This window comes from Triticum urartu, chromosome 2A, assembly GCF_056163025.1.
Source record: "Triticum urartu cultivar PI428250 chromosome 2A, HENAU_Tu73, whole genome shotgun sequence".
In the NCBI taxonomy this organism is placed as follows: domain Eukaryota; kingdom Viridiplantae; phylum Streptophyta; class Magnoliopsida; order Poales; family Poaceae; genus Triticum; species Triticum urartu.
This window is the reverse complement of record NC_141874.1, coordinates 701,733,682-701,805,770: the sequence shown is the minus strand read 5'-3', so window position 1 is coordinate 701,805,770 and position 72,089 is coordinate 701,733,682. Positions and strand designations below refer to the sequence as shown.

At 47.6% G+C, this 72,089-nt stretch overlaps 1 protein-coding gene and 1 pseudogene across 1 annotated transcript; both read left to right on the top strand.

Annotated features, from left to right (window-relative positions):
* Nucleotides 1–24,242: 24,242 nt before the first annotated feature.
* On the top strand, nt 24,243–28,876 carry LOC125539864 (G-type lectin S-receptor-like serine/threonine-protein kinase B120). Its single transcript, XM_048703402.2, has 7 exons — nt 24,243–25,539; nt 25,849–25,944; nt 26,022–26,206; nt 26,326–26,536; nt 26,636–26,873; nt 27,001–27,151; nt 27,229–28,876. Exons 1-7 carry the CDS (start codon nt 24,279–24,281, stop codon nt 27,520–27,522), a joined length of 2,436 nt encoding a protein of 811 aa, XP_048559359.1. The 5' UTR covers nt 24,243–24,278; the 3' UTR covers nt 27,523–28,876.
* Nucleotides 28,877–54,190: 25,314 nt separating this feature from the next.
* LOC125538005 (G-type lectin S-receptor-like serine/threonine-protein kinase RKS1) overlaps nt 54,191–72,089 on the top strand; it is an 18,407-nt pseudogene continuing 508 nt past the window's right edge.

Genomic DNA, 72,089 nt, shown 5'->3' with positions numbered 1-72,089 from the left:
GGGAAAAGGCTAGCAGCAGCGCGGGTTTTAGGTGTATCAGTAGCGCGGGGACCGGCGCTACTAATAAGGCGCTACAGCTAACACGTAGCAATAGCGCGTGCTCACCAACGCTACTGCTACACAAGTGTAGCAGCAGCGCGCTTAATGGAAGCTCGCTACTGCTAATAGCTATAGCGCGCTTCTCCTGTGCGCGCTACTGCTACTACCGCGCTGCTGCTAACTGTTCTCCACTTGCTACTGCTAATTTTAGTAGTTTTTTTGTTTTTTGGCATATTTGTTTTGTATTTGAACAGGCTTTATAGAAGAATCTTTAGCACATACAAATGTCAGCATGATACACATACAAATGCTTGTGAGACCACAAATGTAATCATAGCATATACATACAAATAGTCTCATCATAATCGTCATCCAACACAAAGTGGTATCTTGTCATCATCTCGAAAATAGCGATACATGCAAGTCTCTAATACTTGCAACTACAATGTCATCCATCTAAACAAAGGTATACGCGAGAAGAGCTATCTTATGAGTGAGAGCGAAACTATGCAATACATGAGGTGGTGGTCACGAGTCCTCTCTCGCGCTAGCGTGAACCTCAAGTAAGTAGCTTCTCCTTCTTGTCTGCTTTTGAAGCCTTTATGGATGGCGCTCGAGAACCCATTCACTTGCACCTGACACTCATGCCAGTCGTTGTACACCCCCGGAACCTTCCCTTTGTACATGACATAGCACTTCCATCTCGCCATCAAGAAACTAGGTACCTGTTAGAGATGCATGTTCATGAAGAGGATGTACAATCATATATATGCAACAAAATATACTAGAGCAACACCGAAAAAGAAATGGTTAGCAACTAGATGCAACATACAGTACGCAAATTAATTAACTAGAGGTGCACAGGTCATCGTACGCAAACTAACAAAGTAGCGTTACGCAAGTTTGGCAGGGACCGTGGACATCACAAAGTTTCATTGCTACAAAAAGTATACAAGTTCAACCGACACATATCATCATCATCGGCATCATAAATCACTAGAAGTTCCATCCTTCCATATCATCAAGGATGGATCCTAGCTTCTTGAACGACATGAGGTCTAGACTTTGCATGCCTATGCGAGTTCGAACGTCAACTCGCGATATAGGGCCGTGGTGGAACATCCCCTTCTCATCGACGACTTCTTTCATGATGATCGTCGCAATGTCGCTTTGGATGCAAAAGAAGTCATCTCTAAGTTTATAATCCGCTTCTCCATGAGATTCTAGCCACTTGTGGATATGATCATCATTTCTGCTTCTCATGCGAAGCTTTTGGTGATCTGTGTTGAACTGAATCATGAGATGGACGATGTAGAATCCATCCTTCTTGCTTGGTTTTGGGACACGGATGTAGGAGAAGTTAGTTTTATGCGCGAAACCTATCTTCTTGTTCCTTTGTTTCCTGATCTGCATGTGGCCACCTCTAATGCTGAAGCCTTGGAGAGCATCATCTAGAATATTCATTATGTGGGTGTAGTCTTTTTTCTCGTAGTCTCTGGAAGGGTCAAAATACACGGCGTGGGAGACTTGCGGGTAAAGAAAGATAAGGACGGCGCGCCCGTTGCTGCGGGGAAAAGACACCTCAAATTATTCCCCATATGAGATAGAAGGAATGATTGAAATGTACGAAAGGGTTGTCCAAAACTGACTTACTTTGGATGATAAGGCACGAGGACAATTTCCCGGTCCTAATTCTGTACCATGAAGTTTTGGAGGTACTCCCTAGCAGTTTCACGCTCAAAGTCACTGAGACTCAAGAAAGACTCGTGCATGTAGTACGGATCCACCACACAGATTTGCGAGACTTCTTCACTCTTCATGACGGAGCTCATATGTAGCGCAAAAAGGCGGACGATTGTAAAATCGAGCCGCCTTGTCAGAAACATCTCAAAGATATGGTCAAACCGTAGGAAGAACACCTCCGCGGGCCGTGTATCGACATAGCACTTCCCCTCAGGCACACGAGCCGCGTATGTCGGTATCCTGGATCCTTTGAGGCTAGTAGGCTTTTCTCAGTCGACAGCACATGGTCGTGCAGTCTCCTGAGATCCCCTGATAGTGCCTCTAGCGGTTTCGGCGGTAGCATCGGCTCACCCGTGAGATGGAACATGGCCGCACCTTTCACAGGTACACGCTCTTCAGAATGCATCATCTGGCTGCTTTGTGCTCTGGCTTGTTTGGAGGCAGTTATCTTCCCCGATCTCTTCCTCTCCGTTTTCTTGGGCATACCTTCCAGACCCTTCCTTAACCCCTGCCCCAGGGTTCCCTGGCTAAGCACTGTACGACCCCCGGCTAGTTGAGCATGTGTTGAGGCGACATCTTGAGGCCTGTCCTGTGAGTAATTCATAAAGAGAGACTTTTTGCAATCCTTCCAACGACCTTCCTGCCCGGGCCTATCATCCATATCCTCATTAGCAAGCTGATAGCCCGATTCGTCATATGGTTGACTCATCATATCTATGTCACAGTCATATGCGTTTGTATTGAGGAAACCCATAGGGTCGACCTCCGTCTCATCATCCATTCTCTGTTCTACAGGACTGATTACATCAGCCAGTACTATTGCACCCCCTTCATCACGTCGTCCGCCGCACTCACTCAGCACTATAGGAGCTGGTAATTGCGTAGGCGGGGTGGTGGTCTTCGCACATGCTTGTTGATGCGTGGTTATTGGTGTGCTCTCAGCCGGCTCCAGACGAATAAGATTCTTCGGCCATAGCAGCACCCAACCCTTGCAGTTTCCAATCCGTGGCGGGGTCTCGTCGTCCTCTCCCACGGGATATACCGGAGGAGGCAAATGCTCGTGCCCCGATTTCACACTGGACAAGCTAACCCTGAAGTGCCCAGCGGGGATCGGCTAGTTGTGGAACCTGGGTTGCATGGGGTTTATTCGCAACCCCTTTCCCACGTCAACCTTCTGGCCTTTGTAAGGATAGTATGGTGCACGGGGTATCTTCGCCCTGCAAACACATATGTTTGTGGCGTAAAACATCCGAAAGGCAACGAAAATGGAATATTCTATATATATATATATATGTTGGTGCGACATGTAATTACTGTGACGGCGTCGAGCTCAGCCAAAGACGAAGGCCCACCTAGCGCGCCAGAGACTGAGGACGGGCTGCAATGAGCGGGGAGCGACTGCGAGAGGAGGCCCGGTTGCATGAGCAAGTGATGGTGCGGTGTTGTTGTTGTTCATGGAGTTGCTCCCGACGAAAATGGGCATCGGGAAATCATGTACCGTCTTGTATGGATTTTCCTTCGTCCAGTTGATGATAGCTGGAACCAAGTTAGTAGTGAAATCATTTCTACAGGCAGTTACAGTTGCATTGACTGCCTGCTGTAGCAACTCATTTTTCTCCTCGGCTGTTTTTTCCGCGTCCTTAGCTACTTTTTTCTCGACCGCAAGCTTCACCTTTACGTTGATGTCCGCCTGACTAAACTTCTTTTTCTGCTTCTTGGCCTCCGGGCCCTTGTTGTAAAACACCTTCCACGTGGCGCCATCTCTAGCGCCGTGCACACGAGCATATTGCGGTCGCTGGCCCAAAGGGAGTCCCTTAAGTTCGTTCAAGGCCCGGTTGAGAGGGGTGTCCCACTTGGGCCTCATCGGAGAACTAGGGCTTTCGGCTGCAAGCTGGTGATGCTTCTCCAGTAGTCTAATCAATTTCCTCGTGATCTGGTCTGTGTAAAAAACCTTTTTCTCCTTGTCCCACTTGTAGTGGGCCCTGATGAAGTCACTCTCCAAGGGGTTGGTGAACTTTGCGAAGGGGTCTGGGAGACCCGCGGCTTCACGTTCCGCGTCCTCCTTATCCCATATGGGCCTTTTACCGAGGTAGCCACAGCTTCCGAGGAGATGCTTCCCCGTGTTCCTTTGCTGAAGGCTCTAGAATTTCGCAGCCTTAGCCTTGGCTGCCTCGGTAGCGCAACTATCCTTGAACTTTTCGAACTCCTCTTCCGTAAGTGTCAGATTTTCCTCCAGAATCTTGGACAGGGGTTCGTCAGCCTCAATAGCTCGTTTCACCCTCCCTTTCCAAGAGGCCAAATCATTGCTAAACATGCCCATGGCGTGATTGTTAATCTTTTTCATCTTCGGATAATCCCACGGTTGTTCTATGTTATCATCCCGGTCAGGGAACTTGAATCTCTTGTGCAACTTCGTTAGGAGCAACTGCGTCAAATGTTCTTTACTCCTTAAGTCATCGTCGTTGATGCTCGTGCATTCCCGTTGGATGCATCCTAATTGGTTCCCATAGCACTTGCGAGGTTCTTCCGGCTCTAATGGCTCAAACTTGCCAGGTGCCATCTTTGTGATCACAAGTCGTCCAATCCCTAGTTTGTTAGGTTTTCGTATCCTCTGCTTCTTATGCTTCCTCTTTTCGGTAGCGGCATCGGCGTGGTACCTTCCCCGCCGGTACCTTCCCCGCCGGTCTCGGAGCCGCCATCGGTGTCGGCGCTGTCGGTGTCGATGTCGGCGTCAGTACCATCATCGAGGCCGACCTGCAAACCTTGCTTAGTAGTCAAATAGTCGAGGTACTCTTATTCACCCTCATAATCCATCTCGTCTGCATCTTGGTCAGAAGGCCCAGTTTCTTCGTTGATCGACATGTTTCCTATGATTAAGTGTCCTCGTTTATTTCAAAAAGTATGAATAAATGAGAAATGACATAAAAAAGAAATCTATGTGCCAGCACTCGATATGCCAACTATGTAGCACAAATCATGCCTTTATTCACGGAAAATTTCGGCATGACCTTTGCTAAAAAATGGACATATCGAGCACCTGAAATTCACCGGAATGGAAATGAATCAAAATTCCCGCGTAACATAGGACACTCGGACCATTTACCAAAATTGAACCAAAACATCACATGTCCAAATGACATGTTCAAATTCCAAACATGACATGTCCAAAACATGACATATCCACATATCACATGTCCAGTTCAAATTTGCATATAAATTTAGCCTACCTAAATTTGCTTTAACAAGGGATGTTGATTTGGACAATTGCTTAAATGCTGCCTTTTCTTTTAACTACAATTGCTTAACCCTAAATTTCTATCCTATTTTAAAACCTAGCTAAATTCATAACTAAATAGATAACCTAATTAACCTACTGCCCTAACTAAAACCTAAGTAAATTAACCAAAGAACCCTAGCTAGCAGAGAGAGAGGGGGGTTTACAGAGAGTGCAGGGGCGAGGAGGCAGGCCCGACGACGGCCGAGGTTGGGAGGGGAGGAAGCAGAGGAGGGAGGCGAGGGCCGATGGGTCGGGGGCGAGCGCGCCGGGGTCGGGGGCGAGCGCCGGGGCGCGGCGGTGCGACAGGGGAAGGGAGAGTGGGTATTTGGGGGGAAAAGAGGCGGGATGAAGCAGGGAGAGTGAGAATTTTGGGTTAAGTGGACGTAGCAGTAGCGCGTTTAGACAAAACGCACTGCTACTACCTTCACTAGCTGTAGCGGTTTAGATAAAACGCACTGCTACTACCTTCACTAGCTGTAGCGGTTTAGATAAAACGCGTTGCTACTACCTTCACTAGCCATAGCGGTTTTATAAGGAAATCGCTACTACTAGCTTGACTGTAGCTGTTTTATAAGGAAATCGCTACTACCAGTTTTCCTTTTTATTTTCCTTTATTTTCTCCCACTTTTATTTCCCGAGAGCAGTGAACGAAGGGAAGGCGATATATATTGCATCATTTGACGGTTAAATATGTATACAAAATAGGAACATATATATTACATCATTGGACCCATACATAATAATGGCTAAGTGTGTATACAAAATCGGAACATATATATATATATATATATTACATCATTTGACCACTTTCTGGTGACATTTCTTCCCGGCCTTCTTGTATCGATAAGCATTGCACACCGGACAGCTTGTTTTTTCCGCGTGCGCCTTCCGATAAATTATGCAATTGTTGATGCATGCATGGTATCTAACGTGTGGCAGATCAAGATGGCACACGATCTTCCTGGCCTCATCAACACTACTAGGACATAGATTACCCGTGGGAAGAACACCCTTTAGGTACTTGAGATGCTCATCAAGGCTAGTGTCGGTCCATTTGTTTTTAGCCTTCGTCTTCAGGAGTGGGAGCATGAAACTCAAGCGGGTCACCTCAAGATTGCAACCATCATACAATGGAGTGCTCGAGTCTACCACCAGTTGCTCCAGCTTAGCCTCCTCTCTAGAAGCAGCTCTCTCAGTACTCGTCTCCTTGCGAAGCAATGCTTGAACATGAGGGTCCCGCACGATTGAACTTAGTACCGACGAACTCTGCTGCGTGGAGTCCATGTCGTTCTCTCTGCCGCCATGTCCGGCCCCTTCTCCGCCGCCATGTCCGGCCTCTTCCCCGCCGTCATTATCGATCATCTCTTCGTCTTGCCCCGTGTCATCATTGCCTGCCCTGTCGGCATCCTCAACATCGTCATCCTCATCTTCAATTATCCACCGAGTATAGCCATCCATGAAAGCAGTCATGAGCAGGTGCGCTTCGACACGACCATCGTCATGGGGGTCAAGCCAAACTATTCCTTTGCATTTTCGACACGGACATAAAACCTCTGTCCGGTTATTTTCTTTCATGTCCTGCACCGCCGACCGCAACCACCTGTCCACCATCGTTCCACTGACCATCGTCAACTCTGCACGGTAATAATAAACAAATTGATTATAAAAATGCATGCATGCATCATAGTCATACAAAAATTCGGCATGACCTTCCTTAAAAATAGGACATATATAGATCTAGAGTTTGCCCGGAATTCGCCGAAACGGAAATAAATTGACATTTCGGCAAAACATACGCAACTCAAAAGCACAATTTGGCATCAACTCATGCCACACACACTATTTCCATAAACATATCACACACACATAAACATATTTCCATTTTGCAAAAGCATGAAATTTTAATCACCTATATCTCGAGATCGAGCACACGGTGGAGATGATGATGTAGGGAGATCAAAAGTGCACAAAGCTCTTCTTGACAAAGATAGATCTAGTTAGGGGCAAATAGGTCACTTAACTAAATGCTACATCTACCTAGCTACCTAATTTGGGAGGAGACAACTTCAACAAGTGGAGGGGGAAGGAAAAAGAGAAAGGAGATGCATTAATGGAGGTGTAGTTAGGTAGGAGTAATGAAGAGAGAGAAAGGTAGGTAGAAGAGGGAGAGTAATGGGGGAGAAGTATTGAGGAAGAAGAAGAGTGAGAGTAGGAGAGGTAGGGGAAGGAGAGGAGGGGAGGGGGAGGGGGAGGGCGGGTGGGGAAAAGGTGGTGGGTGTGGATTAGCAGTAGCGCGGGACGTAAAATGCGCAGCGCACTTTCGGTACAAGCGCTACTACTAACCGGGACCAAAAGTGTGCCCAATTTGAAAATTAGCAGCAGCGGCCTCAGAAAAACCGCGCTACTGCTACAGCTATAGCAGTAGCGCGGCTCGCCGCACCGCGCTGCTGCTAAATGGAGTTGGGTGGGCACTGTCGGTCCATATTTGTAGCAGCGCGGGTTACACCGAGCGCGCTACTGCTAAGCACTTGTCAGTAGCGGGTTTTCCACACCTGCACTACTGCTAATTAGCAGCAGCGCTCCTTTTTGAGCCGCGCTACTGCTAAGATTCTGTGTATAGGGTTTTCCCTAGTAGTGGTAGCTGGCATGACCCTGATGTATGATGTCTTTTCCGTGCATACGTTGCTGGTCCTCCCGTGCCTCAGGTGTATATTTTGCCTTCCCATACACGCCCAAGAAGCCAAGCAGGGTCACGCAAAGATTCTTCGTCACGTGCATCACGTCGATTGCGGAGCAGACCTCTAGGTCTTTCCAATAGGGCAGGTCCCAAAATATAGATTTCTTCTTCCACATGGGTGTGCGTCCGTCAGCGTCATTCGGAACAGGTTGTCTGACAGGACCCTTTCCAAAGACTACCTTCAAATCCTTGACCATATCATGTACATCAGCACCAGTACGGTGGCGAGGCTTCATCCGGTGATCCGCCTCACCTTTGAAATGCTTGCCTTTCTTTCTTACGGGATGCCTGCTCGGAAGAAATCGACGATGTCCCAGGTACACATTCTTCCTACAATTATCCAAATATATACTGTCGGTATCATCCAAACAGTGCGTGCATGTGCAGTATCCCTTGTTTGCCTGTCCTGAAAGGTTACTGAGAGCAGGCCAATCATTGATGGTCACGAATAGCAACGCCATTAGGTCAAATTCTTCCTGTGCGTGCTCATCCCACGCACGTACATCTATTCCATTCCACAGCTGTCAGAGTTCTTCAACTAATGGCCTTAGGTACACATCAATGTCGTTGCCAGGTTGCTTAGGGCCTTGGATGAGCATTGGCATCATAATGAACTTCCGCTTCATGCACAACCAAGGAGGAAGGTTATACAAACATAGAGTCACAGGCCAGGTGCTATGGTTGCTGCTCTGCTCCCCAAAAGGATTAATGCCATCTGCGCTTAGACCAAACCATGCGTTCCTTGCGTCACCTGCAAACTCCTTCCTGTACTTTCTCTCGATTTTTCTCCACTCCAACCCGTCAGCAGGGACTCTCAACTTTCCGTCTTTCTTACGGCCTTCTTTGTGCCATTGCATCGCCTTGGCATGCTCTTTGTTTTGGAACAAACGTTTCAACCGCGGTATTATAGGAGCATACCACATCACCTTGGCAGGAATCTTCTTCCTGGGGCGCTTGCCCTCGACATAACTAGGGTCATCACGGCTGATCTTATAGCGCAATGCACCGCATACCGGGCAAGCATTCAAATCCTCGTACTCACCGCATTCCTTCGTCTCCTCCTTCCTTCAGCTTCTGCCCCCCTTCCATCCATCATGGAGAGAGGGAATCCTGGTCCTTCAACATTGGCGGCGAGGGTCGCCGCTCGACAACGCGTCCCTCCTTCTCCTGCGCCCGTGGCGGCAGAGCCGGCCGCGAGGGGAAGGGGGAGGGGGCGAGGCCGAGGCGCTCAGGGAAGAGGAGGACGGGGCGGCGCGCCGGCCTCGCCTCCGCCGGCAGTTCCTCCCCCCCCCCATGGAGGGCCACCTTGGGAATGACCCTTGCGAGTTCTTCGTCAGGCTGCGCCAGCCGCCTCGCCATCGCCTTCGTCTCCCGACTCCATTCGCGCGGGAGATGGAGCTGGATCCGCCGGAGTCGTTGTGGCTGTGCATGAGGGGCTGCGGGATCAGTGGCACACGGGCTCGCGTCGACTTCCCCGCCCCTCATGTGATGTATCTTCATCAGGGATGGAAGACGTTTGCCCATATCCATCGCTTGACGGAGGGGCTCACTCTCCATTTTAAGCTGATGAAGGGTGGCCTTCTCTCCGTCAAGGTCTTCGGGTGCTTTGGGACCCGTGCAAGGTGCTGCGTGGAGAGCTCTTCTGATAGCGAAGACTCCTCCTCGGGCGGGAGTGACGAGGAGGATAGCGGTAGCGACAACGAGGGTAGTAGGCGGCAGGATGACGGGTCCGATTAGGTGTCGGGTGCCGCTCCGTGCGGCACCGGCGACCCCATCATCCGCGTCGCCGGCTCCCTGAACTTCTCGGGGTCGTCTCCTTGGGTGGCTGGCGTTGGGAGGCCGCGGAAGAGGAAGACGGCGGGCGGCAAGGCCGTTAAGTCGGAGTACGCGGGCACCGACGCCTTCAACGCGTGCTGACGTCCTGCCGCCTCGTCTTCGAGCTCTGCTTTCGGTGCCGCCATCACCATCCAGCCTTCGGACGGCCACCGAGATGTTCTCTTGGTGTCTTCTGCCACCCGTAGCTCACCTAGGCGCCCCTTTTGCCCTTTTCGTCTCCTTAACCTACCTCCTGAGGACAGGGACAAGAAAGGGATTACGGGCACCTTATCTTTTTTTAGTTTGTAAGCCTTCGGGCCTTAGCTGAATTTAAAACTTGTAATCCCATTATTCATGTTTTTCATTCCCGATGGACTGTACCTGAGCGAAATGTTTTTAATGAAAAAGGGATGTTTGCCGGGTCATTTGTTTGTGGGTAGAACCCACGACAAGGAGTAAATCCTTGATATCTTTAAGACAAATGTTTCCTTGCCTGGCAACAGGCCTTGCCGTCTCCCCACTTCGCTCGACCTTTCTCACACCTTTGGCGGAGGCAGGGATGAGGTGGGTTCAGGCTCCTTGTTTCATCATCTCGCTGCCGCGACTACGACCAAACCTGGCCCCAGGAACGAGCCCTAGGGCCTAGAGTTAGGGGAGCACGGTAGCTTTAGGAAAAACGAGGTTTCACATACCTCAGTCCATAAGGGAATGCATGATAAGGGATGAAGAACTTATCTGAAGCTGTAGCCCCCGGCAACTCTGGTTTGCCGTGGGTGAATCTTTGCTCTTGCAGCCCCCGGCAATACTGGCTTGCCGGGGTCTAGATGTTGGTCTGTCCCTCTTCTCTTTTCCTCCCCAAGTGGTTCGGCATGGATATCCGTGTGTCCTGTGAACCAAAGAAGACAAAAGAAAGACAAAGAGACGCACACTCGACCTCTAAGCTAGGGGTTAGTCGCTGCTAAGCACTATCAACCCTAACCAAGGACAAGACTCGACCTAGCATGCATGCTATAACTTAGGGTGCCAGCGCTTCATTTATTTGTGCTCAGGGTCTGCGTCTGGCTTTGTACAAAGGGTTACATGCATCATCGGCAATGCTTGTACAAAAGGTGGCTTGCCGGGGGGCCCGGCAAGCCGCGCCTTACGGGTAAAACTTGCAAAGATGCTCAATGTTCCAGGAGTTACTCACCGGAACGGCATCTTCGGTCTCCAGGTGGACTGCGCCAGGCCTGGTGACTCGTATTACCCGATAAGGGCCTTCCCACTTTGGCATCAACTTGTTGGAATTCTTGGCCGATTGAACGCGCCGAAGGACAAGGTCGCCTTCCTCAAGGCTTCGGGCATGAACCTTGCTGCTATGGTAGCGGCGCAAGGCCTGCTGGTAGCGTGCTGCTCTCACAGCCGCCTGAAGACGATGTTCCTCAAGGAGCATTGCGTCATCTTGCCCCAGTTGCTCTTGCTCAGGCTCATCATAAGCGAGCACTCGAGGTGACCCGTATATGAGTTCAGTGGGGAGAACTGCTTCTGCCCCGTATACTAGGGCAAAGGGTGTCTGGCCGGTGGCTCGATTTGGCGTCGTCCTGATCGACCAAAGAACCGTCGGCAACTCATCAATCCAGCGCCTTCCACTCTTGTGTAGCCTGTCAAAGGTCTTGGTCCTTAAGCCTCGTAGTACTTCAGCGTTTGCCCTCTCAATTTGACCATTGCTTCGTGGGTGAGCAACGGAAGCGAAACAGACTTTGCTGCCAAGGTCTTGGATATATTGCATGAAGGTGCGGCTTGTGAACTGTTTGCCGTTGTCGGTGATGACCCTATTGGGTACACCAAAACGGCACACTAGTCCCTTGAAGAACTTGACGGCTGACTGAGCTGTGACCTTCCTCACTGCCTCCACCTCCGGCCACTTTGTGAACTTGTCGATTGCAACGTACAAGTACTCAAAGCCCCCGACAGCACGGGGGAAAGGGCCCAGTATGTCGAGCCCCCAGACCGAGAAGGGCCAGGAGAGAGGAATGGTTTGAAGGGCTTGAGCTGGCTGATGAAGCTTCTTTGAATGGAACTGACACGCTTCACACCTGGTGACTAGTGTCGTTGCATCCTGGAGGGCGGTGGGCCAGAAGAAACCTTGCCAAAATGCCTTGCCGGCAAGGTCCCTTGACCCGATGTGGGATCCACATATGCCTCCGTGTATCTCCGCCAACAGCTCCAGTCCTTCCTCCCGAGGGATACACTTCAATTTCACACCGTTCGGCCTCTTTCTATACAGGACGTCATCGACGAACTGGTACATGGTAGAGCGATGGGCTACTTTTTCCGCTTCTTCCTGCTCTTCAGGAAGTTCCCCTGTTTGGAGGAATCGGACAGTATGTTGTGCCCACGCTGGAGCCTGGGGCTCGACGGCGAGGACTAAAGGCATTTCCTCCGCTATAGGAGCGGCTGTCTCGACAGCAAGAGCTTGACGCTTCGCCGGAGTTAGCCGTCCCGTGGAGGGCTCAGTGTCCCCAGCAACATCCTTGCCGGCGGCTCCGGGGAGCTCGGCGGGAAAGTACTTGCCGGGTCCTGATTTCCTCCTCTTGTTCTGCTCTGTTGATGGATCAACGGATGGCTAAGTTAGCTGGAGCACAAAGGTACCTGGTTCCACAGGTAGCTTGAGGGCAGCGCGTTTTGACAGGTAATCGGCGATATCGTTCTCCGCTCGGGGAACGTATTCAGCCTGTATCCGTCGAAACGCTCTTATAGCTTTCTCACTTCATCGACGTAGGCCTTCATCAACGGGCTCTGGTAGTCCTTGTTGACTTGCTTGACGACGAGTTGCGAGTCGCCCCTGACGATGAGCTTCTTGATTCCGAGGTCCGCCACGATCCTAAGACCGGCAAGCAGCCCTTCGTACTCTGCCGTATTGTTTGTTGACACCTCCCTGGGGAAGTGCATCTGGATCACGTACTTGAGGTGCTCTCCGGTCGGCGCGACAAGCAGTACGCCAGCCCCGGCGCCGTGTAAGGAGAAAACTCCATCAAAGTACATGATCCAACCGCAACTTGCCTCCTTGCCGGGGAGAGCAGTTTCTTGGGCTTCTTCGTCAGGTGTTGCGGTCCATTCTGCAATGAACTCCGTCAGGACTCGGCTTTGAATCATCGAAGTACTTTCAAACTTGAGGCCAAAGCTGGACAGCTCCAGTGCCCATTCCACAATTCTTCCCGTTGCATCTGGATTGTGCAATATCCTTGCAGAGGGAGGCGAGTGATGACAGTGATCTCGTGTGCCTGGAAGTAGTGACGCAGCTCCTCGAGGCCATAAGAAGGCCGAAGAGTAGTTTCTGCACGCCGGAGTACCTTGATCTAGCTCCCTACAGGAGGGAACTAACAAAGTAGACCGGGTGCTGCAACATTTTCTTCTTCGGCGGCACTTCAACTGGACGTGTCGTCTCTGCATTGGTGGTGTCGAGCTCTGTCGCTGCCATTACCTTGTCGTCAACCTCTCTCTGCGCCACTAGTGCGGGGCTGACCACCTGGTTCGCTGCCGCCAGGTATAGCAGCAACGGCTCCTGTGGCCTAGGCGCAACTAGTATTGGCGCGGAGGAGAGGTACTTCTTCAAATCTTGCAATGCTTCTTCGACTTCTGGCGTCCACTCCATCGGGCCCGTCTTTTTCAGGATCTTGAAAAAGGGAAGGGCGCACTCGGCAGACTTGGAAATGAATCTGCCCATGGCGGCGACGCAACCAGCAAGCCGACGCACATCCTTGATTCGCTTGGGTGCTTCAATCTGCTCTATAGCTTTGATCTTGTCCGGATTGGCCTATATCCCACGCTGTGACACAAAGAACCCGACAAGCTTGCCGGACGGGACGCCAAAGACGCACTTCTCAGGGTTCAGCTTGAGATTGATCTTGCACAGGTTTGCAAATGTTTCTTGCAAATCCGGTATGAGGGTTGCCCTGTCTTTGGTTTTGACCACTATGTCATCCATATAAGCTTCCATATTTCTATGGAACTGGGGTTCAAAACCAATCTGGACCGCCCATGCAAACGTCGAACCAGCACTCTTCAGCCCGAAAGGCATCCGCATGAAACAATACGTACCACATGGGGTGATGAATGATGTTTTCTCTTCGTCTTCTCTTGTCATGAAGATCTGGTGGTAGCCGGAGTAGGCATCGAGGAATGACAACAGATCACACCCAGCTGTGGAGTCAACAATCTGGTTGATGCGCGGCAACAGGAAGGGGTCCTTAGGACAAGCCCTATTGATATCTGTGTAATCAATACACAGACTCCACTTCCCATTAGCCTTGCGCACTATGACCAGATTGGCCAACCACGTTGGATGGAGCACTCCTCTTACCAAACCAGCTGCTTCCAGTTTCCGAATCTCCTCTGTGATGAACTCTTGTCGTTCCAAAGCTTTCTTTCTGACCTTCTGCTTGACGGGCCGCGCATGAGGACAGACAGCAAGGTGGTGCTCAATCACCTCCCTGGGAACACCGGGGATGTCGGAAGCTTGCCATGCAAACACATCGACATTCGCCCGCAGGAATGTGACGAGCGCGTCTTCCTATTTGTCGTCAAGGGTGGAGCTTATGGTGAAAGCCCCTCCCATGTTGTCCTCATTGACAGAAACCTTCTTGGTTCCCGGCGGTATGGCCCTGGGCTTCTTGTTTCCGCCGGTGGAGCTCTCTGGCACGTCCTCGACGGGAGCGCTACACTACGAAGAGGTGCGCTTGCCGAAGTGGGTGTCCGAGGTCTCACCACGGTCTTCTTCTTCTTCCCTCCCGGGGTCCCGGCAGCAGGAGCAAGTGCCCTAGTGGCGGCAGCTGCTGCAACTGCTTGCTGGTATAGTTGGTCAGCGCAAATCAGCGCATCTTTCTTATCGGAGGGGATGGTGATGATCGTCACAGGTCCTGGCATCTTCAGGGTGTTGTAGGCGTAGTGTGACGTCGCCATGAACTTGGCCAGTGCTGGGCGGCCAAGGATCCTGTTGTAGGGCAAGGGGATCTTGGCAACATCAAACACGATCCTCTCCGTCCTGTAGTTCAGATCGCTTCCAAAAGTCATGGGCAGCGTGACCTTTCCCTTAGGTTGGCTTCTTCCCGGGTTGACCCCCTGAAACGTGCCCGTCTCTTCGAGGTCTCCATCAGGAATCTGCAGTTTCTCGATCACGGCAGGTGAGATCAAGTTCAGACCGGCCCGCCATCGACTAGCATCTTTGTCACCTTGAGGATGCGTATTGTTGGTGAAACCAACAGTGGCAAGCACCCGACCACAGTAGTGCGATCAGGGTGATCCTCGGTGTCAAAAATGATAGGTGTGCTAGACCACTTCAGCGGCCTTTGGGCATCAAACGACGGCTCTGCCGCTGTAATCTCTCGCGCTCACTGTTTAAGATGGCGGTGAGAAGTATGCAGCGAGGCGCCGCCGTCGATGCACATGGCCTCTGTAGCTTTCTGAAACTCTTGGTCACCGGATTCATCGTCCTCTTTGTGATCGTCATCTTCTGGCTTTTTGTCACGGCCCCGAGCGGGCCTCTCCTGTTGTTTATCTTTGCCGCGACGGCCCGCCTGGTCGTCACGCTTCTTGCCGGACCCCTTAGCACCGTCTTGGCCCTTCTCCTTGTCCCGCCTCTCATATTCAGCCCTCTGCTTCTCAGCGAGGAGCTCAACCTGTCGGCAGTCTTGGAGAGCATGGCCTTTGGTGCGATGGATCTTGCAGTATCACTTGTCAGAGTTTCCTGGCTTCTCGGCAACCGCCAAGGCCCGACAGGCGACACATCCGGCAATTTCCTTGACGGGGTCATCTGCCTTGGTTTTCTTGGTGGAGCCGGTGTCATCAGATCCCTCGACGGCAAGCACGGCTTTACCTTTGCACTTCCTGTTGCGGCGCCGGCCCTTCTTCGCCGGGGCGGCAGTATCTTCATCTGAGGAGTCGGCTTCCACGCCGGCGTCTTCACTGGGGTACTTCCTTCCCTCTTCATCCCGGGCACATCTGTCAGCAAGAACATAGAGTTCTGCTACATCTTTCAGCTTGTCCATTGCCAGCTCTTCGCGCATCTTGCGGTTACGCATGTTCTGATGGAACGCGCTGATGATGGCGGCAGGGTGAACATCAGGGATATTGTATTGTATCCGGCTGAACCTCTGTATATACTTGCGGAGACTCTCGCCTCCCTTCTGGGGAATGACGTGCAGGTCGCTCGCTTGGCCATGGGCTTGGTGGCCTCCAGTAAAGGCGCCCACAAACTCATGGCACAAATCTGACCAGGAGGAAATAGAGTCTACCGGCAAGTGCATCAACCATGACATGGCGTTGGGTTTAAGAGCCAACGGAAAGTAATTCGCAAGCACTTTATCGTCACGGGCTTCGGCAGCTTGCATCGCAATGGTGTAAATGCTGAGGAACTCGGACGGGTGGGTCTTGCCATTGTACTTTTCGTCCACGTCAGGTTTGAGGGTGCGGTGAGTGGGCCACTGGAACTGCCGCAGCTCACGGGTAAAAGCCGGACAGTCTACCTCGTAAGGTAGGCCTCCAGGGCTCTCCAGTGACGGGTGGTTCACAGCGGGCCCTGCTCACCTGTCTGACTGGTGGCGCGCTCCGCGCCGGCGCTCGATAGTGGTTTGAGCGTCTTCATGTTCTCGTTCCCGAAGGACTTGGCGCTGGTCACAGTGGGTCCGTGGGTCGGACGACGCTATGGAGATTTCGTCGCCCGTAACGTTGCGACGGGCTGGCGTCCGCGGTACCGGGCGAGGAGGAGAGGAGTGCACCGTGGTCGCGGCGCCGCCGGCTTTCCTGCCACAGGTGCGTGGGACTCCGTCGGAGCGTCGACCCGGGGGCTCCACCGGACTCGGTTCGTCTTTGTTGGCCACCATAACAAGGCTTCGGATAGTGGCTCTCCATTCGTCGAGTTTCCCTGTAGTGGGAGGAAAATCGAGGAGCAACTGCGCGCACGCCAGGGCTTCTGCTGGTGTTGGTTGCGGCGAAACCTTCACGGATCACGACGCGCTTCGACTTCTGACCATGTCAGAAGGAGCTCTATCACGACCCTGCGGTCGCATGCCATCTTCACCAGCGCCTCGGCGAGCGGGCAGGTCTTCTACCTCCCGGGAGTGGCGCTCGGGGCTCTTCCCGCGGCAACGCCCGGGGTCTTTGGCGTGATTACGCCGTTCGTCGTGCGCCGCTTGAGAGGAGCGTGCCGTCGGCGCCGGCATGCGAGTCTTGGAGGCCCTCGCATCGCCTTCGGGCGAGGTGGCAGCGATCTTGGAAGGCCCCGCGCCACCCGCGGAGGGCCTGGCTCCGTCTTTGGATTTAGCGGCGTGCGGCCCATTGCCAGGCACACGAACATCGCCGCCTCCCAAACTCCAGCTGCTGGGACGGTGTTGGTGTTCGCGAACGGCGCCCCGGGTCCTTTCTGCGACCGGTCCGCTGCTCGCCTGCGTCGGGACGGGATGTCCGGCTTCCGACGGGCCAACCGCCACCGTCGTCTTCTTCTTGGGCGCCATGACGATGAAGAAGCGTCGAACTAACTGCTAAAGCCGATTCTCACAACTGCGGCCCCTACCTGGCGTGCCAAAGATGTCGGTGGGAACGACACCTATGGGATCACAAGAATCCCTACTACGGTTGCGGGGCGCAGGGTCGTGAGAAGAGCGGATCAAACAGATAGCACACGGTTCGTTTATCCAGGTTCGGGCCGCGAGGATGCGTAAAACCCTACTCCTGCTTTGGTGGATTGTATATATGTGTTCTTGAGCTAGCTATGGGGTGTGAGGAGCTCCAAAAAGCCAAATCGTTCTCCTGGTCTCCTCGGGCCTCCTTTTATAGGAAAAGGGGTAGCCACAGTGGCACACAGGAGGTGGAAAGGGAACAGTGATGTGAGGTTATCCCTCGCATTACATGACAAGGCGCATTTAATGCATCTTGCCCAGGTGTCCTTGCTTTATCGGGGGCGGGGGAGAGACTTGTCTCGTCCGTCGCCGCTCCCTCTCGTGTCGACACGCGCCCTGGCTAGCGGCGCCTGCGGTGCCATGTAGGCAGGCAGGCAGCTGAGGTGGCGCAGTGGTGGGTCTCCACGAAGATCTGCATGCCGCCACGCAGGTGCCTGCCCAGCTGGTTGGGTCGGCAGCTGCATGCGAATGGCGGTGGAGGTTTGACTGGTGTGGACCTGATGGTGGCCCAACGGGTGTTCTTGGCAAGGGCCTTGCCGGGGCCCCGGCAAGGGTCTTGCCATGGCGCCTGCTGTCATCCCCGGCAAGGCTCTTGCCGGGGGCCTTGTGCTCCTCCTTGGCTGGGATCCCGCCAAGGATCATCATCTTTTGAAGGGTGTATCTGATCTCGAATGTCTTCACAAAGATCGGCATGCCACCACGGGGATGTCTCTCGAATCCTTGCCCCATGGGGGCAGTTGACTCAAGGGTGACTCACTCCGTAGGTGTGGGGCGAGCTGCCACGGCAAGGGTCTTGCCGGGTTTGCTAAAACTGCCTCCCGGCAAGGATCTTACCGGGGGGTCTGCTTCGTCCCCTTTGCTCTTTGTGGTCTTGGTCTTGGTGTCGTTCTGCTTCTCCTGAGCTTCAGCCTTACCTTGGCTCACCTCCCTTGCCTTGCTCAGTGTGGTGGTGCCCGTGGCTCAGACTGCCCGTGCACAGTTATAGGGGTACAAAAAGTGTACCCCTCTTTTTGTACATCGACAGGAGGTCACCGTGGAGCCCAAGACGGCGTCATAGCCAGTGCTTTTGGCAGCCGAAGACCACCTTTGGTCAGGATAACTTGTACTATATGTTCCCCTTCGAAATGGCCAATTGTTGGCGCCCTTCCCGCTCATTATTTGGGGAGAGGCCCAGGGCCTCTATAAATAGAGCTAGCCACCACAGAGTAGAGACATCTAGACACCCCAAGAACATCGAGAGATCTGGTAGAACCCTAGCAGAGAGAGAGAGAGGCGATGAACTCACCCTAGCAGTTCATCGCACCAGCTCAAGAACACCTCTCACGAGGCTGTTCTTCCCTTGTACTGTCCATCATCAGCCCCAGAGGCAATCCACCACGCCACACACTGGAGTAGGGTATTACACCACAACGGTGGCCCGAACCAGTATAAACCTCGTGTCTCTTGTGTTGTTCATCATTTTCATCTTAGTTTGCACGAGAGGATCGGACGTAGATCGGTGGGGGAGAGATCTCCGCGCGCACCCCAGTGTTCGAACCTCAAGGGTCTGCCAGAACCCGGAACCCGACAGGTGGCTACCCAATTTCGCCTCCAATATTGAAGATTCTGGATAATAGACGCTTTCGAGGATCCTGGCGCTGAGAGAATCAGGGTTTTGCATCAAGCGCCAAGCTTGCCTCGCTAACATAGCCATGTTGAAAAGCTCAAAGTCTTTGAATCCAAGACCTCCCATACTCTTAGGTTGTGTCATAGTTTTCCACGAAACCCAATGCGGCTTCCAACGCCCCTGTTTTGAGCCCCACCAGAATTTCTGGATTAGCATGTTAAGATGTTCACACAGCCCTCTCGGTTACTTCAAACACGACATCGAGTAAACTGGAACTGCTTGTGCCACCGCCTTAAACTGAACCTCCTTACCAGCAGATGACATAGAAATTTCAATCCATCCCTGAATCTTGCTCCACAGCCTATCCTTGAGGTATTTAAAGGCGCCTTTTTGAGCTTCCTATATCAGACGGCATCCCCAAGTATTTCTCATTCAGGGTCTCATTAGGCACATTCAGAACCGATTTGATTTCCTGCCTCGTGTTCTCTCGAACTCCCTTACTAAAGAAAATAGAAGATTTACAATGGTTGATCCGCTGGCCCGTTGCTTAACAGTAGATGTCCAAGACCAGGTTCACCTCAGTCGCTCCCATATTGTTTGCCTTAAAGAACAGCAGGTTGTTATCAGCAAATAATAAATGGTTCACTGGTGGTGTCGACGGTGCCACTTGGATACCTTGCAAATTGGATGACTCACTTCGAGATTCTAGTAGGCACGAAAGGCCCTCTGCTACCAACAAGAACAAGTATGGGGAGATCGGGCCCCCTTTTCTTATGCCTCCGGAGGGACTGAAACCCTCCGGTCTTTTTCCATTGAACATGACTGAAAAATTCATCGAAGAGACTAAGCTCATCACAATGTCCACCAATCTCTCTGTAAAACCTAGCTTGAGCATTATAGCTTGTAGGTATGACCACTCCACTCTATCATAGGCCTTCATCATATCGAGCTTTAGGGCACATGATTGGTGTTTCTTCGCTTTGTTTCTCTTCATGAAATGCAGACACTCATACGTTGTTATAATGTTATCTGTGATCAACCTGCCTGGTACAAAAGCTGACTGCTCTTCTGATATTATTTCAGGTAATACTACCTTCAGACGGTTAGATATTACCTTTGAAGCAATTTTCTACAAAACATTGCAAAGGCTTATGGGGCAGAATTGAGCAAGCATGGTGGGGTTCTTTACCTTAGGGATTAGAACTAGGATTGTCTCACTGATACATTCGGCTAGCTCCTTTCCCTCAACTATCTTGAAGACCACTTGGGTCACTTCGTCACCGTACACGTCCCAGTGTCGTTGAAAGAAATGTGTTGGAAAGCCATCACGACCGGGCGCTTTAGTCAGGAACATTTGGAACAGAGCTGTTTTGACCTCCTTCTGGCTATATGGTGCATTGAGCATCTCGTTCATCTCCATAGTAACCTTGCATGGGACTGTGTCAAGTACCTCTTGCATGTTCTGGACACCTTTAGAGGTATATAGTTCTTTGTAGAAACTATTTTTCATGGCCTCCATCTCGGCTGTATCCTCTGCCAGCTGGCCATCTTGGTGAAACAGCGCCTTAATCTGATTTTTCCTCCTCCGGCGGCTCGCTCTGAGATGAAAAAAATAGGTATTCTTGTCACCATGTACTAACCAATCCACCCTTGCCCTTTGTCGTCGTAGAATCTCTTCCCGATGGAACAGCTCGACAAGACGATCAGTCACTTTGATCTTTGCATGCGTCGAACCTGTTCATCCTGGGATCTCACGCATGTCTCGTAGCTGCTTCTTTAATAGGTTTATCTCCTGCCTGATATTCCCAAAGTGATTGCGGTCCCAGGAGCTCAAATCACCAGATAGCTCCTGTAGCTTTGCATGCATAGCATTAACTATGTGGCCTTAGCTTTTAGCCCAGCTGACGCCCACTACCGCAGGGAGAGTGGGGTCTCGTTCCCAACATGTCTCATATCTAAAGACTCGTGGGATCCGTTTGCATGCATGTACATCCTCTTGGCTCAGCAGAATCGGAACATGATCGGACGTCGCTGCTTGTTTGTGCTCCAGAACGGCACGAGGGAAGGCCAACAACCACTCTGAGGTGGCAACACATCTATCAAGTCTGACTCTGGTGTATGTTCCTCCCGCAACCTTCTTTTCAAAAGTCCAATTGATCCTCGAGTAGACTAAATCAAAGAGGCCACATGTATCAAGGGTGTCCCGAAATGCATCCATCTGTGCTTGACTTCTCTGGCCAACACCATCATGCTTGTGCTGATGTATTACTTCATTAAAATCTCCCATGGCCATCCAAAGAAGGTTGCTTGCTCCTACAATTCCCCTGGGCGTATTCCACGTCTTATATCGTTCACTAACTTGGGCCTCTCCATAGATGAAAGTGGCCCTAAACTGCGTATTAGCCAGACCATCCATAGTAACATCAATGTGGTACTCCGAGTAACCAATAACATCAACTTTTATTCCATCCTTCCAAAAGATCCCTATTCCACCACTTCTACAGAACTATTTATTGCATAACTCTTATCAAAACCTAGAGTACCTACTAGATTCTCCAACCTGGAGCCCTCTATTTGAGTTTCAAGAATACATAAGATAGAGGGGGCATGTTGCCTCGATAGTACATGAAGCTCATGAACTGTCGCGGGTTTGCCAGCCCCACGGCAGTTCTAGTTAGGATACTCATTGCGCTAGGCGCGACCCGATTGGGAGGCCCGCCAAACGCGCATCTGGTTTTGTGCTTGAAGTTGAATTCTTCGAAGCTGGCTTCTCATTCGGGATGGTCTTCGTTCTCTTTAGGTCTTACTTGGAAGGGCTAGGCGGAACCATTGCAGGTGGCAGAGCCAATGTTGTGTTTCCTGAGCCAGCGGGTGGAGGGGCTCCAGGAGCCATCATGGCAGCAGCTAGGCTGTTATCTATCTCCTTTGTTGCATCAACGTCCTCCATAGTAGTGTCACAGAGAGGGTCACTATAGACCTCGGCGTTATGGAAGTTGGCACCTCCGCGTCCTAACCTGCGAACTGACTTGCCTCACCCTCTATTTCCTCCTCCTCCTCCCGAACCCCTTCCTTCACCTGGCCCTCGGCTTTGACCCCTAAACCATGAAGCTTTTAAATCCTTGAAGACTAGTGCTTTCGGGGGATGAACCCCATCACTGCACACCTTGAAAAGATGTCCAAGATACCCACATACGGCACACCAATCAGGTAGTCGCTCAAATTTTATCTTGAATATCACTCGCTGCACTTCATCTTTCTTATTGATCACCAAAGAGACATCGTTCTTCAGAGATTTAGTAACATCTACCTTCACCTGGACCCGAGAAAAATTTCCTTTGAAGTCTTGTGATTTTGGCTCAGCATAAATAAACTCACCAACGGTAGCTGAAAGTGCCCTGATCTTTGAGAAAAACCCATCTGGAAGATCATGGATTTGCGTCCATATGTCTATCTTATTCAGCTCTATTGTTGATGGTTTTGTGTATCCATCATAGGGGGCCAACACCACTGCTTTTCCCTTGAAGGTCCACGGTCCCTCCTCCATCACGCGCTCCCATCCTCGAGACACGAAAACTGCAGTGTGTACAGGTTCTCCTCTAGGGGCCTGATCTTTACTTCTTTTGCCAGGTCCCCATGCTACCCTCATATTCTTGTAGAACCAATATTTACTGTAGGGCTTCTCCGTGTGAACCCTAGCGATTGCCATCCAGTGAGTTGCTTCCTCCGGCAGCTCCTCGTCCTCCACCACTACATCTTGGAGATCATCCTCCTTCAATCCAAGTTGCTCCATCATTGCCTCCAGATCGAACACAGTCGTGCCGGATCCAGATGCGATATCCTCCATAGGTTTCTTGCCGGAGAGATTCTGATCCACTGGCGGTATTGTCCCCATCGTTCCTCAGCGCCCACCTCCAGTGAGACTGAAGGCCTTAGCAGCATCAATGAGCGAAGGAAGAAGGGTAGAGCAATCTCTACGGGAGAACGGCGATCGCCGCCGCCGAGAGGAAAAAAACCCTAACGAGAGGAGAAGATACAAACCGAACTCAGGGCCGGCCCTGGTGGTTGTCTTGGTCGGGTATGTTGTGTTGACGATGGTCTTGGGCCTCGGCACCCTTGTATCTGGCTCGGACGATGTTCCTTGAGTGCTAGTCCGGTGTGTGTGGTCTTCACCGGTTTCCCTTAATTAACCGATGCCATGTATGGTTTTTGGGTCCAGTTTCCCTTATTAACCGGACCAACTCTCTTCTTCAATATGCAATTCAGGAGCTCCCCGCCCTGTGACGAGGTTCCGTCAAAAAACTTAAAAGAAAAAGAAAGGGTTCCGCACCCTAGTGGACTTTCCCCTCACACGACACATAACTGAAGGGGGTGGCTAGATCTCAATCGATTGAGACTTAACAAAGTCTTAGTCAAGTGGCACAACAACCTGTGGTTGGATAGTTAGGAGGACAGTGGTATCCCCTGCCTACCAGAGTTTAAGTTCTAAAATTCACATTGGTGCTTTTATTTTTCTAGATTTATTTCAACAGTGGGAGGAGACGTTCCCGTCGACTGCAAATTCGTCTGTGGCAACTTCATCAATCTCAAGATGATGTACCAGCTCTGTCTCTCAAAGATGCTAATAGGGGTAGGGTGTGCGGGCATGCGTCTAGGGGTGAGTGTCTACTTCGTGTATGTGAGCGACTTTGATTATACCTTGTGCAGAAAAAAGTGGCACAACATACAACATGTATAAAGAAAAGGGGAAAATAAAATAAAATTTTACACGGATCTTCATATAATAAGATATCACGAATATAAAATCCATTTAGTAATCCCGATAACTGAAGTGCACATACCGGGGGGGGGGGGGGGGGGGGGGGGGGGGATGGGGGATGTAAATGCCCATATGTCGAGGGCCTGTACATATGGTAAGAGCCCATTCGGCTCGATCCGCGCCCGATTGCCGAGACTCCAGCAATCCGGGCGCAAATTGGGGAGCTACGGCCTCACTTCGATTCTAGTCCACCGGCCGTCCAGGTCCGGCACGCGAACGCGTCGGCGTCGTCCGCGGCAGCTGCAGCGGCGGTAGGCGCTCCTCGACGCGGTTGGCGTCGGCGGCGGCAGGAGATCTTTTTCTGCCACTTCGTGTACCCCAACCAGTCAGCCTGAATATTCCACGGCAAGCGACGCGTCCTTACACCGAGGTTTCCTATGTCGCACTCACCGATCTGAAATTCTGAATGCGTAGCAACCATTTTCTTTGCGCGTGCAGCGACGTTGGCAGACTTTGGAGTCAGGTCTCCTGGCGTCTTCCATTGTAGCTATGCGATGGTTGTCCCATATCTATTTTACCTTCCATCTGAACTGCAGCCGAACTGGTCTGAAGAACGGCATACCCCCTAAGTTAGTTCCTGGGGCTGGGAGATGAAGAAGACTGTCTTCACTGCCACTTCTTGCATTCCAATTTTGATCCTCCCATTCCTGAGTTCACTCTGCCAATCCGATGACCAGCTCACACATGCAAAGCCGCTCTCTGCCGGCGACACGCTCATCTCCAAGGGCGGGGACTTTGCGCTGGGCTTCTTCTCCCCAAACAGCTCCAGCACAAGCTTGTACCTTGGCATATGGTACCACAACATCCCTGGCCACACCGTCATATGGACCGCCAACCGCGACAATCCGATCGCCGCCACTTCATCTCCGATGCTTGCCATCACCAACAGTTCTGACCTGGTGTTGTCTGACTCCCAGGGTGGCTCTCCCTGGGCGGTGAAGAACAACATCTCGAGCATGGGAGTTGTCGCAGTGCTGCTTGACACGGGGAACTTTGTCCTCCAGTCTCCAAATGGCACATCCATATGGCAGAGTTTTGATCACCCGACGGACACCATTCTCCCCGGTACTAGGATCTACCTGAGCCAGAAGGCTCGTGTTGTCCGGCGTCTAATTGCTTGGAAGGGCCCCACTGACCCATCCACTGGAGATTTTTCTTTGGGCCTTGACCCAAACTCGAACCTTCAGTTAGTCATCTGGCACCGGACTATGCCCTACCTCCGCCTCAATATTCTCGATGATGCCTCAGTAGGTGGCGGCATATACAAGAACACTATCTTCTATGAAGCGATTGCTGGAACAAGCAGGGACGGGTTCTATTATGAATTCTCTGTTTCTGATGGCTCACCGTATGCACGCCTTATGCTCGACCACATGGGTGCGTTGAGGACTCTTAGCTGGAACAACCACTCATCTTGGACAACCGTCTTCGAGCACCCCGCTAGCAGCTGCGACCTCTATGGTTCATGTGGCCCATTCAGCTATTGCGACAACACTGGGGCTGCCGCGACATGCCGTTGTCTCGATGGGTTTGAATCCGCTGGTCTTAACATTTCGAGAGGATGTAGAAGAACCAAGCAACTGGAATGCGGCAAGCAAAGTCATTTCGTGACCTTGCCTAAGATGAAGTTACCTGACAAGTTTTTACATGTCCTCAACAGAAGCTTTCACGAATGCACGACCGAGTGCAGCAACAATTGCTCATGTACAGCCTACGCCTGCACAAACTTGAGCAGTAACGGCGCTATGGCCGACCAGTCAAGGTGCTTGCTTTGGACAGGGGAGCTTGTCGACACAGGGAAGTATAGCAACTATGACGACAACCTGCACCTTCGGCTTGCCAACTCTCCTGGTATGCACCATCCATTCTAAACTTCTATTATCTTGGCACTAGCTTAGTGTTATCAAATCAACACCAACATTTAATCATGGGGCATCTACTAAATATATAAACTTAACAGTATAGCAGTAACCGCCAAACACTTTTTTGCATGCAATAATTTGGCGTAAAGGTAAGCGGTAGATATATAACTATTCTATACGGGCATAATGCAACATACTCATGGTAACACAGTTATTCAGTTCACGGACCACTCATGGTACTATAACTTTTTTTGCTTGAAAAAGGTGATTGCGAAATTTATACATGATTGTTTTGCAGTTCGAAAGAATATCAAATTGGTAAAAATTGTACTCCCAACCATGGCTTGCGTGTTGATACTCGCATGCCTCCTTGTCGGGATATTCAAATATAGAGGTATAATAAAAAATATCCCTCATTTTCAAAACGGCACTTCATTTTGTGATTGTTATTAACAGCGTATTGATCTTTAGCAAGCAAACGAAAGAAGAGGAATATCAACAACGGATCAATGCTAGGATACCTTAGCTCCTCTAATGAAATTGGAGGTGAACATCTGGACTTTTCTTTTGTTAGCTTCGAAGATATTGCCACTGCAACCGATAATTTCTCTGAATCTAAACAAATTGGAAGTGGAGGTTTCGGCAAAGTTTACAAGGTAACAAAGGGTTTTTCATCCACAATTTTAGTAGCAAATACTCTATTTTTAAAGAACAGTTTTATTTGTGAAAAAAATTCTTTCATTGTTTGACAGTTTAGGATGATGCAATCATGCAGGGAATCCTTCAAGGGGACAATGATGTTGCTATCAAAAGACTTAGTAAGGGTTCTGGTCAAGGGATAGAGGAGTTCAGAAATGAGATAATTCTAATTGCAAAATTGCAGCACAAAAACCTTGTTAGACTTCTTGGTTGCTGTATTTTTGGAGATGAGAGGTTACTTATCTATGAATACTTACCAAACAAAAGCTTGGACGCCTTCCTTTTTGGTATGTTCAGACTTCTGATACATATTACGAGTTTTTGATTAACCAAAATGATATCACAGATCACTAATGATATACTTTGTTTATTATTCATCTTTGGAGATGATAGAAGACAATATGTGCTTGATTGGCCTACACGCTTCCAAATAATTAAAGGAGTGGCCAGAGGTCTTCTTTACCTCCACCAAGATTCAAGATTAACTGTAATTCACAGAGATCTCAAACCAAGCAACATCTTGTTGGATTCTGAAATGACTCCCAAAATATCAGATTTCGGTATGGCAAGGATCTTTGGTGGAAACAAACAAGAAGCAAAAACTACCCGGGTTGTTGGGACATAGTAAGTAATTCAAGCAACTGGCCACCATTCAATATTCCAATTTCTATTGTCTAGTTATCCCAAATTATACATTTGTTTTTTTTCCGCAATTTTTTTTATAAATTTGTTTTTAAAATTGCATAAACAGTGGTTACATGTCGCCTGAATATGTTATGGGAGGAGCCTTTTCTGTAAAATCCGACACATATAGCTTCGGTGTTCTTCTCTTGGAGATTGTAAGTGGCCTGAAGATCACCTCACAGCAACTCGTAGTGAACTTTGTCAGCCTGACAACTTATGTAAGTATAAAAAAATGCACAGAATTTTAGTATGTCCAGCATTGTAATTTGATCATCAGTTGGTTCTGTTGGCTTAGGCATGGAGACTATGGGAAGATGGAAAAGCAACAGAACTGGTGCACTCTTCGTTTGCTGAAAGTTGTTCACTTCATGAAGTTCTACGGTGTATTCAAGTCGGTCTCCTCTGTGTTCAAGACCGTCCTGATGATAGGCCACTCATGTCATCAGTTACCTTTATGTTAGAGAATGACAGTGCATTGCTCCCAACACCAAAGCAGCATGCATATTTTGCTCTACAAAATTTCGAAGCTGAAGAATCAAGGGAAAACTCTGTGAATACAGTGAGTATCACAACACTAGAGGGGCGTTAGGTGTTATATATGCAGATTTGAAGTCATATACTTTATGATCTACAGGTATTTCGAATATGATTTCTGTTGGAATTTTGCTAGTAGGCCTTTGGCCCAAAGCCCAACTAAAATTCTGAAATTCTCTTGGCCCATTCATGCACACATGTGAGTGGAGTGAGTGGGGCTAAAGTTTAATCCCACCTTGGAAGTTGAGAGAGAGTTGCACCTCTTTATAAGGTGAGCTCTTCTACCACTTGTATGAGCATGAGAAGAGGAGACCTACACGCGCGCTCCTCCTCGCTCGCCATGCCTCGTCACGACGCGCCGCGGGTTGTGGGATTGAGCCGAGCCGAGGACAGAGCTATGCACGTTGTCTATATTTTTGCTGCATGGGAAAATTAATGAGTCATTAATTAATAATTAACGGACGCGTTAATTACTGAACCGTTTCCGATTCTTTTGGATCGTGACGACTCGGACGTGGGGTTTACTTCCGCGACCTACCCGGCCCGCAATATATAGTCAGGCAGACGTCTACCCTAGCCGCCGCTTCGCATGGTTTCTCATCACCGTTCCAGATCATTGCGCCGCCAAGCTAGTCTTCTCCATCTCTCCTTCCGGCGTGCACCGCGAGAAGGGACAGCAGGCCTCCGAAGCCCCGCCTCTCGTGATCCTGTACGGGAGAGGGGCAATCAGGTTTTTGGGGAGCGCACTCGCGCGACTGCTGGCAGCGACGACTTCGCGAACGACGACTTCTTCCCCGACCTCGGCAACCTCATCCTCGACGACATGGGCGACAACATCAACGCCGGCGGTGCTGCACTCGCTGCACCGTATGTGATTCTATCCTTCCTGTTCGAGATCGTGGTAGAATTCATGTTTCTAGTATGTGCCCTAGATGTGATATGTTCATATGCTATGCTAGTTCGCATGATTAGTTTAATCTCTGCTGATGTGGTCATGACTTATATTCTGTTTATTCGGATTAAATCTCGTAGTAATTTGCTCATATTTCCATCAATCCAAAAACCTGAATATAGGCAATTTACTCCGAGTGGTTTTGCTGCGCATCTGAAACCGCCTGCCTTTAAGGGGGCGCAATATAAGAGGTGGCGCACGAGAGCAGTCTACTGGTTTCAGACCATGGGCTGCTATGATGCCACCAAGGGCAAGCCTGAGGGCGATCTTAATCCAGCACAGCTGGAAGCTTTTGAGAAGATCGATACCCTCTTTAAAGGCGCTCTTCTGAGTGTTCTTGATGACTCCATTGTGGATTCGTATATGTCGTTTGACAACGGCAAGGACATGTGGGCTGCGCTCGAGGCCAAGTTTGGTGCCTCGGACGCCGGCAGCGAGTTGTACGTCATGGAGCAATTCTATGACTACAAGATGACTGATGAGCGCCCTGTTGTACAGCAGGCTCATGAGATACAGTCGCTCGCAAAAGAACTTGAGTACTTCAAGTGTGTGTTACCGGACAAATTTGTTGCCGGAGGCATCATTGCCAAGCTTCCACCTTCGTGGAACAATTTTGCTACTTCCCTGAAACACAAGAGACAGGAGTTTTCCGTTGCGGATCTCATTGGTACTCTTGATGTTGAAGAGAAGGCAAGAGCAAAGGACACACGTGCTCGAGTTGCTGAGGGAGGTTCTAGTGCCCACATGGTACAGAAGAAGAACTCCCAGCCCAATAAGTACAAAAACAATAAAAACAAAACTCAGGGAAAAGGCAAGTTTGATACAAAGAACAAGCCATCACATTCTACCAACTTCAAAAAGAATTCTCATAAGAAGGGGAAGGGACTTTGCCATGTCTGCGATGATCCTAATCACTGGGCTCCAAAGTGTCCTAACCGCTTTGAGGAGCGCGAACATGAGAAGAGCGGCAAGTCCGCTAATGTTGTCATTGGTGATACTGATATGAAGGAATCAGGGTACGGTATTTTTCCTACCATCCTTTCAGTATTTCAATCCCCTGATTGGTTAATTGACACCAGTGCCAATGTACATGTTTGTGCTGACGCCTCCATGTTTTCTTCTTACCAGGCAACAGGGACTTCACCCATGCTGATGGGGAACGGGTCACATGCCATCGTTCAAGGTGTTGGTACGGTCGATCTGAAGTTTACTTCGGGGAAGACTGTGCGTCTGAAGAACATTCATCATGTGCCGTCCATTAATAAAAATCTCGTTAGCGGTTCCCGTTTATGTCGAGATGGTTTTAAGTTGGTTTTCGAATCCAATAAAGTTGTAATTTCTATGTGTGGACAATTTGTTGGAAAAGGCTATGAGTGCGGAGGCTTGTTCCGCCTATCTTTGTCAGATATTTGCACTAAAGTTATTAATAATGTTTGCCACAATAATGAGTCTGATATTTGGCATTCACGACTCTGTCATATTAACTTTGGTTGCATGACGCGGTTAGCCAATATGAATTTAATTCCGAAAATCTCTACTGTCAAAGGCTCCAAGTGCCAAGTATGTGTGCAAGCTAAGCAACCTCGCAAGTCCCATAAGACTGCAGAGGCAAGAGACTTGGCGCCACTAGAGCTTATACATTCTGATCTTTGTGAGATGAATGGCGTGTTGACAAAAGGTGGAAAGAGATACTTCATGACGTTGATTGATGACTCCACTAGATATTGTTATGTGTATCTTCTGAAATCAAAAGATGAGGCTTTGACTTTCTTTAAAAACTATAAAGCTGAGGTAGAGAATCAACTTGATCGAAAAATTAAACGGCTTAGGTCCGATCGTGGTGGAGAGTATTTTTCCAATGAATTTGATCTGTTTTGTGCGGAACATGGTATAATCCATGAGAGGACGCCTACCTACTCACCCAGTCAAATGGGGTAGCCGAAAGAAAGAACCGAACTCTAACTGATATGGTTAACACCATGTTAAACACTTCGGGTCTATCCAAGGAATGGTGGGGGGAGGCGCTAATGACTGCGTGTCATGTCCTAAACCGAGTTCCCACAAAGCATAAGACCATGACTCCATTTGAGGAATGGGAAAGGAAAAGGTTGAAACTCTCTTACCTACGTACTTGGGGTTGTTTGGCGAAAGTCAATATACCAATTCCCAAGAAGCGCAAGCTTGGACCAAAAACCGTGGATTGTGTTCTTCTGGGCTATGCTTTTCATAGCATCGGCTATAGATTTTTGATAATAAAATCTGAGGTATCCGACATGCATGTTGGTACGATTATGGAATCAAATGATGCAACTTTCTTTGAGGACATATTTCCTATAAAGGATATGTCGAGTTCATCAAATCAGGAGATACCTACTCCATCTAGTGAGGAATTCACTGTAATTCCTGAACCCACCATTGCGATGGAACATGTTGAGAATCCTGTTGAGGGTAACAATGGAACTCCTGTGAGGAGTAAGAGACAGAGGACTGCAAAGTCTTTTGGTGATGATTTCATTGTGTACCTCATGGATGACACACCCAGGACTATTTCAGAAGCCTATGCATCTCCTGATGCTGACTACTGGAAGGAAGCTGTACGCAGCGAGATGGATTCCATCTTAGCTAACGGTACCTGGGAGATCACTGACCGTCCATATGGGTGCAAACCTGTAGGATGTAAGTGGGTGTTCAAGAAGAAGCTTAGACCTGATGGTACGATTGAAAAGTACAAGGCACGGCTTGTGGCCAAGGGTTATACCCAGAAAGAAGGTGAAGACTTCTTTGATACTTACTCACTCGTGGCTAGACTGACCACAATTCGGGTGCTACTATCACTGGCTGCCTCACATGGTCTTCTCGTTCATCAAATGGACGTTAAGACGGCTTTCCTTAATGGAGAGTTGAAGGAGGAAATTTACATGGATCAACCAGATGGTTTTGTAGTACCTGGTCAGGAAGGAAAGGTGTGCAAGTTATTAAAGTCTTTATATGGCCTTAAACAAGCTCCTAAGGAGTGGCATGAGAAGTTCGAAAGAACATTAACTGCTGCCGGCTTTGTAGTAAACGATGGTGACAAGTGCGTGTACTATCGCTATGGTGGGGGCGAAGGAGTTATTCTTTGTCTGTATGTCGATGACATATTGATCTTTGGAACCAAACTTGATTTAATTAAGGAGGTTAAGGATTTCTTATCTCGCTGTTTTGAGATGAAGGATCTAGGAGTAGCTGATGTTATCTTAAACATCAAGCTGTTGAGAGATGAGAATGGTGGGATCACACTGCTTCAGTCTCATTATGTGGAAAAGGTCTTGAGTTGTTTTGGGTATAGCGACTACACGCCTTCTCCAACTCCATATGATGCTAGTGTGTTGCTTCAAAAGAATCGACGGATTGCTAGAGATCAACTGAGGTATTCTCAGATTATTGGCTCGCTTATGTATTTGGCGAGTGCCACGAGGCCTGACATCTCTTTTGCTGTGAGCAAGCTGAGTTGGTTTGTGTCAAAACCGGGAGATGATCATTGGCATGCGCTTGAGAGAGTTATGCACTATCTGAAAGGCACCGCGAGCTATGGGATTCACTACACCGGGTATCCAAGGGTACTGGAGGTTTATAGTGACTCAAACTGGATATCTGATGCTGATGAGATTAAGGCCACAAGTGGTTATGTTTTTACACTTGGTGGTGGCGCTGTTTCCTGAAAGTCTTGCAAGCAGACCATCTTAACGAGGTCAACTATGGAAGCAGAACTCACAGCATTAGACACTCCACTGTTGAAGCAGAGTGGCTTCGTGAACTCTTGATGGACTTACCTATGGTTGAAAAACCAATACCCCCTATCCTGATGAACTGTGATAATCAAACTGTGATCGTCAAGATAAACAGTTCTAAGGACAATATGAAGTCCTCAAGGCATGTGAAGAGGAGACTAAAATCTGTCAGAAAATTGAGGAACTCCGGAGTTATTACGTTGGATTATATCTAAACGTCGAAAAACTTGGCAGATCCCTTCACAAAGGGTCTATCACGTAATGTGATAGATAATGCATCGATGGAGATGGGTTTGAGACCCACCGCATGAGTTGTCCATAGTGGTAACCCACTCTATGTGATCGGAGATCCCGTGAAGTAGAAGTGGGAGACAAGCTGTTGGTCAGCTGGGATGAGAGTATCCCTATATTAATTATCCCACTCCGTAAAGATGCAATACTCTCCTGATCTGCATGGCAGGTTGATAATTATCTTAATGTGTTCCAAGTGGCTTATTCGGGTAAGCAGAGATGTTGTCCTGCAGAACATCTTCTAAGGAACACACCTATATGAATTTGACTGTCAACGTCGCAGTCTGTGAGAATTGGGTGTTCTCTAATAAATTCATGAAAAGCCCTGGAGTATAACGTATACGCTCCACCCGCGGGGAAGCCCTGCGGCAGCCCAGTATCAGTCAAGAATTTTTGTGAAACTAGTTTCACAGAAAACTTGTAGTTCAAGGCATAGTCCACTATTCAAATTATGATCTAGTGTAGCATAAGTTTCTAAGTGGAAGTTCAACTTCACAGTCTCCACTAAGCACCGATATATAAAACAATGTTTTGGAACTAAATGATGAGATGTGCCAATGAGACTTTGTGGGGGATTGTTGGAATTTTGCTAGTAGGCCTTTGGCCCAAAGCCCAACTAAAATTCTGAAATTCTGTTGGCCCATTCATGCACACAAGTGAGTGGAGTGAGTGAGGCTAAAGTTTAGTCCCACCTTGGAAGTTGAGAGAGAGTTGCACCTCTTTATAAGGTGAGCTCTTCTATCACTTGTATGAGCATGAGAAGAGGAGACCTACACGCGCACTCCTCCTCCTCGCTCGCCTCGGCACGACGCGCCGCGCCGCGCCGCGCCGCGGGTTGCGGGATTGAGCCGAGCCGAGGACAGAGCTATGCACGTTGTCTATATTTTTGCTGCATGAGAAAATTAATGAGTCATTAATTAATAATTAACGGACGCGTTAATTACTGAACCGTTTCCGATTCCTTTGGATCGTGACGACTCGGACGTGGGGTTTACTCCCGCGACCTACCCGGCCCGCAATATATAGTCAGGCAGACGTCTACCCTAGCCGCCGCTTCGCATGGTTTCTCATCACCGTTCCAGATCATTGCACCGCCAAGCTAGTCTTCTCCATCCCTTCTTCCGGCGTGCACCGCGAGAAGGGACAGCAGGCCTCCGGAACCCCGCCTCTCGTGATCCTGTACGGGAGAGGGGCGATCAGATTTTTGGGGAGTGCACTCGCGCGACTGCTGGCAGCGACGACTTCGCGAACGACGACTTCTTCCCCGACCTCGGCAACCTCATCCTCAACGACATGGGCGACAACATCAACGCCGGCGGTGCTGCACCCGCTGCACCGTATGTGATTCTATCCTTCCTGTTCGAAATCGTGGTAGAATTCATGTTTCTAGTATGTGTCCTAGATGTGATATGTTCATCTGCTATGCTAGTTCACATGATTAGTTTAATCTCTGCTGCTGTGGTCATGATTTATTTTCTGTTTATTCGGATTAAATCTCGTAATAATTTACTCATATTTCCAACAATTTCTTCAGTGGGTCATTATGTTGTACACAGAATGGCTGTGAATTGAGAATTCATTCAGACTGTTCTATTTCGAACAAATGTATTTTTTTTCTTGCTCTGCACGCTGTTGGCATTATCTACAATGTCTTGTTCATTGATGTTGTTCGTCCGGGATCCCTCCACTGATTTTCTTGATGCTAATGCGTCTCTTGCCCCTCACTGTAGGCAGTGTATAAGTCTATTACTCCCTTTGTCCCACAATATAAGATTGTTTTAGTTGAACTGCAATAGATATCATGCCTCCTGAACATAATCACATGGTACTTTTACCTCTCTGCATTTAGCTCATGAACATTTAGCTTGAAAATTTCACAAATCCATCAAACTTGAGAAGCACTCTCTTCTAGTGATCATATATGGTGTGGCATGAAGATTGTTTTCAAATATAAATTAATGTTTGCGGCATATTCTATTATTCAAAAAAAGCTCTGTTTCCTTGGAACATTCTGGGTCATATGTGGATTGCGTGAGCACCGGTAGAGATGTTAGGAGGTATATCATCTGTTTCGTCGATTATTATCTGACAGTCTAACCCGAGTTCAAAGTGTTTTTGGGCGACAGCCTAGAATGGCATGCACAAAGGGAAGCCGATGCAGCTCCGTGTCATTTCAAAGTCCCCTTGCTGTCCTCCTGTCTGGCCCCGGGAACTACGGCGAGCTCCGTGTCATTTCAAAGTCCCCTTGCTGTCCTCCTGTCTGGCCCCGGGAACACGTCGCCGTAGTTCCCGTGTCTTGATGCCCGGCTCGCTCAAGGGTTTCCCTGCTCGCTATGATAAAGGGCCCGCCCGTTCAATGCTCCCACACGCTGCGCTCGCTGCCTTCGACCCCTTCGCTTCGCTAGTTCGTTTGTTGTTTCCTTTTCGTGTCTTTCTTTTTCTTCCAGGTTTTCTCTATTTTTTAAATGGTTTTCTCCGGTTTCTGTTTTTCCTTGTTTTTTGTACGAGTTTTATTGCTTTCAACTCTTTTCTTTATTTATTTAATTGTTCTTTACTCTTTCTTCTTCTTCATTTTTCTTTGATTTTCTGTGTTTCTATCTTTAATTTTTTTCTTTTTGCTTCACTGGTTTTCTTTGGGTTTTTTCTTTGCCATAAATTTGGTTTTCTTTTGTTTTTATTGGTTTTCCTCTAGTTTTCTCTCGTTCTTCATTACACTTTGGTTTTCTTTGTTTCGCTCTTTGTTTTCCTTTGTTTCTTTGCTTTTCATTTTTGTTTCTTTGTTTTTTTGTCGATTTTCATCAGTTTTCTTTTTTGTTCAACACATGGTAACTTCTTTCAGTACGAATACAACATTTTCATATAAATTGTAAGCATACTTTATATACACATTAGACATTTTTAAAATACATGTTTAATATTTTTTGAAAACCTATATTTGTTGATGTCTACCTTTTTACATACACATTGCACATTTTAGGTATATATTTAATACATTTTTCTAATACACATTTAACTTTTTTGCATATAAGATAAATATTTTTTAATGCATGGTCAACGTTGTTTCATTATACAATTTTTAATATTTTTAAATTTCTTGATTAACATTTTACAAATACAAGATTAATATTTTTTGAATATGTGGTCAACAATTTTATACACATTTAATATTTTCGAATGCTAGATTAGCATTTTTAGAATGCAAGATTAACAGTTTTTGAATACATAGTCAACATTTTTTATTTACACATTTAACCTTTTCAAATGCTTCATTAACATTTTCAAATACAAGATTAACGGTTTTTAATTACATGGTCAACATTTTTTCTTTACAAAATTAACATTTTGTGAATACATGGTCAATATTTTTTCTATACACATTTACAATTGCTTGATTAACATTTTATAATACATGGTCAACATTTTATACGAGCAACCAATCCAGGAGAAAAAAATATGTACTAGCAACCAATCCAGGAGAAAAATGATATTATACTTGCACCCAATCCAGGACTGCAACAGGTTCCTATACAGCTAAAAAATCGTAAGATTCCTAAGGCGGGTTGTAAAGTAAAAAAGATCAGATAGATCTAAGGGAATGAGTTCCACGCAGTAGGACGAACCCTAGAAAATTCTTGAGGCTGCTGAGGAGGACGAACCCTATAAATTTTTTTAACATGCTAAGGAGGACCAACCCCCTAGGCAGGACAAACCCTAGGAAAATTCATACCATTGTAAGGAGGATGAACCCTAGAAAAATCCTTATGACTGTAAGGAGGACGAACCCCCTAGGCAGGATGAACCCTAGAAAAAATCGTATGACTCTAAGGAGGATGTACCCCCTACGCAGGATGAAACCTAAGAAAATTCGTAAGACTTAAGGAGGACGAACCTTACTGAGCACAAAAAACATGGCGTTGGAGCAGGAAACAAACCAAAAGCTCCACGCATGAGCACAAAAGGCGACGAGTACTGATTTCATAACAAAAAAATCACAAAAGGGGGGAGGGAGGGAGCACGAATGAGTAGAAGCCATGACGATCTCCGGACAGTGGATCCGCGATACGAGACATGACGAATCGATCAAATACAGACGAACCCAAGAAATCGACGCTGCGGTCAAGGGTATACGAAGGGGGAAAGTGGAGGAAGGTAAGAGGAGGAGCCGTAGAAGGAGAGGAAGAAAACACGACGATGAAAGAAAATGGGCCAAGCCCAAGTGACTAGGGGTGCGCCTGATTGCAGAAAGTACTGTAACGGCCGCAGAGGGCGCTGTTTAGAATTTGCCTATGTCGAGGGCGATGATGTGGCTCCTTCATGAAAAGCTTCCCCACCTTGATAGTACGGCAATCGATCCTATAACTCGGTCTCCCAACTACCACCATGAGACCGTCAAATAGAAAACCTATCAAGGGCAAACCTTTGCCTTGCACAAAGACCACTTGAGCTAGATGATGACGATCTTGACTCCCTCAAGTTGGACCACCTTTCTTGATTGTGTTGGCCTGATGAAGACTACTTGATTGCTCCCCCATACTCCACTATGGGTGAGCCACTCTTCGACACAGCTTCATAAGTCCATTGTCATCACAATGGACAACAAGCTTCAAGCATGATCTCATCGTGATGCTCCACTTGAACTTGCGCACCGCAACCTTGATGAAAATCACCACTTGATGTCATCCTCCATGGGTTGTATGAGATGTTGCTCTTGATGCAAGCCCATAGAAACATACCTAACCCCACATAGAACTTTCACGTAGACCATGGGTTAGTACACAAAGCATAATGGGCAATGCTTACCATACCATGGGATCACTTGATCCATCTCGATACATCTTGTACGCTTTGTGTGTTGATCAACTTGATTCACTCTTTGACTTAGTCTTGATCAATATTGAATCTTTCCAACTCTCTTCATTAAAATGATGTCTTGAAGGTAAACATGAATGTTCACACAATCTTCTTCTTCAAGACATGCTTGCAATAGGATCAACTCTTACGTGACCAATCTTTGGATAAAACCTTGAATAGTACTTTGGTCATCTCATAAACTCCTTGAAATCAACACATGGACTTTAAGAAATGCCTATGGACAAATCCTTCAAATATAACTCAAGGAAACCATTAGTCCATAGAGATTGTCATCAATTACAAAAACCAAACATGGGGCATCACGTATTCTTTCAATCTCCCCCATTTTGGTAATTGATGACAATAACTTTCAAGAGAGTTTATATAAGAAATTAATCATCACCATGCAAGGCAACAACTAATAATTCATGAGCATGAGAGGCAAATGCTGAGTACAAAACCAAGGAAGATACCAAAAGCCCTCTAAGCTCTCTAAACTAAACTCTTGAAACTTCTCCCCCATTGGCATCGATTGCCAAAATGGGCAAAAAACTTAGAAGACCCATATAATAGGTGTTCCTCCATAAAGTGTGTATTTCTCAAAATATGAGTGAAATGAAATACACATATCCAATGATAGATAGTATGAGGAAACAAACTTTATTGAGGATCCAAAGATTGCAAAAGGATGATATGGCACAAAGGCATACCAAAGAATGAAGCAAGCAATCAACAGATACCAATAGAAGCAAGCACTAAAATGGTCCTACGAGTCACATGACTAAAAGATATTATGATATGAGCATAGGAGTGTTCTAAAGAATGTAGAGAAGCTCCCCATGATTTGTGCAATATTTAGTTTTTTTATTTGGATACAAGTGCACAAAATAGGATCGTCACTCCCCCAAAATCAATAGAAACTCACAACAAGTGCAAGTGAGCATATAGGAAACTAAGCCAAGCACTTGCAACAAACACATGGTTGAGCAACAAGTAAAAGAGGCAACTTAAGAATAGGCTTAATAAAAAATGATGCGTGTGAGTCATGGCACCGCACTAGATAAGACTAATATAAGGATGAGCATTAAGCATCAACATAGTCTTAAATAGATGAGATACACGGTGCAAGACATGTCCTCCCTCACACATACATCTAGCAAAAATGGGTACACAAGCTCACTAATAAGAGAAATAACAACATGGCTTGTGACAACCCATGGTGAAGATAGAGAATGATAGCTTTCTCAAGAGGATGTATACCAAATTGAAATGGCAAAAGCCCCGTCAAGACAAGCATGAAAAAAACCAATCTTCACCACAAAAGAGTGCATCAAGATGCAACGACATAGGATCCACACTCGAGGAAAAAGCTTTCACTGAGCCACCAAATAAATAACACAAGAATGAAAAGGTGGACGTGAAAGAAAAGGATATCAACTAGATATGTAACTTCTCTCAAGTGTATAAGATTCTAGCTAGATAAAAATCATGATGGTATATATGTCCACAAAGAAGGATGTACACATGATATAGTTACAATGATAAAGAACAAGATATCCAAATGAAGGTCATAAATATTCAAATAAGATATTTTCTTGAAAGCATAGCACATGCCTTAATATTTTCATATTGTATATAAATGAACTCGAAACACACAATCATCAAAGACATCACAACTAGCACCAAGAGATCATTGTTGGGATGCTTTGATAAAGGAAACAAGTATCACAAGCACGAATGAATAAATTTATGCCATGATGCAACCTACACAAGGTTGAATGCAAGAAAAGTATGCATGAAGTAGATACTTGTTACCGAGATAGCATTGGAATGATGTAGTAGATAACGGTTCATTGATCATCCTAGCTTGACTCCGATAAACACATGGTGACACTACCTTCCTTGTGAGTGAGCCGAGCATCCAATGTATCTCCAATTATTCCTAGAACAATCATCACAAACAAAATGGTACCCAAACTCATTGGGACCAAAGAGTTAGAGAACCAACAATACATATGACAAACTCCACATAAATATGTGCCTATAGATATGAAATTGAATTTCATGCACATCTTAGTCAACAAGAGGCATGATGGAGTTTCCCCTATATATTGGGTAAAAGAAAGAAAGCATGCCAAAGAAAGTATATATAGTAAATATGCATGCTTCAAGACTTTCAAATACCAAATCAACACAAGATTAATAAGAAACCATAAGCTCTAAAACTCAGAAAGAGAAACACCAAACAAGAACCAAGAAATATGATGCAAGGATGCAATGGTTTGAGCTCTCGACGAATGAAACGATCAAGCTACTCACTTGAGATCTCCCCTTGGTAGTATAACAATCGATCCTATAACCCGGTCTCCCAACTACCACCATGAGATCGGTAAAATAGAAAACATATCAAGGGAAAACCTTTGTCTTGCACAAAGTCCACTTGAGCTAGATGATGACGATCTTGACTTCCTCAAGTTGGACCACCTATCTTGATTGCGTTGGCTCGATGAAGACTACTTGATTGCTCCCCCATACTCCACTATCGGTGAGTCACTCTTCGGCACAACTTCACAAGTCCATAGTCACCACAATGGACAACAAGCTTCAAGCATGATCTCATCGTGATGCTCCACTTGAACTTGCGCACCGGAACCTTGATGACAATCACCACTTGATGTCATTCTCAATGGGCTGTATGAGATCTTTCTCTAGACGCAAGCCCATGGAAACATACCTAACCCCACATAGAACTTTCACGTAGACCATGGGTTAGTACACAAAGCGTAATGGACAATGCTTATCATACCATGGGATCACTCGATCCCTCTCAGTATATCTTGTATGCTTTGTGTGTTGATCAACTTGATTCAATCTTTGACTTAGTCTTGATCAACCTTGAATCTTTCCAACTCTCTTCATTAAGATGATGTTTTGAAGGTAAACATGAACATTCGCATAATCTTCTTCTTCAAGACATGCTTGCAATAGGCTCAACTCTTACGTGACCAATCCTTGGATAAAACCTTGAATAACACTTTTCTCATCTCATAAAATCCTTGTAACCAACACATGGACTTCAAGAAATGCATATGGAAAAACCCTTCAAATATAACTCAAGGCAACCATTAGTCCATAGAGATTGTCATCAATAACAAAACCAAACATGGGCACCAAATGTTCTTTCAATCTCATGAGCATGTTCCAATACAAGATGGTTCTCAACCATCTTGTAATCGCGAAACTGATCTATAATATACATCTCGCTCCCAGCATCGTTGGCGCCAAACTTAGATTCGAGCGTCTCCCACAAGTCCTTGGCAACCCGCAGATGTAAATATGTGTCAATCAACTTATCTTCGATCACGCTTAGAACTGCTCCGAGAAACATGATGGTGGATTCCTTAAACGTCTTCTCCTGTACAGGAGCAATCGTTCCCGTGGAATGGATACCGACGACACAAAACACGTTCATAGCCGTAAGCCATAAGGTGGTTTTGGTCTGCTAACACTTAAAATACGTCAGGTAAACTTATCCATCTAAAACATAAATTATGAAGGAAATATTCCCTAGAGGCAATAATAAAGTTATTATTTATTTCCTTATATCATGATAAATGTTTATTATTCATGCTAGAATTGTATTAACCGGAAACATAATACATGTGTGAATACATAGACAAATAGAGTGTCACTAGTATGCCTCTACTTGACTAGCTCGCTGATCGAAGATGGTTATGTTTCCTAACCATAGACATGAGTTGTCATTTGATTAACGGGATCACGTCATTAGGAGAATGATGTGATTGACTTGACCCATTCCGTTAGCTTAGCACTTGATCGTTTAGTTTGTTGCTATTGCTTTCTTCATAACTTATACATGTTCCTATGACTATGAGATTATGCAACTCCCGTTTACCGGAGGAACACTTTGTGTGCTACCAAACGTCACAATGTAACTGGGTGATTATAAAGGTGCTCTACAGGTGTCTCCGAAGGTACTTGTTGGGTTAGCGTATTTCGAGATTATGATTTGTCACTCTGATTGTCGGAGAGGTATCTCTGGGCCCTCTCGGTAATGCACATCACTCAAGCCTTGCAAGCATTGAAACTAATAAGTTAGTTGTGGATGATTTATTACGGAACGAGTAAAGAGACTTGCCGGTAACGAGATTGAACTAGGTATTAAGATACCGACGATCGAATCTCGGGCAAGTAACATACCGATGACAAAGGGAACAACGTATGTTGTTATGCGGTCTGACCGATAAAGATCTCCATAGAATATGTAGGATCCAATATGAGCATCCAGGTTCCGCTATTGGTTATTGACCCGAGACGTGTCTCGGTCATGTCTACATAGTTCTCGAACCCGTAGGGTCCGCACGCTTAAAGTTCGGTGACGATCGTAATTAGGGTTTTTGTGTTTTGATGTACCGAAGGTTGTTCGGAGTCCCGGATGTGATCACGGACATGATGAGGAGTCTCGAAATGGTCGAGACATAAAGATTGATATATTGGAAGCCTATATTTGGATATCGGAAACGTTCCAGGTGAAATCGGGATTTTACCGGAGTACCGGGGGGTTACCGGACCCCCTCCCCCGGGGGGGAGGGGTTATTGGGCCTACATGGGCCATCAGGGAGAAGAGGAGGGCCGGCTAGGGCAGGTCGCGCGCCCCCTCCCCCCTAGTCTGAATAGGAAAAGGAAGGGGGGGCGGCGCCCCCTTTCCTCTTTCTCCCTTTCCCCTTCCTTTTCCAAACAAGGCAAGAGGGGGGAGTGCTACTCCCGGTGGGAGTAGGACTCCTCCAGGCGCATCCCTAGGGCCGGCCGCACCTCCCCCTCTCCCTCCTTTATATACGGGGGCAAAGGGGCACCCCATGACATACAAGTTGATCTTTGTGATCGTTCCTTAGCCGTGTGCGGTGCCCCTTCCACCATGTTCCACCTCGGTCATACCGTAGCGGTGCTTAGGCGAAGCCCTGCGTTGGTAGAACATCATCACCGTCATCACGCCGTCGTGCTGACGAAACTCTCCCTCAATGTTTTGCTGGATCGGAGCTCGAGGGACGTCACCGAGTTGAACGTGTGCAGAACTCGGAGGTGCCGTACATTCGATACTTGGATCGGTCGGATCAGGAAGACGTATGACTACTTCCTCTATGTTGTGTCAACGCTTCCGTTGCCGGTCTACGAGGGTACGTAGACAACACTCTCCCCTCTTGTTGCTATGCATCACCATGATCTTGCGTGTGCGTAGGAATTTTTTTTGAAATTACTACGTTACCCAACAGTGGTATCAGAGCCTAGGTTTTATGTGTTGATGTTATTTGCACGAGTAGAACACAAGTGAGTTGTGGGCGATATAAGTCATACTGCTTACCAGCATGTCATACTTTGGTTCGGCGGTATTGTTGGATGAAGCGGCCCGGACCGACATTACGCGTACGCTTACGCGAGACTGGTTCTACCGACGTGCTTTGCACACAGGTGGCTGGCGGGTGTCTGAAGGAAATATGCCCTAGAGGCAATAATAAAGTTATTATTTATTTCCTTATAATCATGATAAATGTTTATTATTTATGCTAGAATTGTATTAATCGGAAACATAATACATGTGTGAATACATAGACAAACAAAGTGTCACTAGTATGCCTCTACTTGACTAGCTCGTTAATCAAAGATGGTTATGTTTCCTAACCATGAACAATGAGTTGTTATTTGATTAACGAGGTCACATCATTAGTTGAATGATCTGATTGACATGACCCATTCCATTAGCTTAGCACCCGATCGTTTAGTGTGTTGCTATTGCTTTCTTCATGACTTATACATGTTCCTATAACTATGAGATTATGCAACTCCCGTTTACCGGAGGAACACTTTGGGTACTATCAAACGTCACAACGTAACTGGGTGATTATAAAGGAGTACTACAGGTGTCTCCAATGGTACATGTTGGGTTGGCGTATTTCGAGATTAGGTTTTGTCACTCCGATTGTCGGAGAGGTATCTCTGGGCCCTCTCGGTAATGCACATCACATAAGCCTTGCAAGCATTACAACTAATATGTTAGTTGTGAGATGATGTATTACGGAATGAGTAAAGAGACTTGCCGGTAACGAGATTGAACTAGGTATTGGATACCGACGATCGAATCTCGGGCAAGTAACATACCGATGACAAAGGGAACAACGTATGTTGTTATGCGGTCTGACCGATAAAGATCTTCGTAGAATATGTAGGAGCCAATATGGGCATCCAGGTCCCGCTATTGGTTATTGACCGGAGACGTGTCTCGGTCATGTCTACATTGTTCTCGAACCCGTAGGGTCCGCACGCTTAAGGTTACGATGACAGTTATATTATGAGTTTATGCATTTTGATGTACCGAAGGTTGTTCGGAGTCCCGAATGTGATCATGGACATGACGAGGAGTCTCGAAATGGTCGAGACGTAAAGATTGATATATTGTAAGCCTATGTTTGGACATCGGAAGTGTTCCGGGTGAAATCGGGATTTTATCGGATTACCGGGAGGTTACCGGAACCCCCCGGGAGTCATATGGGCCTTATTGGGCTTTAGTGGAAAGGTGAAAGGGGCTTCCCATAAGGGCTGTGCGCCTCCCCCCCTCCCCTAGTCCTATTAGGACTAGGAGAGGTGGCCGGCCCCCCTCTCTATCTCTCCCCCTCGGGGAATCCTATTAGGACTAGGATTTGGGGGGGGGGAGTCCTACTCCCGGTAGGAGTAGGACTCCTCCTGCGCCCTCCTCCTTGGCCGGCCAGCCCTCCCCCTTGGCTCCTTTATATACGGAGGCAGGGGGCACCTCTAGACACACAAGTTGATCCACGTGATCTATTCCTTAGCCGTGTGCGGTGCCCCCAGCCACCATATTCCTCGATAATACTGTAGCGGAGTTTAGGCGAAGCCCTGCTGCTGTAGTACATCAAGATCGTCACCACGCCGTCGTGCTGATGGAACTCTTCCCCGACACTTTGCTGGATCGGAGTCCGGGGATCATCATCGAGCTGAACGTGTGCTCGAACTCAGAGGTGCCGTAGTTTCGGTGCTTGATCGGTTGGATCGTGAAGACGTACGACTACTTCCTCTACGTCGTGTCAGCGCTTCCGCAGTCGGTCTGTGTTGGGTACGTAGACAACACTCTCCCCTCTCGTTGCTATGCATCACATGATCTTGCGTGTGCGTAGGAAATTTTTTGAAATTACTACGTTCCCCAACAGTGGCATCCGAGCCTAGGTTATTTATGTTGATGTTATATGCACGAGTAGAACACAAGTGAGTTGTGGGCGATATAAGTCATACTGCCTACCAGCATGTCATACTTTGGTTCGGCAGCATTGTTGGACGAGACGACCCGGACCAACCTTACGCGTACGCTTATGCGAGACCGGTTCCCTCGACGTGCTTTGCACACAGATGGCTTGCGGGCGACTGTCTCTCCAACTTTAGTTGAACCAAGTATGGCTACGCCCGGTCTTTGCGAAGGTTAAAACGGAGCCTATTTGACAAACTATCGTTGTGGTTTTGATGCGTAGGTGAGATTGGTTCTTGCTTAAGCCCGTAGCAGCCACGTAAAACTTGCAACAACAAAGTAGAGGACGTCTAACTTATTTTTGCAGGGCATTTTGTGATGTGATATGGTCAAAGCATGATGCTGAATTTTATTGTATGAGATGATCATGTTTTGTAACCGAGTTATCGGCAACTGGCAGGAGCCATATGGTTGTCGCTTTATTGTATGCAATGCAATCGCGATGTAATGCTTTACTTTATTACTAAACGGTAGTGATAGTCGTGGAAGCATAAGATTGGCGAGACGACAATGATGCTACAATGGAGATCAAGGTGTCACGCCGGTGATGATGGTGATCATGACGGTGCTTCGGAGATGGAGATCACAAGCACAAGATGATAATGGCCATATCATATCACTTATATTGATTGCATGTGATGTTTATCTTTTTATGCATCTTATCTTGCTTTGATTGACGGTAGCATTATAAGATGACCTCTCACTAAATTATCAAGAAGTGTTCTCCCTGAGTATGCACCGTTGCCAAAGTTCGTCGTGCCCAGACACCATGTGATGATCGGGTGTGATAAGCTCTACGTCCATCTACAACGGGTGCAAGCCAGTTTTGCACACGCAGAATACTCAGGTTAAACTTGACGAGCCTAGCATATGCAGATATGGCCTCGGAACACTGAAAGGTCGAGCGTGAATCATATAGTAGATATGATCAACATATTGATGTTCACCATTGAAAGCTACTCCATTTCACGTGATGATCGGTTATGGTTTAGTTGATTTGGATCACGTGATCACTTAGAAGATTAGAGGGATGTCTTTCTAAGTGGGAGTTCTTAAGTAATATGATTAATTGAACTTAAATTTATCATGAACTTAGTACCTGATAGTATCTTGCTTGTCTATGTTTATTTATAGATAGATGGCATGTGCTGTTGTTCTGTTGAATTTTAATGCGTTCCTTGAGAAAGCAAAGTTGAAAGATGATGGTAGCAATTACACAGACCGGGTCCGTAACTTGAGGATTATCCTCATTGCTGCACAGAAGAATTACGTCCTGGAAGCACCGCTAGGTGCCAGGCCTGCTGCTGGAGCAACACCAGATGTTATGAACGTCTGGCAGAGCAAAGCTGATGACTACTCAATAGTTCTGTGTGCCATGCTTTATGGCCTAGAATCGGGACTTCAACGACGTTTTGAACGTCATGGAGCATATGAGATGTTCCAGGAGTTGAAGTTAATATTTCAAGCAAATGCCCGGATTGAGAAATATGAAGTCTCTAATAAATTCTATAGCTGCATGATGGAGGAGAATAGTTCTGTGAGTGAACATATACTCAAAATGTCTGGGTATCATAATCACTTGACTCAACTGGGGGTTAATCTTCCTGTTGATAGTGTCATTGACAGAGTTCTTCAATCACTGCCACCAAGCTACAAGAGCTTCGTGATGAACTATAACACGCAAGGGATGGATAAGACAATTCCCGAGCTCTTCGCAATGCTAAAGGCTGCGGAGGTAGAAATCAAGAAGGAGCATCAAGTGTTGATGGTCAACAAGACCGCCAGTTTCAAGAAAAAGGGCAAAGGGAAGAAGAAGGGGAACTTCAAGAAGAACAGTAAGCAAGTTGCTGCTCAGGAGAAGAAACCCAAATCTGGACCTAAGCCTGAAACTGAGTGCTTCTACTGCAAGTAGACTGGACACTGGAAGCGGAACTGCCCCAAGTATTTGGCGGATAAGAAGGATGGCAAAGTGAACAAAGGTATATGTGATATACATATTATTGATGTGTACCTTACTAGAGCTCGCAGTAGCACCTGGGTATTTGATAATGGTTCTGTTGCTAACATTTGCAACTCAAAACAGGGACTACGGATTAAGCGAACACTGGCAAAGGACGAGGTGACGATGCGCGTGGGAAATGGTTCCAAAAGTCGATGTGATCGCAGTCGGCACGCTACCTCTACATCTACCTTCGGGATTAGTTTTAGACCTAAATAATTGTTATTTGGTGCCAGCGTTGAGCATGAACATTATATCTGGTTCTTGTTTGATGCGAGACGGTTATTCATTTAAATCAGAGAATAATGGTTGTTCTATTTATATGAGTAATATCTTTTATGGTCATGCACCCTTGAAGAGTGGTCTATTTTTGATGAATCTCGATAATAGTGATACACATATTCATAATGTTGAAGCCAAAAGATGCAGAGTTGATAATGATAATGCAACTTATTTGTGGCACTGCCGTTTAGGTCATATCGGTGTAAAGCACATAAAGAAACTCCATACTGATGGACTTTTGGAATCACATGGTACTTGCGAACCGTGCCTCATGGGCAAAATGACTAAAACGCCAGTCTCCGGTACTATGGAGAGAGCAACGGATTTGTTGGAAATCATACATACAGATGTATGTTGTCCAATGAATATTGAGGCTCGTGGCGGATATCGTTATTTTCTCACCTTCACAGATGATTTAAGCAGATACGGGTATATCTACTTAATGAAACATAAGTCTGAAACATTTGAAAAGTTCAAATAATTTCAAAGTGAAGTTGAAAATCATCGTAACAAGAAAATAAAGTTTCTACGATCTGATCGTGGAGGAGAATATTTGAGTTACGAGTTTGGTCTACATTTGAAACAATGCGGAATAGTTTCGCAACTCATGCCACCCGGAACACCACAGCGTAATGGTGTGTCCGAATGTCGAAATCGTACTTTACTAGATATGGTGCGATCTATGATGTCTCTTACAGATTTACCGCTATCGTTTTGGGGTTATGCTTTAGAGACGGCTGCATTCACGTTAAATAGGGCACCATCAAAATCCGTTGAGACGACACCTTATGAACTGTGGTTTGGCAAGAAACCAAAGTTGTCGTTTCTGAAAGTTTGGGGTTGCGATGCTTATGTGAAAAAGCTTCAACCTGATAAGCTCGAACCCAAATCGGATAAATGTGTATTCATAGAATACCCAAAGGAAACTGTTGGGTACACCTTCTATCACAGATCCGAAGGCAAGACTTTCGTTGCTAAGAATGGATCCTTTCTAGAGGAGTTTCTCTCGAAAGAAGTGAGTGGGAGAAAAGTAGAACTTAATGAGGTAATTGTACCTGCTCCCTTATTGGAAAGTAGTACATCACAGAAACCGGTTTCTGTGACACCTACACCAATTAGTGAGGAAGCTAATGATAATGATCATGAAACTTCAGATCAAGTTACTACCGAACCTCGTAGATCAACCAGAGTAAGATCCGCACCAGAGTGGTACGGTAATCCTGTTCTGGAAGTCATGCTACTGGATCATGATGAACCTACAAACTATGAAGAAGCGATGGTGAGCCCAGATTCCGCAAAGTGGCTAGAAGCCATGAAATCTGAGATGGGATCCATGTATGAGAACAAAGTGTGGACTTTGGTTGACTTGCCCGTTGATCGGCAAGCAATTTAGAATAAATGGATCTTCAAGAAGAAGACTAACGCTGAAGGTAATGTTACTGTCTACAAAGCTCGACTTGCTGCGAAAGGTTTTCGACAAGTTCAAGGGATTGACTACGACGAGACCTTCTCACCCGTAGCGATGCTTAAGTCTGTCCGAATCATGTTAGCAATTGCCGCATTTTATGATTATAAAATTTGGCAAATGGATGTCAAAACTGCATTCCTGAATGGATTTCTAGAAGAAGAGTTGTATATGATGCAACCAGAAGGTTTTGTCGATCCAAAGGGAGCTAACAAAGTGTGCAAGCTCCAGCGATCCATTTATGGATTGGTGCAAGCCTCTCGGAGTTGGAATAAACGCTTTGATAGTGTGATCAAAGCATTTGGTTTTGTACAGACTTTTGGAGAAGCCTGTATTTACAAGAAAGTGAGTGGGAGCTCTGTAGCATTTCTAATGTTATATGTGGATGACATATTATTGATTGGAAATGATATAGAATTTCTGGATAGCATAAAGGGATAATTGAATAAGAGTTTTTCAATGAAAGACCTCGGTGAAGCTGCTTACATATTGGGCATTAAGATCTATAGAGATAGATCAAGACGCTTAATTGGACTTTCACAAAGCACATACCTTGACAAAGTTTTGAAGAAGTTCAAAATGGATCAAGGAAATAAAGGGTTCTTGCCTGTGTTACAAGGTGTGAAGTTGAGTAAGACTTAATGTTCAACCCACCGCAGAAGATAGAGAGAAAATGAAAGATGTTTCCTATGCTTCAGCCATAGGCTCTATCATGTATGCAATGCTGTGTACCAGACCTGATGTGTGCCCTGCTATAAGTCTAGCAGGGAGGTACCAAAGTAATCCAGGAGTGGATCACTGGACAACGGTCAAGAACATCCTAAAATACCTGAAAAGGACTAAGGATATGTTTCTCATATATGGAGGTGACAAAGAGCTCATCGTAAATGGTTATGTTGATGCAAGCTTTGACACTGATCCGGACGATTCTAAATCGTAAACTGGATACGTGTTTATACTGAACGGTGGAGCTGTCAGTTGGTGCAGTTCTAAAAAAAGCATCGTGGCGGGATCTACATGTGAAGTGGAGTACATAGCTGCTTCGGAAGCAGCAAATGAAGGATTCTGGATGAAGGAGTTCATTTCCGATCTAGGTGTCATACCTAGTGCATCGGGTACAATGAAAATCTTTTGTGACAATACTGGTGCAATTGCCTTGGCGAAGGAATCCAGATTTCACAAGAGAACCAAGCACATCAAGAGACACTTCAATTCCATTTGGGATTTAGTCCAAGTGGGAGACATAGAAATTTGCAAGATACATACGGATCTGAATGTTGCAGACCCGCTGACTAAGCCTCTTCCACGAGCAAAACATGATCAGCACCAAGGCTCCATGGGTGTTAGAATCATTACTATGTAATCTAGATTATTGACTCTAGTGTAAGTGGGAGACTGAAGGAAATATGCCCTAGAGGCAATAATAAAGTTATTATTTATTTCCTTATATCATGATAAATGTTTATTATTCATGCTAGAATTGTATTAACCGGAAACATAATACATGTGTGAATACATAGACAAACAGAGTGTCACTAGTATGCCTCTACTTGACTAGCTCGTTGATCGAAGATGGTTATGTTTCCTAACCATAGACATGAGTTGTCATTTGATTAACGGGATCACATCATTAGGAGAATGATGTGATTGACTTGACCCATTCCGTTAGCTTAGCACTTGATCGTTTAGTTTGTTGCTATTGCTTTTTTTCATAACTTATACATGTTCCTATGACTATGAGATTATGCAACTCCCGTTTAACGGAGGAACACTTTGTGTGCTACCAAACGTCACAACGTAACTTGGTGATTATAAAGGTGCTCTACAGGTGTCTCCGAAGGTACTTGTTGGGTTGGCGTATTTAGAGATTAGGATTTGTCACTCCGATTGTCGGAGAGGTATCTCTGGGCCCTCTCGGTAATGCACATCACTCAAGCCTTGCAAGCGCAACTAATAAGTTAGTTGCGGGATGATGTATTACGGAACGAGTAAAGAGACTTGCCGGTAACGAGATTGAACTAGGTATTAAGATACCGACGATTGAATCTCGGGCAAGTAACATACCGATGACAAAGGGAACAACGTATGTTGTTATGCGGTCTGACCGATAAAGATCTTCGTAGAATATGTAGGAGCCAATATGAGCATCCAGGTTCCGCTATTGGTTATTGACCGGAGATGTGTCTCGGTCATGTCTACATAGTTCTCGAACCCGTAGGGTGCACGCTTAAAGTTCGGTGACGATCGTAATTAGGGTTTTTGTGTTTTGATGTACCGAAGGTTGTTCGGAGTCCTTGATGTGATCACGGACATGACGAGGAGTCTCAAAATGGTCGAGACATAAAGATTGATATATTGGAAGCCTATATTTGGATATCGGAAACGTTCCGGGTGAAATCGGGATATTACCGGAGTACCGGGGGGTTACCGGAACCCCCCCGGGGGTTATTGGGCCTACATGGGCCATAAGGGAGAAGAGGAGGGCCGGCCAGGGCAGGCCGCACGCCCCCTCCCCCCTAGTCCGAATAGGACAAAGAAGGGGGGGGCGGCGCCCCCCTTTCCTCTTTCTCCCTTTCCCCTTCCATTTCCAAACAAGGCAAGAGGAGGGAGTCCTACTCCTACTCCCGGTGGGAGTAGGACTCCTCCAGGCGCACCCTAGGGACGGACGCACCTCCCCCTCTCCCTCCTTTATATACGGGGGCAAAGGGGCACCCCATGACACACAAGTGATCTTCGTGATCGTTCCTTAGCCGTGTGCGGCGCCCCCTTCCACCATATTCCACCTCGGTCATATCGTAGCGCTGCTTAGGCGAAGCCCTGTGTCGGTAGAACATCATCACCGTCATCACGCCGTCGTGCTGACGAAACTCTCCCTCAACGTTTTGCTGGATCGGAGCTCGAGGGACGTCACCGAGTTGAACGTGTGCAGAACTCGGAGGTGCCGTACGTTCGGTACTTGAATCGGTCGGATCGGGAAGACGTACGACTACTTCCTCTATGTTGTGTCAATGCTTCCGTTGCCGGTCTACGAGGGTATGTAGACAACACTCTTCCCTCTCGTTGCTATGCATTACCATGATCTTGCGTGTGCGTAGGAATTTTTTTTGAAATTACTACGTTACCCAACAAATTAGTAGGAGCGAGATAAATGAGTTATGCTCTCCAATCAGCCAGGCAGAGGTCGCAGCAGCAGCGTCCTCGGCGGCCTTCGTCTCGGCTTCGAGCATGTGGGCGGCGACACGTTTAGCGTCGGTGGACATGGTGATGACGAAGGTGATGCAGATGTAGAGGAAGTAATCGATCAGAGGCAAGCAGTCGCAGTCGCTCCCCAAAAACCTAATCGCCCCTCTCCCGTACAGGATCCGATGAGGCGGGGTTTCGGAGGCCTCCTCTCCCGTTAACCGTGTACACGATGAACGGGATGGAGTCGCCGGCGGCAACAACAGCAATGGAACGATGTAGATGCGATCTGGTTTGCGTGGCGGCTAGGGTTGGTAGACGCCTCGCATATATAGGCGCGGCCGCATGAAGAGACGTGGGCTAGACCCACGTCCGAGTTGGTGACAGCTCACGATCCGACGTCTCAGATCGTGGCCCAGCTGTCAAAAACTCTTCGTTCCTGACCGTCAAAAATAAGCGCATAGGTGTGAGCTCGGCTAGGCTCATTCCCGCAATCCGCGACGCGACGTGTTGTGATGAAGCGTGGCGAGGCAGACGGCCAAGGAGGAGCGCACGGGAACCACTTCTCTTCTCAAGCTCCAATAGCATGCGGAAAAAAATCCTTTATAAAGAGGTCCAACTCCTCTCTAACTAGCAAGGTAGGACTAAACATCCCACTACACCTAGTGCAATATAACCCACATGGGCTCTTACAGATTCTGAAATTGTTAGATGGGCCCAAGGCCTACGCTAATATTTCAACAATCCCCCATCAGATCTAAAGGGCCCATTTTTGTCCGTTGTTCCAAACACTATTTTGATATACCAGCATATCAGTGGAGACCTATTAAGATTGAACTCCACCTAGTGCAAATAGCTACGCTCCTTTAGAACTGAACAATGTACCATGCCTTGAATTGTCAGTTTGACGTAAAGAAGTTTCACCACATGTCTTACTAGTACTAGACTGCCGAAGGCCAACCCGCTCGGGTGGAGCATATTAGTCACACTCCTGGCCTATTCATAAGCTTACTAGAAATCACCACAATCTCATAGACTGTGACCAGCAGTCAGGCTCATATAGGTGTGTCCCTCCAAACATCGCTCCGTAGGATAGCATCTTACTTACATAAGCTTTAGAAAACATTAGGACAATAGTCAACCTACCATACAGTTTCCGAAGTAGTCATATAACCGACATGGATCCTCTACAACTAGAAAGATGGGACTAAATTTCCACTACACCTAGTGCCATATAACCCACATGGGTTCTTAAAGATTTTCTGAAATTGTTAGATGGGCCCAAGGCCCACCCTAATATTTCACCAGCAAGCAGGGGGTACCGGGCACCTAAAAAACAAACACCTCAAACGTGCAGCTAGGAGAGATCAAAGTCAAAATCGCCATGCCTCTCTCTCTCTCTCAGGTAGCTGCATGCAGATGGGGACTCGGCCACGAGGCGTGGCGCGCGAGGACAATCCGAGTGATAAAAAAGAAACAGAACTGCATGAATCTAATCATAGTGATCAGACGGACAAAAAATGAATGAAAGACAATTTTGATTTCATCTGATGGAAAATTAGCAATTCTGAAAATAAATAATTCCGAAATCACTAATTGACAATATATGAGTTTTCCTTTTTTTCATACATCCATTTATTCTTGATGTTTTATCTCTTAAATCATGCGTCCAAAATGTCGAATCGTTTTCATCGTTGGATTTCTCGCATCAAAATCTTCAAAACTAGATCCCTTGTTGATAAGTTTTAACGAACTTTTTTTCACAAAAAAAAGAACCAGGAGAACGTTTCTTTCCCTTTTCGAGAGCCGTTTTCGGAAAGCACGGCCATGCCTCTCGCGAAAGCAAAACCGTATCTCTCGCGGAAGCAAAACCGGACCTTTCATAGAAAAAAGAAAAAAAATGTTTTTTTATTTTATTTCTGGAAGGCACATACATATCTCTCGCGAAAGCAAAATCATGTCTCTCACAGAAAGAAAAAAAACACGGTTTTTCTGTTTCCGAAAAACCATGCCTATCATGAAAGGAAAAAACGCGTTTTCATTTCGAAGGCAGGAGCAAAACCGTTGTACAAAAGTTTTCAGGACCGGCAGCAGGCGCCCAAAATCCATTCGACTCGATCCGCGCCCGATTGCGGTGGCTCATCGAACTCCTCGAGCAATCCGGGCGTGAATGGGGAGCTATGGCGTCGTTCCGATTCCAGTCCACCGGCGTCCAGGTCCAGCAGCACGGAGGGGACGACGTCGACGTCGTCCGCGGGCAGCGGCGGTAGGCGGTCGGCGTCGGCAGGGAATCTTTTGTGTGTGGAGGAGGCCGCGGTCGTCCGCTGTCACTTCGTGAACCTCAACTAGTCGGCCTGAGTCTGAATGTTCCACGACAAGCGACGCGTCCTTACAGAGCGAAGTTTCCCCTGTCGCACTCTCCTCCTATCTGAATGCCTGGCAACCATTTTTCTTTGCGCGTGCAGCGACATTGGGAGACTTTGGAGTCAAGTCGCCTGCCATGTTGGTCTGTAGTATTACTGGGAGATGGCTGTCCAGTTTCACTTTTACCTTCTATATCTGCAGCCGAATTGTTCCGAGGAACCACATACCCCTCAATTAGTTCCTTGCTGGGAGATGAAGACGATGGCCTTTAGAGGCAAGTCTTGCATTCTCATTTTCATTCTCCTATTGCTGAGTTCACTCTGCAAATCCGATGACCAGATCACACATGCAAAGCCGCTCTCCGCCGGCGACATCATCGTCTCCAAGGGCGGGAACTTTGCTCTCGGCTTCTTCCCCCCGAACAGCTCCAACACAAGCTTGTACCTTGGCATATGGTACCACAACATCCCCGTCCGCACCGTCGTATGGACGGCCAACCGCGACCATCCAATAGCTGCCACTTCATCTCTGATGCTCTCCATCACCAACAGTTCCGGCCCGGTGTTGTCTGATTCCCAAGAACGACATCACGGGCATGGGAGTTGCTGCGGTGCTGCATGACACGGGGAACTTTGTCCTCTTGTCTCCAAATGGCACAACCATATGGCAGAGTTTTGATTACCCGACAGACACCATTCCCCCCGGTACTAGGATCTACCTGAGCGGGAAGGCTCGTGTTGTCAGGCGTTTAATTGCTTGGAAGAGCCCCATTGACCCATCCACTGGAGATTTTTCTTTGGGCCTTGACCCAAACTCGAACCTTCAGTTAGTCATCTGGCATGGGACTATGCCCTACCTCCGCCGCGTACCAGAATACTATCTTCTATGAAGCGATGGTTGGAACAAGGGACGGGTGCTATTATGAATTCACTGTTTCTGGTGGCTCACCGTATGCACGCCTTGTGCTTGACAACATGGGCGTGTTGAGGTACCTTAGCTGGAACAACCGCTCATCTTGGGCAACCGTCACCGAGAACCCCGCTACCACCTGCGACTTGTACGCTTCATGTGGTCCGTTCGGCTATTACGACAACACTGGGGCTGCCGCGACATGCCGTTGTCTCGATGGGTTTGAACCCGCTGGTCTTAACATTTCGAGCGGATGTAGAAGAACCAAGCAACTGGAATGCGGCAAGCAAAGTCATTTCATGACCTTGCCTAAGATGAAGTTCCCTGACAAGTTTTTCCATGTCCTCAACACAAGCTTTGACGAATGCACGGCCGAGTGCAGCAACAATTGCTCGTGTATAGCCTACGCCTACACCAAATTGAGCAGTAATGGTGCTATGGCCGACCAGTCAAATTGCTTGCTTTGGACAGGGGAGCTTGTCGATACAGGGAAGTATAGCAACACTGCTAGAGAAAATCTTACTAGTGGCGCTGGTTTTTTACATAGCAGTAGCGCGGGCACCCGCGCTATTGCTAGGGCTCTACAGCTATTATTTAGCAGTAGCACGTTTCTAAACAAGCGTTGTAGCTAAAATACTAGGCGCTACTACTATCATCACATAGTAGTAGCACCCTATTTTCTCCCCACGCTATAACTAGGTAAATAGAAATTAAAAATAAAAAAGAGTCAGATGCAATATTCATGGAAATTAAGACAAGTCCAATGCAAATAAACTAAGTTCACAAAACCATCTCACAAGCATTAACGACAATACCACATTTAATATAACCACACAATCTCACAAACTCATATATAGTAGTCAACAATGCATGGATAGATCATACTCCCTCCGTTCCGAATTACTTGTCGCAGATATGGATGTATCTAGATGTATTTTAGTTCTAGATACATTCATTTCTACGATGAGTAATTTGGAACAGAGGGAGTAGTTGATAAGTCTACTAGGTAGTCATACTAGCATATATATGGTTCAGCAGCCACACGCATGCATGGATAGATCTCACAAGCATATGTAGTTCTAGATGATATCGATGACGACCATCATCCTCAAGCCTGGGCGGTGGGTCTTCCTGATAGTAATTAGGATTACCTGTCCAACATGAAGATTCTTGCCGACGAGGAAACTCTTCCACCTAACCGAGTTGAAGTGTGTGCGACCGTCCGTGTCCACGCTTTACACACAAGTGGTGACGGAGCCCCTCGCGGTAAGGTGTATTCCAGCAGAGTCTTCTTCATCAGGCTTGATACCACAACTCTCAGATAAGCTCTTTGGCAATTTCTGAATAAGATAAACATATCAATTAATAAGTAGCCTCACACATTCTACACTATCAAAAGACAGTACTACATTTCTACACTAAGTATAACAATAAAGCATATATATCATCGGATTCACTAAGCATATAAGATTCACTAAGTATATATATATCATCAGATTCACTAAGCATATAAATCATCGGATTTACTAAGCATATAAGATTCACTAAGCATATATATCACCGGACTCTACACTAAGTATAACAATAAAGAATATCATCGAATTACTACAGTAAATGCAACATACCATGATATGCTGATCAACCATGGTACTTGTCAGGCGGGTCACGAATGGCACCCCGACGAAGTCAGCACGTGGCGGAATGATGTCCCATAGGTTGCACACCTCCTTCTCGCTCAACCTCATTCTTTGAGCAATGATGGCGTCACCAAGTGGGTCATCATCATCCTCATCATCTTCTGGTTTGTTGACATAAATCACGGCCAACTTGGGTCTTTCTGCTCTAAGGAGAAGCTGATCAACTCACCAACGGGGATACGCATGTGGGCGATGAAACGGACCCATCCATCTCCTCCCACCTGCATCATATTTCGTCCTTTCTCAACCTCCATAGTGTAGGGGCCCCTAGGAGCCTCAAAGGTCACAGAGTCTCTGGTCAGCTTGTTGAATTCTGACCTCACATTGCATGGAACGATCTGTGTGCAAAAAGCAAAATGATATATACACGATGCATTAATGCCAATAACACTAAAAACAAAATAGTGGTTACTAGTTTCATATAATTTATTACCGCCGCATGAAGAAAACTCGACTGGTAGTAGATGTCGAACAGCGTGCCAGTTGCAAGGCTGCTGGCGCACCTTGACTTGCACTGTCGGCATGGTGGTGATGATGGTGGCATCATTTCACTAAAATTGGCTAGAATTTGACAGATTTTGAATAATATACAAAGGAAAATAGGAAACATCAGGTTCACACCATAGAGAATACACAAAAGGTTCACATGGCAAACAAAATAACAACTAAATTGTAGTTAAGTTCAGACAGTCATAACCTAATAGAGATCATGTAACCCAAACAGAGCCTAATAATAAGATAAATGGCATATTGCCATTATTGCGCAAGCAGACAAGCAAAAGTAGTTCAAAAATAGCCAAATTTTGGCCAAATTTTTGCCCATGGAGCCGAGAGCCTCTGTGAATTCAAATTACATATAACATTTGTACATGAACATGTACATCTAAACTTTTCTGTTTTTCTTTTTTTACATTTGCAAAACCATTTTGAGCGTGTAAGAGCAAATGCTCCCTGGAGCCGAATTGGATATCTGGTGGCTACCATCCTTTAAAAAAAGTTCCTATAGCAAGATAAGACTACCTATAAAAGGGGCAATGCAAGTGTGCATGCTCACTCAACTAACAACCCAAGTAATTACAATTAATTAAGTATCAAAGTACCGACTGATGAAGCTATGTACCTAGGGTAGGGTCATAGACCTGACCTAGACATCCTTCCCTAGGACATCACCCTAAAGCCAGGATCATTCAAAGGGTACCATCATCCACCGACCAGAGACATTCTACTCGGAAGAATCAATGTCACTCGACCGTCGCAGAAGTCACTCGACAGACAGAAGAGCTAAAGCCACTCTGCATGAGCAACGGTCAGGCATTTATTTATAGGCTTAATTGCCATTTATAGCACTTTAGTGTGGGCGTTACCAGTAACGTTCTCTCTTCAATGTACCTTAAACCCTCTGTGACGTGGGCTGGCTGGGGTCCTGGCGCACTCTATATAAGCCATCCCCCTCCACAGGCACGAGGGTTCGCACCCCCTGTAACTCACACGCATATAATCCAGTCGACCGCCTCCGGGCTCCGAGACGTAAGGCTGTTACTTCCTCCGAGAAGGGCCTGAACTCGTAAAAACTCACGTGTACAACTCCTCCATAGCTAGGATCTTGCCTCTATATTCCTACCCCCATTCTACTATCAGACTTAGAACCACGACAGTTGGCGCCCACCATGGGGCCGGTGTCCTAGCGACTTGTTGGAGAAGTTGTGATTTTTCCGATCCCCATCAACATGGTTTCAGGCAGAGGTTTGGCCGAGGGCCGCGAGATCCATCTCGGCGCGCTCATATTCGTAACCGACGACTCCGCTTGGCTCCAAGAAGCGCCACTCGACGTGGAGGCGCTCCCCGTCCGCAGGGCAACGCACTTTCGCGCATGCGTCCGTGGTGTCCTCCTACGACATCCGTCGACTCAGTATCGGTCAGCTCCTGTGTTGACCTCACTCCCTACAGCTCGCCGGAGCAGACGTTCCGGTCGATCGAGGCTTCAACGGTGGGTGAGGCATGTGGTGGCTCACCAGTCGGCCACCCCCAAGTCGCGGCAATCGAGCCCGACGAAACTCTCTATGGCTTGTTCGACCTGTCGACTGGCTCCGTAGAGACTGCATCCGAGTGCGACAACAGCGCCCCCGCTGTGGAAGTTTTGATGGTCAATGGACCACGCAGTCCTCCTGGCTTCACCCGTGAAGAAGGAGGCGATGGGGGCGGCGATCCGTCACGTGTTCACGAAGAGTACCGCCCTGAACCCCTCTCTTCGCAGCGGAGGGAAGAACTTCACTGCCGGAACATGGATGCGCTTCACACTCCTATCGTTGGAGAAACCCCTGAGGCCCAGGCCTTGGAGGAGGCGCGCCTGGCCAACTTGGCTGAGCGCACTCGACTGGAGAACCTCCAGCGCGCACTCGACGAGCATGCTCGGCAGCGTATCCCCGAGTCTAGTCGACGTCAACTTTTTCCGCCTCCGACTCAGGTATACCGAACTTCGATCCAGAATCTCGCAGCTACGGCCCGAATAGCGGAGTCAATTCAACCTTCCCAGTCAGAAGCTGGTCGAGGTTTGGTGCAGATCCGGGCTTTGCTCTGAGCAGCGGGGGAGCAGAATACAACAGTATCTCAGTCGCAGAATAGGATCCATAGCAGATCTGTGGTTGCAGACACAGTCCAGTTGGCTCACAGCCCGAGATCGCCCCCGAGGCGTGAGGGACGTGGGGACCGGCGAGATTAGTACAGAAACCGTGAGCAGTATGATCACCGACTCGATCACGATGATCGTCATCGAGTGCCCGCGCCTCCCCCAAGGAGTGGGTCATACATGCCTCGGCAGCATGATGACAAACGTCCTCACAGTGATGGACGAAGGATTCCAGTCGACCCTAGAGAACCAGGCTTTGATGCGAGATCTATTCTCGTTCAGGGTCTGGTCGACAGAAATAGAGCTCACAGAGAAAGCCATGACAGAGATTTTCCAACCAACAACAGAGTGCATGTCTCAGGTCCAGAGTGCTTCAGCAGAGCCATCTTGGTTGCAGTGATTCCTCCCAACTTCAGGTTGGCGACAGGAGTCAGTAAGTTCACTGGTGAGTCCAAGCCTGACACTTGGCTTGAGGATTACTGAGTGGCTATACAGATTGGTGGTGGCAATGATGAGGTTGCCATGAAGCATCTCCCTTTGATGTTAGAGGGCTCGGCCAGAGCGTGGCTGAATCAGTTAGCGCCTGGTAGTATTTATACTTGGGAAGATCTTGCCCGGGTATTTGTCAGAACATTTGAAGGTACATGCAGACGGCCAGCAGGGATGACAAAATTATAGTGTTGCGGCCAGAAACCGAATGAAACTCTGAGAGATTATATCCAGAGGTGGATCACATTACACCATACATTGGAGAATGTGTCAGATCACCAAGCAATTTGTGCCTTCAAAGAAGGCGTTAAGTATCGGGAATTGAATCTGAAATTCGGTCGGACAGGAGATATGACTCTGACTCGGATGATGGAGATTGCCACCAAATACGCCAATGGTGAAGAGGAAGACCGACTCCGAAGTGGCAAGCACAAAATAGTCGCCCACGAAACCAGAGGAGGGAACTCAAGTCGGAAGCAGAAGCGCAAAGCCGAGCCAGCTGCTCCTGGAGAAGCCTTAGCCGTGACTCAAGGAAAGTTCAAAGGGAAACCCAAAGGACCGTGGAACCCCAAGAAAGTAAAAGATCAAGATGGAAATGATGTGCTAGATTTACCATGCCACATTCACACTAAGAAAGACGAAGAAGGTAATTTCATCTACCCGAAGCATACCACTCGACAATGTCGACTCCTAATCCAGCAATTCCGAGAGAAACAGCTCAAGGAAAAGGACAAGGAATCTGACAAAGTTGAGGATGAGGAAGAGGACGATGATGGTTACCCCCACGTCAATTCCACTCTGATGATTTTCGCTGATGTTGAGACTAAGAGTCGACTGAAAGTCATCAACAGAGAGGTGAATATGGTCGCTCCGGTGACACCCAGTTATTTGGAATGGTCTCAGACTGCCATTACATTCGACCAGTCCGATCACCCAGCGCACATAGCCACCCCTGGGAGGCAAGCGCTGGTGGTCAACCCAGTAGTCAAAGGCACTCGATTGACTAAGGTTCTGATGGACGGTGGCAGTGGTCTGAATATACTATATGCAGAGACATTGAAAGGAATGGGCATTCCGATGCCCAGACTCAGTGAAAGCAATGTGAGTTTCCATGGAGTTATTCCTGGCAAGAAGGCTGCGTCACTCGGCCAGATCGCCCTTGATGTAGTTTTCAGTGATTCCAAGAATTACCACAAAGAAAAGTTGACATTTAAAGTCGTGGATTTCTAGAGTGCTTATCATGCTATTCTGGGCAGGCCAGCTTATGCACATTTTATGGCTCGACCATGTTACGTATACCTCAAATTAAAGATGCCTGGTCCTAAAGGGGTGATCACTATCACTGGCAATCGAAAGAAGGCAGAAGAGTGCTTCCAGAAGGGCTCAAAGATCACCGATGCACAGATGGCAGTAGTGGAAGTACAGGAGTATCAAAAAATGCAGATCCAAGTGATTTGTTGCGAGCTAAGAACCCTGCTACAGATTAAGCATTCTAGTCATCTAGTGAAACGAAGCCGATTCATATTCACCCCACGGATCCCGATGCTGCTCCGATTCACATTTCAGCAACACTCAACTCCAAATAGGAAGAAGCGCTCATCCAGTTCCTCCGTGAGAACTGGGACATCTTTGCATGGAAACCTTCTGACATGCCAGGTGTTCCCAGGGGACTGGCTGAGCATCGTTTGCGAGTCGACCCAAAAGTGAAACCAGTAAAAGAACATCTTCGACGGTCCACCGTACAGAAGAGAAAGGCAATCAGTGAAGAAGTGGCTCGGCTCCTAACAGCTGAGTTTATCCGAGAGATTTATCACTCCGAGTGGTTAGCTAATGTTGTCATGGTCCCTAAGAAGGACGATTCACTTCGCATGTGCATTGACTTCAAAAATATCAATCGGGCCTGCCCGAAAGATCACTTTCCTCTCCCTCGCATAGACCAAATAGTTGACTCGACCGCGGGATGTGAGCGTTTGTCCTTTTTGGATGCTTATTCCGGGTATCACCAGATCCGTCTGTATGGACCCGATGAGATAAAAACAGCTTTCATCACCCCGTTTGGGTGCTTCTGTTATGTCACTATGCCATTCGGCTTGAAGAACGCTAGAGCCACATTCATGCGGATGATTCAGAAGTGTTTACTCACTCAGATCAGTCGGAATGTAGAAGCATACATGGATGACATTGTGGTCAAGTCACGTAAAGGTTCCGACAAGCAGAGAGAGCATACAACAAGCATACAGCAAGCGCCTGGGTTGATGAACTTCCATCAGTTCTTTGGGGACTGAGGACAACTCCCAATCGGTCGACTGGTTGAACTCCATTCTTCTTGGTCTATGGAGCTGAAGTTGTTCTACCGAGTGACTTGCTTCATAATGCACCATGAGTCGAGCTCTTCTCTGAATATGAGGTAGAGCAAGCTCGGCAGGATGCAGTCGACCTCCTGGAGGAGGAAAGAGAGATGGCCTTGATCCGGTCGACCATTTATCAGCAAGACTTGCGTCGATTTCACGCCAGAAATTTGAAAGGTCGAGCCTTTCAAGAGGGAGACTTGGTTCTTCGAGTGGATCAGCAGAAACCACACACGCTCGCTCCTGCTTGGGAAGGCCCCTCCATTGTCACCAGAGTGCTCCACAACGGAGCATACCACCTTTACAATGTCGAGCATAAGAAGGACGAGCCACGGGCTTGGAATGCAGAGTTGCTCCGCCCCTTTTACACTTAATTACCCATTCGAATAAAATGTAATAAGAAGTACCTTTATAATTTGCTTATCAAAGACAAGAGCTTTACAGTCCTCTTAAACGATTGTTGTTGCTTTTATTTGGGTCTAAAATCCCCAGTGGGTGACTTAGCTGCGAATCTGTTTCGCCTGAGTTTAAAAGAAAATCCTACCGAGTGGTGAGCAAGCCTCCCACTCGGAGGCTTAGCTGCGAATCCGTTTTGCCTAAGTTTGAAAAATCCTACCGAGTGGTGAGCAAACCTCCCACTCGGGGGCTTAGCTGCAGTCCAATACTCGCCTAAGTTTGAAAAATCCTACCGAGTGGTAAGCAAACCTCCCACTCGGGGGCTTAGCTGCAGTCCAGTACTCGCCTAAGTTTGTATAATCCTATCGAGTGGTGAGCAAACCTCCCACTCGGGGGCTTAGCTGCAGTCCAGTACTCGCCTAAGTTTGAAAAATCCTACCGAGTGGTGTGCAAACCTCCCACTCGGGGGCTTAGTTGCAGTCCAGTACTCGCCTAAGTTTGTAAAATCCTACTGAGTGGTGAGCAAACCTCCCACTCGGGGGCTTAGCTGCAGTCCAGTACTCGCCTAAGTTTGTAAAATCCTACCGAGTGGAGAGCAAACCTCCCACTCGAGGGCTTAGCTGCAGTCCAGTACTCGCCTAAGTTTGTAAAATCCTACCGAGTGGTGAGAAAACCTCCCACCTGGGGGCTTAGCTGCAGTCCAGTACTCACCTAAGTTTGTAAAATCCTACCGAGTGGTGAGCAACCCTCCCACTCGGGGGCTTAGCTGCAGTCCAGTGCTCTCCTAAGTTTGTAAAATCCTACCGAGTGGTGAGCAAACCTCCCACTCGGGGGCTTAGCTGTAGTTCAGTACTCGCCTAAGTTTGAAAAATCCTACCGAGTGGTGAGCAAACCTCCCACTCGGGGGCTTAGCTGCAGTCCAGTACTCGCCTAAGTTTGTAAAATCCTACCAAGTGGTGAGCAACCCTCCCACTCGGGAGCTTAGCTACAGTCCAGTACTCGCCTAACGTTTAAAGTCCGTCACCATCCGCAAGGACGACGAGGTGCAGGTCGACTGCAACCTTCTCCTTTGGAGCCGCGCCAAAAATACAATGTGCGCTCCATCCCCATCTGCAAGGACGACGAGGTGCAGGTCGACTACAACCTTCTCCTTAGGAGCTGCGCCACAAGTACAATGTGCGCTCCATCCTCATCCGCAAGGACGACGAGGTGCAGGTCGACTGCAACCTTCTCCTTCGGAGCTGCGCCACAAATACAACGTACGCTCCACCCCTGTCCGCGAGGACAACGAGATGCGGGTCGAAAGATTATTTAGAGTAAAGAGCAAATCCCACTCGAAGGCAAATATAAGCATATTCAGAAATAAACCAAGTTCAGACAGATCCTAAAAATTCCAAACGACGGATCAAAAGTATTCGAGCACCAAGCCCGAAGGAGTTTAACGGTTACAACAACCACTTGGAATTCCGAGGCAAATTTAAGGTAGATTTAAATCTCAAAGTTTGTTCATTCGGCAGGAGGAGGGCTGGCGGGTTCGACAAATTCGTCCAAGTCGATTCCATCTGCAATCTGAGTGGCAGCAGCGATGAAAGTCTCCGTAAAGGACTGGAAATCATGTCTTTTGGTGTTGGCGACCTTGATCGCCGCCATCTTATCTTCACGGGCTTCCTTGCAGTGGACTCTTACCAAGGACAATGCCACGTCAGCACCACACCGGGCAGAGGACTTCTTCCATTCTTGCACTTGACCAGGGACCTCGTTGAGGCGAGCCATCAGAGACTCGAGGTCATTTTGAAGCGTCGCCTTTGGCCAGAGTGATGAGTCGATCCGTGAAACTGCCACCTTCAGACGAGCGAGGTAACTTGTAACACTGGCGACACGGGATTCCAGTCGAAGCACATTCATGGCAGCCTCGTCGCCGACTGGAGAAACAATAGGGTCCAAACCCGTCTCGATCCGTCCAGTCTCCTCGTCAAAGTTTTGGCAGAATTCTGCAGTCAAAGAGTTAGTGAGTCGACTGGACTGGACTAAATTGCAAGCAGTAAAGCAGTCGGATTAAAAGGAGTACCTTCCAGCATAAGAAAGAGCTTCTTGGCAAGAGTTCTCAAATAAGCTTCCACGTCATTTCTCATACGAGCCGTAGATTCTAGCTTCTCATTCAGAGCCATCTTATCCTTCTTCAGACGAGTTACCTCTCGGTTGGACTCAGTGAGAGAGGACTTCAGCTTATTTACTTCTTCTTCCACCACTCTGACCGAAGCCAGCTTCTGGTCAGCAAGGGCGGTCTTATCTTGAGCCTCCTTCTGCGCAGCTGCAAGGTCCGAGTCCTTCTTCTCCAGAGCCAACCTCATTTTCTCTGCAAAATAAGCAATCGGATCAAACAAGAGATCGAAGAAATATTTCAAAGGACGGTCGACGTGAGCAGTCGACAGGCAGTTACCTTCCATACCAGCAGCTTCATCTTGAGCTTTCTTCAATTTTTGTTGGGCCAGATCCAAGTCAAGATTGAGTTGCCTCTGCTTCTCCTCAAATTTGGCGAACTTGGAAATGAGAGTACAAGATTTCTGCAGAGGGTAAAATACATATCAATCGACAAGATCAAAGATTATTTACTTCCGTGTGAATAAAACTTAAAAGTTTACTCAGACCCCAGCCGACTGCCCGCAGTCGACTGCGGTCTCGGGGACTACACCCAGCGGGTGCACTTGGCGTGCCCCCACTGATTCAGATCCCACTCGACCGTTCCGCCCGGGTCGAGTATATATATAAAAAAAGAGAGACAAGAACTATTCAGACCCCGGCCGACTGCCAGCAGTCGACCGCGGTCTCGGGGACTACACCCAGTGGGTGCACTTGACGTGCCCCCACTGGTTCAGATCCCACTCGACCGGTCTGCCCGGGTCGAGTGGAAGAAACGAAAGTGAACAGAAGTACTCAAACCCCAGCCGACTGCCCGCAGTCGACTGCGATCTCGGTGACTACACCTAGTGGGTGCACATAGCGTGCCCCCACCGGTTCAGATCCCACTCGACCAGGCCGAGTGGAAGAGCGCAAATACTAAAGAAAACAAAACACCCAGTAGGTGTACAGACTCGACGCAAACAATAAGAGATTATATGAAAGAAAATATTTCAGGTAGCATATCCTAATAGAACAAGGTCAGTCGAAAGCCAACTTACCTGGACATTGGCTCGAAGAATCGCGTTGGCATCGTAAGCAGCCTGGCTATTGTCGTGCACCATCTTCATCCGCTCCATCATCACGCTAGCCTGACGGATGGCCTCCGCAGCGGCGTCCGACTGGCTTTCCGGAACATGATAGTTGGTGAAGAAGGGAGCAGACGACCCAGATGCGGCAGCTTGGAGCTCCGAGGCATGAGGTTGGACGACTGAAGGAAACACTGGTACAATCGACGGTGCGGGGCGCTCACTCGACAATGGGACAACAAAAGTTACAGAGGCCCCACCTGCATCTTCAGGTTGTTGGACGGTTGGTTCTGTCGTCTGTCCCGGCTGAGATGTCTTGCCAGCCGCTACTTTTCTTGTTCTTTTTGGGCCTCGGGGCCACATCTTCATCATCATCCGAAAGCTCGATAACGTTGGGTGGGGCTGCAAATAAATCAGTCGACCCCAAGTGAATCGCCAGAATTTAATTGACCAAATAATCAAGAACAAGATCACGAGAATTGTACCTGGGTTGGAGGTAACCGCATCTTCCATTTCCTCGTCTCGGTATTGGCGGGAGGAAGTTCCAGAGGTAGCAGCACTGCAAATGTCAGCATTCAGTTGGTTATGTTCTGTTACTCGAGTCGACCAAAGGATCAGGTTAGATGGTTACCCAGAGATGGTGGGAATGGTCACTTTGATTCTGGGCAAAGCCTTCGGCGGTTTGGAGGATGCGACCTTCGATGGTTTCGACGCTGGAGGCGGCGCGGTCTTGAGCTGTTTCGATGCTTTCTCGGTCGGCACTGGAGAAGACGTCCGAGGGCGCTTTGAAGACTGCCCAGTTGGTGCGGCCACCAGGTCAGGGGTGCTTGCCGGGTCGTGAGCGTGCTTGGACCTCCTTTCTCTGTGAGGAGGCGAGTGGACCTCTTCTTCGTCACTCGGGTCGTTGCTCTCCTTTCCCTCCTCTGCATCCGAGTGCCACTCGCCACTCTCGCCCCCGCTCGCCTCTCCCTCGACATTTTGCTCTTGCACTCCATTGGGCATTGAGTACATATCAACAAGAGCCTGAAAGACAAGGAATAAAAGAAAGACAGTCGACCGTCAACAAGATGCTACACAATAAAACAAGAAGACACTCGACAATGCAGAATCATACCTGTTCCGGCTGGCGTGAATGGTCGAATGGAACCACCCTCCTGGACCCTCGGGGATTATCCTTTTTGCCGGTAATACCCCTCACCACTGCTCCACCGTGTCCTCGCTAACATCCTCCGGGTGGATCCGAGTGGAATCCTCGAGTCCCGAGTACATCCACATCGGATGGTCACGAGCTTGGAGTGGTTGGATGCGTCGACTGAGGAATACCTCCAACAGGTCCATACCGGTCACTCCGTCACGGACAAGTTGGACAACCCGCTCGACCAACACCTTCACCTGCGCCTTCTTCTCCGGGATCACTCTCAAGGTGGAGGGCTTCTCCACTCGATCCATGGAAAAGGGGGGAAGTCCGGTCGACTGGCCCGGAGTCGGCTGGTCCTTGCAGTAGAACCAGGTCGACTGCCAACCCCGGACCGAGTCGGGAAGGATCATAGTTGGGAAAGTGCTTTTGTTCCTCATTTGAATTCCAAGACCCCCGCACATCTGTATCACGTGCGTCCTCTCATCTCTCGGGTTAGCCTTCTTGACCGTCTGAGAGCGACATGTGAATATGTGCTTGAAGAGACCCCAGTGTGGTCGACAACCTAAGAAGTTCTCGCACATGGACACGAAAGCGGCAAGGTACACGGTGGTGTTTGGAGAAAAGTGGTGGAGTTGAGCCCCAAAGAAGTTCAAGAATCCGCGAAAGAAAGGGTGGGGAGGCAAAGAAAACCCATGGTCGACATGGGTGGCAAGGAGAACGCACTCACCCTCCTGCGGCTGCGGCTCAGTCTTGTTCCCCGGGAGCCGCGCCGATTCGTGGGAGATGAGTCCCCCGTCAACCAGGTCGTCGATGTCATCTTGACTGATTGTCGAGCGGATCCAGTCGCCCTGGATCCAGCCAGGCGGCAGGCCGGACCTCGACGAAGATCTGCCCCGGCTAGTCTTCTTCCCTTTCGCCTTCGCTGTCGCCTTCTTCGCACGCTCCAACGCCACCGTCTTCTCCTTCCCCATGGCAGCGAGTCGAGTTCGAGCAGGGCGACGACGCCGAGAGCAGAAGCAGGCGCAGTGGAGGAATCTGAGGAGGAGGAGGAGGAAGAAGAATGGAGGCACACTGTTCAAAAACCCCGGTTCGGCGCTTTATATAAGGTCACTTCCGAGTGACTGACTTGTAGGCCCGGACGATCTTATCAGATCCCGCAACAGTCGTGCGCGCGATACGTGGCAAAAAAGGTGGCGCAGAGATCGAGGCGGCCTGCCTAATCCATCCTGATTACTGCAGCCTCCCCCGCCCGGTGCGCTTCCCAAAATTCAAATCCCGTGAAATCCGCAGACGGCAGAACAACCCGTCAGACGGAAGATTTTTTTCCATATCTACACTCGAAACTTAACAACGAAAGTTCACCCGACAATACCAAGAATGGATCAAGGCGACTGAACAAGCAGTTGAAGCCATCATGAATGCGCATTCGACGTCCGGGCGAGACATTCTCAAAGCACAAAAGCTGAATCGGAGAGATTATCAAGTCCTTCTCCACTCGAACCCCGAACCATTCGGGTGTTGGGGAACGTAGTAATTTCAAAAAAATTCCTACGCACACGCAAGATCATGGTGATGCATAGCAACGAGAGGGGAGAGTGTGATCTACGTACCCTCGTAGACCGACAGCGGAAGCGTTATGACAACGCGGTTGATGTAGTCGTACGTCTTCACGACCCGACGATCAAGCACCGAAACTATGGCACCTCCGAGTTCTAGCACACGTTCAGCTCAATGACGATCCCCGGACTCCGATCCAGCAAAGTGTCGGGAAAGAGTTCTGTCAGCACGACGGCGTGGTGACGATCTTGATGTTCTACCGTCGCAGGGCTTCGCCTAAGCACCGCTACAATATTATCGAGGATTATGGTGGAGGAGGGCACCGCACACGGCTAAGAGAACGATCACGAAGATCAACTTGTGTGTCTAGAGGTGCCCCCCTGCGCCCGTATATAAAGGAGCAAGGGGGAGGAGGCCGGCCCTAGGAGGGGCGCGCCAGGGAGTAGGATTCCTACTCCTAGTTGGAGTAGGTTTCCTCCTTTCCTAGTCCAACTAGGAGAAGGGGGGAAAGGGGGGAAGAGCGGAAGGAAGGGAGAGAGGGGTCGCGCCTCAAACCCCTTGTCCAATTCGGACTGGGCTTGGGAGGGGCGCGCGCCACCTCCTGGTCCTTTCCACTAAGGCCCATTAAGGCCCATTGCTTCTTCCTCGTATTCCCGTAACTCCCCGGTACCTCCGAAAATACCCGAATCACTCGGAACCTTTCCGATGTCCGAATATAGTCGTCCAATATATCAATCTTTACGTCTCGACCATTTCAAGACTCCTCGTCATGTCCCCGATCTCATCCGGGACTCCGAACTCCTTCGGTACATCAAAACTCATAAACTCATAATATAACTATCATTGAAACCTTAAGCGTGCGGACCCTACGGGTTCGAGAACAATGTAGACATGACCGAGACACGTCTCCGGTCAATAACCAATAGCGGAACCTGGATGCTCATATTGGCTCCCACATATTCTACGAAGATCTTTATCGGTCAGACCACATAACAACATACGTTGTTCCCTTTGTCATCGGTATGTTACTTGCCCGAGATTCGATCGTCGGTATCTCAATACCTAGTTCAATCTCGTTACCGGCAAGTCTCTTTACTCATTTCATAATACATCATCTTGCAACTAACTCATTAGTTGCAATGCTTGCAAGGCTTATGTGATGTGCATTACCGAGAGGGCCCAGAGATACCTCTCCGACAATCGGAGTGACAAATCCTAATCTCGAAATACGCCAACCCAACATGTTCCTTTGGAGACACCTGTAGAGCTCCTTTATAATCACCCAGTTACATTGTGACATTTGGTAGCACACAAAGTGTTCCTCCGGCAAACGGGAGTTGCATAATCTCATAGTCATAGGAACATGTATAAGTCATGAAGAAAGCAATAGCAACATACTAAATGATCGGGTGCTAAGCTAATGGAATGGGTCATGTCAATCACATCATTCTTCTAATGATGTGATCCTGTTAATCAAATAACAACTCTTTTGTTCATGGTTAGGAAACATAACCATCTTCGATTAACGAGCTAGTCAAGTAGAGGCATACTAGTGACACTCTGTTTGTCTATGTATTCACACATGTATTATGTTTCCGGTTAATACAATTCTAGCATGAATAATAAACATTTATCATGATATAAGGAAATAAATAATAACTTTATTATTGCCTCTAGGGCATATTTCCTTCATCGGGGGCTAATGATGAAGCTATGTACCTAGGGTAGGGTCATAGACCTGACCTAGACATCCTCCCCTAGGACATCACCCTAAAGCCAGGATCATTCAAAGGGTACCATCATCCAATCGACCAGAGACATTCCACTCGGAAGAATCAATGTCACTCGACTGTCGCGGAAGTCACTCGACAGACAGAAGAGCTAAAGCCACTCTGCATGAGCAACGGTCAGGCATTTATTTATAGGCTTAATTTTCATTTATAGCACTTTAGTGTGGGCGTTACCACTAACGTTCTCTCTTCAATGTACCTTAAACCCTCTATGACGTGGGCTGGCTGGGGTCCTGGCGCACTCTATATAAGCCACCCCCCTCCACAGACACAAGGGTTCGCACCCCCTGTAACTCACATGCATATAATCCAGTTGACCGCCTCCGGGCTCCGAGACGCAAGGCTGTTACTTCCTCCGAGAAGGGTCTGAACTCGTAAAACTCGCGTGTACAACTCCTCCATAGCTAGGATCTTGCCTCTATATTCCTACCCCCCATTCTACTGTCAGACTTAGAACCACGACACCGACCCCTGAATCATGAAAGGCCAGCACACTGCAAGTGCTCACTTGACTTAATAGCCCATAAAAGCATATACGAACAACACTTCAAGTGTGCATGCCAAATCCTAAGATCTAGTAACATATAAGATGATATGTGATACTAATTAACAGTAGAATCTAGAGATGCATATGTGATACTAATCCTATTAATCCATATGTGATACTAATTAACAGTAGGATAGTGGTCGGGAAGGGGAGTGGGGAGGCGGCCGACGAAAGAGGGGCGGCGAGAGGGGGGAGGAGCGCCGCGTAGGGGCGGCGAGAGGGGGGAGGAGCGTTGCTTAGGGGAGGACGAGCGTTACCTGCAGCGGCGGTGGCGCGCGTGGTGGTTGGGGTGCTCCAGCGGTAGCGCCGTCGGCTGGGATGAGGCGGTGAGGAACCCTAATCACGGCGGTGGCGTCGGGCGGAGGGAGAGGATCGATGTGAGAGCGAGAGGGGTGCGGGGGGGGGGTGGTTTTCTTTTTGCTTTTTGTGTAGTAGTAGCGTTGCGTATGGGCCGGCGCTACTGCTAAGCCCACTAGCTGCAGTGCCTGTTCAAAGCAAACGCTACAGCTAAGTAGGCTACCGTTTTTGCCCTGTGGCCCACGTAACAGCAGCGCGGCCCAACCTAACAAACGTTGTTGTTATTAAGTAGCAATAGCGCGTTCTTTACGAGGCGCCACTGCTACATACCAGTAGCGTGGGGTATATAACCCACGCTACTGCTAAATGTCTACCTATAAGCATTTTCCTAGTAGTGCAACAATGACAAGAACCTGTACCTCCGGCTTGCTAACTCTCCTAGTATGCACCACTCCATTTTAACCTTCTGTTATCTTGGCACTTAATGTTATCAAATCAACACCAACATTTAATCATGGGTCATCTATTATATATATGAACTTAACAGTTGTATAGCAGACTGCCAAATACTTCTTTGCATCCAAATAATTTGGCGTAGGGGTAATCAGTAGATCTATAACTATTCTATACGAGCATAATGCAACATGCTCATGGTAACACATTTATCTAGTCCACGGATCACTCATAGTACTGTAAATTATTTTTGTGTTTAAAAAAGTGATGTGTTAAATTTATACATGATTTGTTTTGCAGTTCGAAATGGCAAATTGGTAAAGATTATACTCCCAACCATGTCATGTGTGCTGATACTCGCATGCATCGCCCTTGGGATATGCAAATACAAAGGTAAAATAAAAAATGTCTCTCGTTTCAAAATTGTACTTCATTTTTATGAGTGTTAATAACAAAGTATTGATCTTTATAGCAAGCAAAAAAAACAAGGAAATCCACAATGGACCAATGCCAGGATACCTTAGCTCATCTAATAAAGTTGGAGGTAAACATGTGGACTTTCCTTTTGTTAGCTTTGAAGATATTGCCACGGCAACGGTTAATTTCTCAGACTCTAAACAAATCGGAAGTGGTGGTTTTGGAAAAGTTTATAAGGTAACAGAAAGTTCTGCATTCATCGTATTAG

What these genes read in the sequence shown, in the direction of transcription:
- LOC125539864 (XM_048703402.2), top strand. Translation starts at nt 24,279, where the DNA reads ATGAAGAAGACTGTCTTCACTGCCACTTCTTGCATTCCAATTTTGATC. An exon ending in GTTTCGGCAAAGTTTACAAG is followed by an intron (nt 26,207 to 26,325) that starts GTAACAAAGGGT and finishes GCAATCATGCAG; the next exon opens with GGAATCCTTCAAGGGGACAA. An exon ending in ACCCGGGTTGTTGGGACATA is followed by an intron (nt 26,874 to 27,000) that starts GTAAGTAATTCA and finishes TTGCATAAACAG; the next exon opens with TGGTTACATGTCGCCTGAAT.